Below are 72089 nucleotides of genomic sequence, written 5' to 3' on the forward strand. Positions count from 1 at the left end.
AATGCTATATAAGATTTCCATGAAATAATCTCATCTAACTTAAATGACCTAAAACACAAAATAAACATAATTATACTATTTATATTAAAAAAGATAGACTATTCATTGTTCTCTTGTTTGTTGCATATATAAGACAATGAGATTGATTTTTGAAAGATATAAAACATAATCGTACAAACAATTACTCTCATCCAGTATAGGATGTAGTAACCACATTCAAATGAATTTGTTTGTCTATTACACTAAAATGAGAGATGATAAAAAAATTACTAAAATGAGAAACAATTTATTTTCAAAGTTTATAAATTAAATAATTAGTGTGTATTAAAAAAAATTGTTTAACCTTAAAGTAAATGAATTGCATTGATCTTGCTTCTTCCACTTAAAATACTTAACCAAAACTCTGATTAAAGTAACAAATTAAAGTAACAATGAATGTATGGAAATATATATTTATACTTTAAAATGTAATGAAATGTTATCCTTGTAATAAGTTTTTGATTCATTGGTAGGTTTTATTGGCTTTGACAAAACCACACCACAACATAATTTCTAGGTATAATGACAATTAATTAGGAATAGGAGTTACATTTAGGGGGGTGTGTTAGTAGATAGGTGTAGAAGTAGAATAGGAGGTGCCAAAGTGAAGGAAGGAGTCACACCTTCCTCATGGCTTGAAATAGGCGCCGGTTTTAGCTAGCTTTGGGAGGGAAATTTGAATTGTTTTAGCTTGCATTTTCAGCACCTTAGGCTATATATAGAGGTGCTCTCTTTGTAAAATTCAGATTGGAATTAATCTAAGAAAACTATACTCAAATTTTGAGTGACCTTTGGAGAGCTTTTGGAGCCTTCTTCTCTAGTCTTATCTTGATGGATCCATGGAGTCCTCAAGTGGCGGCATCACTCTCATCTAGGAGCATTCCACACTTCTAGTGGCGAGATCATCCATCCTCCTTCCATCTTCATGAGCATTCTCTTCTCCTTCCTTTCTTCTTCTTCTATTGTTCATGTTGCCTTGTGTTTTGAGTTGTTTTAGTTTCGGTTCTTCCATTTTCCAGCACCTATATTCTGTTTTGTTTCTTAATTCTGTTCGGTTCAATTGAATATTGGTTTATTTCTGTTCGGTCTTTTCAATTTTAATCTCTTTGTTGATTCAATTTGACAATATTTGGTTCATCCAAATGAGTTCGGGATTTGGTACTAGTAATTGGTGAGTTCTTATCTTAGAACCATGATCCAACTCTAAGAAAAGTGCCTCTATATTTTCCAGCTCAAGGTCATTCCTAAAAATGTCAAGAATCTTGTTCTATGTGACTAGTGGAATCACATCAACTAATGTCACGTACATCATATAAGTCTTTGCGAGTCATTTATTCATTTCATGTTTGTAAGTATTGTTGGATATGCACCTTCATGTTCTCAAACTTCTTAATGGTTTGAGGCTCAACAAATCTATGTATTTCTAATTTCCTTGCTCCACTCTCAAATTTTCAATGTAGTTAACACAATGGCTATTGGTTAAATGTAATTATTATAATATCAGAAAATATAAATGAAAATATGACTTATATAATCCATAATTGTGTGACTGAAATGTTTAATGCAAAGATTTCCCTTAATAATTTCTAATGTGTTATAAAGAAACAACAAAAATGTCGACTCTCAAAACTTCGTTATTCCACATGTAAGAACTTCCTCCTCAATCTTGGATATTCACTCAAATCAAATTAATCGAAACAAAATCCAAAACAATATATGTTTTCAAATAAAAAAAGACATGTTTCCAACTACGTTAAAAAATAAATAAAAATAAAGACAAAGAATCATTTGATCTTGAATAAATAAAGAAAAAACAAAACAAAAATACCTAAATATAATGAATAATATATTCTATATTCTAGCTTGTTTCTATATTTACAACACGAAAACTCTTTAAGAAAATGCAAGCTTTTATCCAACATTATTCACGAGCAATACAATATCAAACTTATATATGTATAAAAATTTAAGAAACTATTTTATCAAATACAAATAGATATCATCTCTAAAATAACACAAACAATGATCATATTCTTGAATATGTATATAAAGAAAAAAAGCTTCTAGATGTTGATACCAAGAACTACCCAGCTAGCATATATAGTATAGTAAAAAAGCTTTGTATGTAATTTTGTTCGTAGCATAAGAGTTTTAAAGCTTGCCTTATTTGATATCTTGTTGAATGTATGCCTAAGGTATTTATAAAACGAAGTAAACATTAATTGTACATATAACAAGAGTTGTTATTATCTTTTTAGTTATTTCAATTAAACTTGTTATGATAGTCCTTGCTGAAAGTTGACCACAATAAAAAAACATAAGCTCATAATTTATATGATGATTGTTACGAAAATCGCCTGTAACTTACAGATGCAAATATAACAACAATTCTAAATTATCATCAAACTCCTTTCTTAATTACATAACTACACTTTACAAATCAAGTTTACGAGACAAAGTATTCTAATCGGTAATATATTACCAACTTATGGAGATTCAGGTATAGAGGTAGAGATATCATAATACTCAATTTAAAGATTAAAAAAAAATTAATCAAAAAAAAATTAAATAAATTAAGGTGCATGGTGAGCCCTAAGAACCAACTAACTGAGCCTATGCTTCTAAAGGAGACTAGAACATGACAAGAAGATAGCATTACTCCAAAAAAAAACAGGTTCCCGAGCACGCTTTCTCAGCAAAGCAGCATATTTATCCCCACATCACCAAAACATGCTAAAAAAATTTCTAAACCAGTATGTGCAAGAACCTGCAGGTCAAAGCAGCTTGCACGTGTTATTTGGACCAAAACATTGCAAGCAACTCCTTGTAATAATGATGAATTGATAACTCTTTTTTCCATATAGACCTAATCAATAACCTTTTTATAATAATATAATAAAAAATATTTGAATTAAGCAATAACATTTTAATAAATAATAACGTAAATGATTGTATAAATAATATTAATTGCGATACTCTGAAAAGATTTTCTAGCCATATAAATTTTGATGACCGGTATGTGTTGTTGTGATGCGTGTCACTGTGTGTATTCTTTTCTTGAGTAGAAAGGAAAAAGTAAACGGAAGCCCCACTCACCCTATTTAAGACTATAATTGCTGATGGTCCTTACACAGGGGCTAACAGCTATGTAGCTGCTCAGAAGCCATAAAATAAACGGAGAAGAAAAAACAGAGCCGCTAAAAAATGGCCGTTGGGGCATTCTCCGTTGATGCTTCTTCACCCAGGAGCTTCGACGGTAAGATCACACTCTCCGTTCTCATCACTTGCATCGTTGCTGCATCCAGTGGTCTAATTTTCGGATACGACATCGGAATCACAGGTACTTTCATCAAATATTTTTCCTATTAATTTCTAATTTTTTTCACCTCTCACCCTTCTTTTAGTTATGTTCGTAACAAGAGTATGTTTTTCTGTCCCGAAATTACGAAGCAATAAACTAGGTTACAGTGCTTTTGCCCATTCATGAGTTTAATTGTTTTTTTCCATGGCAATTGGAATAGAGAATGATAAACGATGAGAGTGTTTGGTTTGGTAATGGCACGGACCAGCTGGTAACCCTTTTTTTTTTTCCTTTTCTGTTCTAGAAGTCCAGAAATCATTAATTCATTATTTTTGTCTACTCGTCAACTCAAGTCAACTTTTGTCTACTCGTCAACTCAAGTCAACTTTTGTTGATTTATTCTCACTTTACAACCAAATCAATTAATTGCGTTTCATTAATTTGCCTGTAATTCTTACTATTAACATTTTAATTATCAATGCTGCTTCCAACAGCAACTACACGTGGCTAATTTTTGTTACTTTAGCCTGCATTTTAAGTTTGCCCAAACCCTTCTATTGAATTTAATTTATAACAAGAGAATTTTTGAATAATTTTTTCTCTTGAAACTTTTGAATAAAAAAATAAAAATTAGTTTTAATTTGTAGAAAGTGTAGTATAGTTTATTTAAATTTATTTATAAACTAAGTTTAGTTTTAGAAAATAAATTTATTTTATTATATTTTTAAAAGGTTAAAAGTATGATGATTTGGGAACAAAGGAAGAATTAATTGAAAACAAAACGGTGACATGTGATTTCAGGAGGTGTTACCACGATGAAACCATTTCTTGAAAAATTCTTCCCATCAATACTGAGAAAGTCTTCTAGAGCTGAAACAAACGTGTATTGTGTGTATGACAATCAGTTGTTCACACTGTTTACGTCCTCCCTTCATCTGGCGGGATTCATATCCTCTCTCTTGGCCGCTCGTGTCACCACCGCGCTGGGTCGGAGAAACACCATGACCTTTGGTGGTTGCATCTTTTTCGCCGGTGGTGCCATCAATGGTGCTGCTCAAAATATTTTTATGCTCATCTTAGGTCGTATCTTACTTGGCTTTGGCGTCGGTTTCACTAATCAAGTAAGTAAAATTTGGATTATATATCATATGTTAGCAGTTTTAATTTTTATCAAGTACTTGATCATTGATGCATTTATAAAAAATAGGTTTAATTAGGGAATTTCATTTTAATAGGTTTAACTAGTTGGTACTTGGTTCGAGTTACGACACTAGGTTCAATTCAATTACCATGACAAGTGTTCTTCCTTCTTCCTTCTGAATTCCTTTATTATAGTGGTGACACGTGAGGCATTTTACAATGCATAGTTGGTTTGAGTGTGTAATTATAGGAGTTAACACGGATTCCCCTCTTTTCCCAATTAAGATTAGCTCAACAAATGTACAAAATGTTGTTTTAGGTGTGCAGTTCCGGATCCTCCACTCCATCCACACTTATCCAAAATCTTAACTATTTATTATATTCTCTTTCCTATTCAAACACTTTGTAACAATAAAATCAATGGACTTTGATGTTGACGGCGTCATTGGATCCAAACTCCTGCAATTGAATCCGGATCCTCTGCAAGTGCATCATCTCCAACCATATTTGTCTTCATGCAAAATCTCAAACCTTCACCACGTTCTCTACATTCTCTTCAATTATGTTGTGTAATAACACAATTAAGGCTCTTTCTTTTTTATTTATATAGTTGTTTTTTAACATATCATTCTTTTTAAAATATTAAAAATACTTTTTAATATTCTTTATTTTTGGAATAGCTAATCCGAAAAAAACTATGAATTATAGAATTCATAAGATATTTTTTATTTTAAAAAAACCTTTCAGATTCTATAATTCATGAAGAGTTTATTTTAAAAAATACATTATGAATTATAGAATTTGAAAGATATTTATGAATTAGAGAATCTGAAAGGTATTTTGCATCCAGGAATACTTTTTGAATTCTGCAATTCGAAATGTATTTTTTTCTTAAAAAAATATTATTAATTGTAAAATTGAGAAGATGTTTTTGGATCTGAAATTTCACTCTGAGCAGTGTAAGTATAAAAATAATACATTTTTAGATTGTAAAATTTGAAATATATTTTTTAAGAATAAAATAATCTTTTTACCTTACATATAGGGTGTGTAATAAGAAACTATGGAGATGCAAGAAGAAACAACCCACAATTAATTGTTTAGATGCTGGTTGGACCAAATAAGTTGGAGAGTATCCAATTGAAATCGGATCCTTTACAGTTTCTCCGACCACATTTTCTTCATCTAAAATCTCCTTCATTCATCCTTCATACTCTCTTTGATTACAATGGGTCTACGCAGACATGTAGGTAGTATCCACTGTTACCCTGTCTAAAAAAAATTATCCTATAATTCATTTAATACCTGTACCTGGATAGGTTGAGGGCCCATATAGTACCTGTGATTGGACGTACAATTGTTGACGTGTCGGTGATCTCCAAATTCCTTTAAGTCTCCTTCCTTCAATATTGATGCTCGGTCGAGGGGTTACCTGCGAATTGCACTCCAACGTTTAAGTAAGTATTATATTTTAAGCGTGTTTTGGTAGAATATGAAAAAGGTACCTTATTGCTGCACAAAGGGTCTCTATTTTATAGCATTGGTTTATGGGCCTTAACCCTAATGGGCCGAACATCAGTTATTAACTGATATATGTATAGTGGTTCCTTGATATCAGGAACGTGTATCTTTTAGTTATTCAGTTATTTCCACATATTTCGGGTTGCACATTGACTCATTCAACGCTACTTGTAACTATCACTACTTACAGTATTTCCTATGTTTTTTGACTCGGGCAGTCGGTCAATGAGACCGAGACTGACTTGTCCAGTACCGACCGGTACACTTGCCTCCAGGCTCGAAGAAGTTAATTTCTGAAGAGCCGAAGATGACTGTTGGAGTTCCCGATGTTAGACGTGATGGTTGGGCGCATTCGATCGAGGTGTATTCTGTTTGCTCCTTATACTATGTCCTATAAGAATTTCAAAGAAAGGTATTTTAAAACTTTCGTCGAGCCAGACGGTCGACCTTATTTTTATGATTCGAAGGGGAAGACTAAGTTTCCTTTTCAGTGGATCCAAAATCTCACGAAAATTACTACCTGGCCAAGGTCTTCGAGGACTCCATGGGATAAGGAGGCTTTATTTGTTTTTTACCAGCTCCCTTATAAGTTACCTACTCTGGAGTTAGTAGCGTTGTACGGGTCGTCTCGGAAGTGGGCGAATTTTACTGGTATGTAGATTTCTTATATACATGGTTGTATTCGTTATGTTGATTGTGTTTAATTCGCTTGTGCTTTGCAACCATCATGACTTAAAGGGACCCGACTCTTGGGGATTATATGACCCAATTGCGACGTCAAGTGACCAATAAAAATATTAGTATCTTCGAGACGGCCGGGAACAGAAACTCGACCGTCCCTATTGACATAATTCATCCACAAGTTTTTGTTCCCCCTGTGGTTCGAAAGATGGGTCAGCCTGTTAAGATGCAACAAAACATAGAAGCAGACCCTTCCTCTCCACAACCATCTGTGCTCAATCCTCATTTGCAAGTGGCTTCAGGTGTACAAATTTCAATATCACCTGAAGATGAAAGCGTGTTAGCCGCGATCCCCACAAATAATTTAATTTCAGAATTAATGGAGCTGCATAGTCTATCGTTGCTGGTTAGCCGTGCTCTCCAAGAAGAGTTGGAAAGGACCACGACAGTAGTGGTGGCTAAGTTGAAAACCGAGTTGGCGGAATCAACTAGCTCATTAAAGATAACATTGGAAACGATGGGGCCCTTGAAGAAAAAATGCGCCAAGTCAGCTTTGAAGCCGAGGAGGAAAAAAAGGCGTTAAGGGTCGAGCTAGAGTGATGTGAATGCAATAGCAAGAATACAAGATTCTTTGACATTCTTAGGAACAACTTGAGTTGGTCATGAATTGGCACTTTAATTAGAATTGGATCAATGTTCTAATTCAAGAACTCACCAAGACTTTGCACCGAACCAAAGCTCACATGGAAGTCCATATATTGTCAAATTGAATCAAGCAACAAGAATGGAAGAAAACATAATTGAACTCAGCCAAAAACAGAAAACTACCAAACAGAAATTGAAGAATAAGCTAAGAAACACAAATTCAAACGGTGAAAAGGATGAAGAACACTAAAACAATGGAAACTACCGATTGAAATTGCAAGAGATGAAAGAATGAACACTTATTGAATGAAGCTTGCTGGATTTGAGAATTTGGAACTGCATTCACGCCACTTGGAGTCTTGTTCCAAGATAAGTGAAAGGTTGCCGCCACTTGAAGCTCACCATTGGCACACAAGATAAGGCAAAGGAAGAAGAAGACAACAAGACTCACAATTTCTCTCTAAACTTGAGTATAGTTTCTTTACTTCTAATTTCCAAATCTGATTTGTACAAGGGCAACACCTTTATTTATAGCCTAAAAGGTGCTGAAATGCAAAGCTAAATGTGCCCCTAATGACATTCAAATTCGGCGCCAACTAGTGCATGAAGGAAGTGTGACTTTCCTTCCTAGTTTGGCACCTCCTAACTCATATCTACACTCCCCCTAGCATCCCTTACTAAGTTCACACCTATTTATTAATATCCGCACCCCTACTCTACACAATAGAAATAAGAAGAGTCATCTTTTGATACTCTTGTCCCAAAGCTCTTGCCAAGCTCCTAGTGATTCGTTGGGCTTGGGCCCCTTGTTGGGCTTGGGCTTCATGGGCTTGAGCGTCCTCTACTTGGTTTCCATCATAGAGGCCGAAAGGGCCAAGCATGCAAAGGAACGAGCGAGGGAGAAAGTTGAGGCTGAAGAGAGAGAGAAAACATTATCCGTCGAGGTGAAAAAGTGTCAGTCTTTAATGATGCACATAAGTGAAGACTCTTTCTACTAAGGCCTACATCAAGCGACCTTCTTCCACGACATACCTGTTGAAGACTCTAGGTATGACATCGAGAAAGATGTCGTGGGAAGAAAGTTAGTGTCGATCAACGGAGGTGCCGACAAGGTGATGAAGGAGGTCGACGGTGACGGAGAAAATGCCACACCCCGCAATGAGCCAGAACCATCCTTCGAGGAGTTGTTTGAACCACTTTGATCGAATATATCCTGGAGCCAGGATGTAGGCCTAAACAATGTTTAAATTTGTCTTAGTTTAGAACTTTATAATTTCATGCTTGAACATGTTCGCTTTTTGATAGACTGGTAAACATAATATATGTACATTATTTGTTCGTAGCCTTTTCTTGCTCGTTTTCATAAAAAATTGGGTTGACTGAGACTATACTTCTTTCAAGCATTTAGTTATAAATATTGAACGTTAAACCGATATAAGGGCAACAACTGATGGTTGACCGTCGAGCATATAGAAAGATAATTTTGCACTTAGTTAATTTAAGTGATTTAACTCGAAATAAAATTTGATCGATTGAACGGTGGGCAACAATAAAATGCTAACACTTTGATTGAAGAGAATATGGCTTGAACAATTTTGACTTTGATTAACCGGTAAAGAATTATTTTATATCGATTGTCGGATGCGAATTTTATTTCGATCGCTCTATACAATATTTATTTCATTCTGGTTGCTTGACGTGATATTTATTTCATTCTGATTGCTCGACGCGATATTTATTTCATATCGCTCGCGATATTTTATATGGTTTGGATTGAATCGTTGTTAACGATGATAATTGTGTTCGGTCGACCCTAGATGGCCTATTTAGAGTTATTCTAGTTAACTTAGAATAATGAAGTGCGCGGGTCGAGGTCAGACTCTCAATGAAGACGATTGGAGTTACAACTCCTTAATTTAATTTGGATTGTTATGTGTGTTGTTCGGGCCATGTGTGGTGGTTTAGTTGAACTGATTGAGGGGTTATCCTTAATGGTCAATACAATAGCCAGCCGCCAGCCACTATGTCTACAATGCGAAATGGTCCTTCCCAATTACTTGAGAACTTACCATCTTTCTTTCGGGCGTCACTGCGCATTCACCAGACCATGTCTCCCTTTTGAAAGTTTCTTGGCTTCACCTTAGAATTATATCTTCTTGCCACCCACATTTTGCACGCTTCTTCTCTTATTCTACTTTTGTCTCTAAGTTCATTGATAAGGTTAAGGGCGACCCACAAACTTTCTTTATTCAAATCCAAATCCAATGTTTGTCCTACCTCGGCCCTACGGTGGACGCCAATTGTACCTGTATAGGTTGAGGGGCCCATAAAGTACCTATGACTGGACGTACAATTGTTGACGTGTCGGTGATCTCCAGATTCCTTTAAGTCTCCTTCCTTCAATGCTGATGCTTGGTCGGTCGGGGGGTTACCTGCGAATTGCACTCGATGCTAAAGTAAATATTCTATTTTAAGTGTGTTCTGGTAGAATATGAAAAACGTACCTTACTCCTGCACAGAGGGCTCTATTTATAGCATTGGTTTATGGGTCTTGACCTTGATGGGCCGAACATCAGTTATTAACTTATATGTATAGTGGTTCCTTGATATCAGGAACATGTACCTTTCAGTTATTCAATTATTTTCACATACTTTGGGATGCACATTGACTCATTCAATGCTACTTGTAACTGTAGCTACTTACGGCATTTCCTATGTTCTTTGACTCGTGTGGTCGGTCAACGAGACCGAGACTAACTCGTTCAGTATCGATAAAAAGTATTCATAGATTTCGATACTCACGAATAACTTTTTAAAAATTAAAATTATTTTGAAATATAAATTCAAATAAAATTTGATCTTAAAATATAATTTAAATAAAATTATTTGACAAAATATTAGTACAAATAAATATAGTCTTTATAAACAAAATTCAAATAAGTTAGTTCACAAAGTATAAGTTAAGAAAATAATTTCTTTAAAAACACTTTAATTTCATAAGTTTAAATAATTTATAAAATCAAATTATAAATAAATTTTTTATTATTAATTTTTCTTTCATCAATACTTAAAGTTAAAGTCCTTCTTTGAACATTTTGATTGATACCTCAAGTTCAAGTGAGATGTATAAAAAACAATAATTATGTAGAAAGATACCAAGTTCACCAAAACTAAAAGTTCAATAATCTTAACAAGTTCAAGACCTAGGTTTTTACTTAGTAAAAAAATATATTACTCAAAATAGCTAATAATGCTCATTTTGACACTTTAAGCTTTACTAAAAAAACTCATGTAATCATCTCCATCCATCTATTTCAATTTCAATACAGAGACTATCAATTCAATGTCAATAGCAATCAACTCAAATCAATAATTCAATGTAGTTTGAAAGAGTCTCACTTATTTGGAAGTTGTAATTACCAAATCATTCTAAGAATGTTAGAACTCAAATAATATATTAAAAAATTAAGAGATATTTAGAATAAAAAATTATTCTAAATTGAATGTTTTCGGATGGAAATTATCTAAACTCGTCATCTATTTCGGATGAGAATTGTGATAAAAAAAATGGACAGAGAAGGATGGAGATGAGAAGTTTTGAGAGAGAAGAAGGAATCAATGGAAGAAACAGTAAAAACAAGACAGAGAAGAAAGAAACAAAAGAAAAAAAAAAGGTTGTTTCTCCTCCATCCCAACAAATGACTTCTTGCACTCCATCATTCTCACACAAAAGACCATTTTACTAACTTTTGGATTATTCTTTCTAGAATATTTTCTGGAACATACTTTCCAGAACACATTTTGTGAATTCCATACCATTCTGGAAATTAAAAACATGTATTCTAGAAAAGATATTCTGAAATAATTTTTTGCCTTCTGAATTTGTATTCCAGAAATACATTTTGCTTATGGAATCTCTATTCTAGAAATATTTTTTTGCTTATGGAACCTTTATTCCAGAATCATCCAAAATTATCAAGAATAATGTTGGTATTGCATAGAATGTAGGGGTGCAGGAAGAAAAATGCAGGGGTGTAGGAAGAAATACCCAAGAAAAAATAACAGAAAAGAAAGGGAATGGGCCCTAAGGCCTAAACTTTACGGATTCAACCAAGTAAAGGTTGAGAACCGGACTGCTTCTTCCTGCAACCCCATATTTTCTTGTGGCACCCTATATTAAATATGAAAAATATCTTTTTATCTTTCTTGTGTCACGCCCATACATAATTCAGAAAATATTTTTGGATCCGGAAGTGTTCTCCAGATTATAAAATCCGGAAGAAATTAAAATAAAAAATCTGGATTACATAATTTGAAAGCTAATCTTGGATCCGAAAGTAGCTTATGTATTATGTAATCCATAATATATTTTAAAAAAATAGTATTTCAGATTACATAATCTAGAAGTCTTTTCTGGATTTAAGAGTAACTTATGGATTATGTAATCTAGGTATATTCTGGATTAAATAATCCAGAAACTATTCTTATATTAAAAAAAACTTCTGAATTATGTAATTTGAGAGCTAATCACGAATATGAGAAAAGGTTTTTGGATTATATAATTCAAAAGTTAATTACAAATTTAAAAGAAAACTTCTGAATTATGTAATCTAGAATATAAACTAGACTTTAATTTTTTTTAATAGAAAAACATTTTTAGAATACAAATTTTTTTATGAGAGTGGTACAAAAACATATGAAGGTGCATAAAGAAAGAAGCAGTGTGAGAACAGTTGAGAGAAATCTAAAGAGTGAAATATTAGCGCATATTGCATATTTATTTCTGTACTTGAATTTTGTTTTTTTCAAAATAAAAAATTGTTTGAGAGAACTAGTCTACTAAAATTATTATCGAAAATAATGTTTTCTTTTCAATTTTATAAGAAAAAAAAAACATCTTTAAATTCTTGTGGACCCTGTATTTTTCCCTCACTTCCATTATCAACAAACTAGTTTTCTAAAACTATTTTAGAATGTAAAAGCAATAACATAATCAAACACACCCCTACACTTTGTTTTTTCTCTGTCAAAGGAAGTAACAATGCCCCTGTTATCACCATTTCGGTTTGAAACTTCTGATTATTTATACTCACAAAATAACGTTAATTTTGGTTGTGAAAGGATAGACATAGTAGGAGTCTTGAACTTAATGAAGTCAAGGTCGCGATTGGGATGGATATTTGCTCCATTCAGATCATATTTCGCTGTCTTTAACTTAAAACGATTACATTGAATAAAAGTTCACTAATAATAGTCTTGGATTTTTCTCATATATCATCTCTTTGGATTACTAATACAAAATTTGCAATGTTGCATGTCGCTTAATTCTCAAATTAAAGGCAACGCCATTGTACTTGTCTGAATTGGCTCCAACCAGATGGCGAGGCGCGTTCAACACCGGCTTCCAATTCTTCATCGGAATCGGCGTGGTGGCGGCGAACTGCATCAACTACAGCACCGCGAGGGTTCCATGGGGGTGGCGCATGTCCCTGGGCCTCGCCACAGTCCCCGCAATCATCATGACAATCGGTGCCTTCCTAATCCCCGACACTCCGAACAGCCTAGTAGAACGCGATCGCATAGACGAAGCTCGAAATGCCCTCCGCAAAGTGCGGGGCCCCACCGTGGATGTGGAACCGGAACTCCAACAACTCATTAAATTGTCGCAGCTTTCCAAAGCCATGGAAAAGGAAAGCGTTAGGACCATTGTTGAGGAACAGTACCGGCCTCAGTTGGTGATGGCGTTCGTTATTCCACTGTCTCAGCAGCTTACGGGGATCAACATTGTGGCTTTCTATGCTCCTAACCTCTTTCAGTCTGTGAGCTTCGGCAATGACTCTGCGTTGCTTTCCGCCGTTATACTCGGACTCGTCAACCTCGCTTCCATCCTCGTCTCAACTGCGGTTGTCGATCGATTTGGCAGAAGATTCTTGTTCATAGTCGGTGGCCTTCAAATGCTTCTCTGCATGGTACGTCAAATCAAGCTTTATTGCATGTCAACTTGTCATTAGACAATGCTGTAACAAATCTTTATGGTCTTGTTTGTTACTGATTATGGAAAAGATTAGTTTGACATTAGCGAATGACCATAACCAATGCTGGAATTAATTGCATATATTTTGCACTGTGTCTGTACTAAAATGTTTTGATGATTGTGAAGCTTGCGGTGGCTATTGTGCTGGCAGTGGAGAGTGGTGTTCATGGTACAGAGAACATTTCAAAGGGCAACACCATATTGGTACTAGTATTGTTGTGCTTCTACGCTGCAGGTTTTGGTTGGTCCTGGGGCCCTCTTTGCTGGCTAATTCCGAGTGAGATTTTTCCCTTAAAGATAAGATCCACTGGACAAAGCATTGCCGTGGCAGTGCAATTCTTGACCGTCTTTGTTCTATCCCAGACGTTCTTGACAATGCTTTGCCACTTTAAGTTTGGGGCTTTCCTCTTCTACGCGAGTTGGATTGCAGTCATCACCATCTTTATCATACTGTTCTTGCCCGAGACCAAAGGAATTCCTTTGGATTCAATGAATGCAATATGGAGCAAACACTGGTATTGGCGAAGGTTTATGGTTAAAGGACAAGTTAGCCGAGATAATCATCCAATGACTAGTTAGTATTAGTTAGTACATATAAATATGTTTGGTTTTGCTTGTAGGTCGAAAATAAAATTATCTGCAACTTAAAGACTGTGGCTACATGCATAATGTATATGAAAGCAAGAAAGTCTAAATGTATGGTTGGATGTATTTGCATCTCTAACTTCTCATTCTTTTTGTTTTAACTCTTATATGCTTTGTTTGGATAAGAATTAGGAATAGAAAAATGATGAATTTGTGGAAAAAGTGTTTTGGATTAAAAAAAATGGAAAGTAAAGAAAAATAAATGAGAATATTTATGAAAGTTTGTGTTTGAGGTAATGAATGCGGTTGATTTTTCTTTAATTGCTGAAAAGTAAAATTATAATTTTTTTTATCATAAAAATTATTTAAAAATAAAATATAATTACTTGTTTATTCATGTTTGAATTAAAATATTATTTTTATTACGATCAAATATCCTAGTTAAAAAAATATAAATTATCTGACAAAAAGTTATATAACATAAATTTATTAAATAATTTTATTAATAATATTATTAAATATTTTTATTACATAAATTTTGTTGATATTTAATATTTAATATTTTATTTTTATTTTTATTAATATTATTTTATTTTATTTTTATTACATTATATTATATAATCGATTATATTTCCCATATAATTTGTTATGTAATTTGATAGTCGATTTCATTTTATGAATGAAATCTCTTATTACATTACTGATTTTTTTTTCAAATCCACGTGACTTTCTTTTTCTTTCCATTCATGTTAGTGACGATGAAAAACCAAGCCATATATACTTTTAAATTTATGCTCAAATTTCTTTGCAAATATATGGAATCAAATACGAGTGTCTCTCTTAAATTTGTCTGAGTGAACAATAATCATCTAAAAAGAAACACAACATTAATATCTAATTTGTAGTAGAATTGACATATCTCTTTTATAGATTAGACATAAAACCAACCAACCAATGAGATCTTACAAGCCCATTTCATATAGATTCTCATTTCATATAGATTCTAGTGCAAGTTGGTGTAATGATGGTGGCAATAGTTGGCAATTGCTTCTTCCACTCCATAATTTCTTCCTGAGTTTTTTTTTTATCAGCAAAGAATAAATAAATTAAAGGAGACATTTCAGGGATGTCCCAACCCTTATACAGGAACCTTACACCACATGTAATGAACCACATATAGATTAAGGTTACCAAACCATAGAAAAACCAGTACAACAGTGCCCTTCATAAGTTGGTTCCATACCAGATATAGAGAAGGCTACACACCAGCAAAATGACCATAGGACTTGTCCCAGCCAGACCATGTGTGACCTCTCTAGGGGGTGTTACATAGCTCATAACCAGACTTTACCCCGTGATTACAACCTGCATAGTTGAGCATAACCGCACTTATGGAGAGTTAACCACTAGTTAACCGGCATTTACCTCCAGGAACACATGGTTTTGACATAACCGACTTATTAACTCCACAACCCCTCTGCTTCTGAACCCGTTCTGCAGCTCCTGCTAGTTCTGCACCTACTCAGCTTGAGTAAGACACGAAGCCACCCTAGTCCAGATACACCCTTTTATAGCTCCACAGAGGCTTCCCCGCACCTTCATACATAAAAGCTACGCCCTACTACCATTCCACAACAAACGAACCTTCTAAGTCACCGGCACCCTGCATACTCCAATTGTACACCAGCACCCTTAGAACCACCTTATACCATCCAAACAATTCCACAACCGATCCACCCACTAAACCTCTCTTGACTTAGGCAAACCACCCACCAATGTTAATACCATGTCATACACTTCTTCCAGAGAGTAGACCCTGCAACCTATGTACCTCAACCCAGCTACCCTTACATGGTTACACTTCAACACGAGTTGGACCCCAAAAAGAAAAAAATGCTGAACCCACCCCACATATCAACCAACAGGTTATGTGGCTTCCTCTTCCATACTTCACCCTACAACACCATTAGACGCCTTATGTCCCCCCAGAACCATACCTGGTTTAGCTAAAGCCATTTGGGCTTATAGGAAGAACGCCAAATAATCCTTCTCTAAACTATCCGTCAGTAAACCTTATTCAGCAAAACCAGCCATAACAGTTCCTCCTTACCCACCCTACACCGTATTACACCTGCAGAAAGCACCACAGGACCAACTCCTTCAATACTACCTGCCTGACCTTCCATCTCCCCCCACTCAACTGCGGCTGGCCACTACACATCTCCTATTTATAGCTAGTAAGACAGGGGATTGGATTCAGCACCTAATCTGTTAACGAGTATGAAAAATTATTGCCTTTGTGTTTCAACCACGACCACGATTTAAGCTGAGCCTTGTGTAGCACTTCTTCCTCGTCCACTACTCCTTGTTGGAACATAACAGAATTTCTATGCTCCCACAAACTCCACACTATGGCTGCCCACACCCCTTTCCAAACTAAATTTTGCTTATGATTTACCTGGAGCATATTAAAACTCTTGAAGTGGATCTTAACATCATTGTGTTGGACGAACTCAATTCCAACCCACTTGAAGCACAAAGTCCATACACGCCACGCATGTTTACATTCTATAAAAAGATGTTGATTTGACTCATCCACAGTTTTACACAAGACACATTCAGGGTTGTTAATCTGAACCCCTCTCCTGCTAAGAGCTACTCTTGTCGGTGTTCTGCCCCTAATCACCCGCCATGCTGTGATCAACACATTAGGGAGTGCCTTTACCTTCCATAGAAGCTTAAACACCTCTACTTGAGGAGTATTTTCCGCCTCCACTAAGCACTCATACGCCGCCTTTACTGTGTAGCACCCTGACTCGCCACCTCTCCAAACCTGCACATCGTTCACATTCCTAATAACATAAGCATTGGCAATGTGACAACTAAGATCAGATTCTAGTGATGCTTCCCACTCAAACCTTTCTCTTCTCCATCTTAAACGCCATCTCCACTCCGACCCTTCCCACACTCCAACCTCCCCCACCCTTTGACCTTGATCCAGAGAAAGATTGTATAGCCTTGGAAAGAGTGTTTTTAAGTTTGTTCTACCCACCCACACATCCTCCCAAAATCTGACTTTATCTCCCCCCCTAGTTTCCACCCAACCTGACCTTGAAACCACCCTTCTCCTCCTCCCTCCTTACAAATTTTCATCAGATCTCTCCACCACCATGACTGATATTTCACCTGTGTCTGCTCCCTACTATTCTCCATTCCGTACTTCGATTCCAACACCTCCTTCCACCTCCCTTTCTCTTCAGATATACACCGCCATTTCCACTTAGCCAGCAGCGCACAATTAAACTTCCGGATCTCTTTGATACCTAGCCCACCTTCCTCACGCTCTTTACACACTTCCTTCCAACTGACCCACGAGATCGACCTTTTCTCCTTACCCCATCCCCACAAGAACCTCCTTTGAATTCTAATAATGCTCTTACAGATCTCCTATGGTGCTTTAAAGAGAGACAGGTAGTACAATGGTATAGCAGACAAGACAGATTTTATCAAGCATAACCTACCTGCCATTGATAGGAATCTCCCTCTCCACACACTAAGCCTGGATTTCAGTTTGTTTAGAACAGGCTCCCAAAACTTTCTCTTCCTTGGGTTACCCCCCACTTCAAGACCCAAATAGCTAAATGGTACACTCATCTGGTCACACTTTAAGGTATTTGTATAGCAGTCCATTTTGCTTCTTTGCACATTCATACCTACTAGTTTAGATTTGTGAAAATTGATCTTCAATCCTGAGGCTAGCTCAAACCCCCTCAGGATAGATTTTAAGGTAACCACATTCGAGAAGGAGTCCTGACATAAGAACAACGTGTCATCAGCAAACTGGAGAATACCCAATTCCACTTCTTTCCTTCCTATTCTTAGTCCCGTGAATAGCTTAACCTTCATCGCTTGCCTTACTAGCCCTGCGAGCCCTTCAGCTACCACAAGAAAGAGAAATGGGGCAAGAGGATCCCCCTGGCGTAGCCCTCTTGACGGTTTGAACTCCTCCGTTGGACTCCCATTCACAAGCACGGATACTGTTGCACTCTCCAAACAACCTTGGACCCATATTATCCACTTCCTATGGAAACCCATCCTCTGTAGCAAGTCATAAAGAAATTCCCATCTGACAGAGTCATACGCCTTTTCAAAATCCACCTTTAAACACAATCCTGGCTTCCTTCTCCTCTTAAACTCCTCTATCGCCTCATTAGCCATCATAACACTATCCAGGATCCCTCTATCCTTGAGAAAGGCCGATTGACAGTCATCAATAATGGCGGGGAGTACCTTCTTAAGCCTACCTGCCATCACCTTTGAGATAATTTTATACATAGAACCTACTAGGGATATAGGTCTGTATTGCTCCAATTTGGTTGGGTCCCTTACTTTGGGTACAAGAGCAACAAAAGAGGCATTACAGCCCCTTGGGATTACACCATTCTTATGGAAAAGAGCGAAGGCTTCCACAACTTCATATTTTATGAACCCCCAACTTTTCTTTATAAAATTCATATTAAAACCGTCTGGTCCTGGGCTCTTCAATCCCTCACAAAGCCAAAAAGCCTCCCTTATTTCTTCCTCGTCGAAGCCAGCAACCAAGGACACGTTATCCTCAACGGTGATGGTCTTAAACTCCACCCCATCAAGTCTAACTCCAAAGTCTCTCGTGACTTTAAATCTATTTTCAAAAAGTCTCTTCGCTTCGGTGCGCACCGTACCAGGTTCCTCACACCACAGGCCCCCCACCTCCACCCCCTTCACTTCGTTTCTAAGCCTTCTCCACCTCAAGGAGGAGTTAAAAAACTTAGTGCACGAGTCCCCATTCTTGAACCAGTTCACTCTAGCTTTTTGACAAATAAGGGAATCAATCTTTTTCTCAGTTTCCATCAGCCTACCAACCAAATCATATCTTCTCAGTCTATCAGATTCACCAAGGTCAGCATTACAATCCCTACAATCCAAGTCCTCTATCTCCTGTAATAGTCCTTCCTTTTTGGTATGCAGGTTTCCAAACACCTCCCGATTCCATATTTTAAGGTTTTCCTTCAGGCACTTCAGCTTCATCTTGATCTTTTGAAACACTTCCCCCTGAACAGCATATGACCCCCACTTGTCCTTGATCATGTCACAAAACCCCTTTTCCACTAACCAGGCGTCAATGGACCGAAAGGGTTTGGGCCCCCAATCCTTGACCAGGGACTTCACCACAATTGCACAGTGGTCAGAAACTTCCCTATTTTGCACATATTGTTTGCTCATAGGCCACTTGTCCAACCACTCTTCTGACACAAGCACTCTGTCAAGTCTACTCTTAGCATATCCATTTGCTTTGAACCAGGTGAATTTCTTGCCTACTAGAGGCAGATCAAGAAGAGCATTTGTATCAATAAAACTATTAAAACCCTCAATCTCCTTCGCTTGATCCTCCCTAACCCTTATTCCTTTCCTTTCACATTGGCTTCTGACAGCATTAAAGTCACCGCAAAGGCACCACACTTTGTCTTGATAGGCCCGTTTTACACTTGACAGCTCCTCCCACAGGGCCTTCTTATCCCTCAGATTATAGGCAGCATAGACGTTTACAATTACACAACTAAGATTAGATACTCGGTTTTTGTCGAAGACAGCTATGAAGCCTTTCCCCATAATATGACTCTCATAGCTAAAAGCATCCTCGTACCACATAGACAACAAACACCCTCCTCCATTATCACCTTCAAGATGAAGCCATCCTATTTTATTACTCCCCCACAAGGAGCAACATTTTTGTTGTGTAACTCCATTAGCTTTTGTCTCTTGCAGGCACACAAACTCCACCCCTTCTTTCCCTATGACATGACGTACGTACCTAGATTTGGTACTCCCCCCAAGCCCTCTTATATTTAGACTAAGAATAATCATAAGGCAACATACCTTCCTCCATTTTCCAGACCCCTAGCAACCTTTTCATCTCGATCATCCATACACTCATACTCCTTCACTACTTCCTCCTCTTCCTTCCGACAAAAAATCCCCACTTGCTTTCCAATGGCCCACAGCGAGGCTGGTTTCGCTAGATTAACCGTTGCTCGTACACGAGAATTACAGTTATTAATATCCAAGTCAGAAATTGATGCAGAGGCCATCCCTCCTCTGGCGCTCTCTGATGGCCCTACCACAGCAGTTTTGGATCTTAGGCGAGCAGAGCGTCGCGGAAAGGGGCAAGAGTCCCCCAATTCCAGTAAACCTTTCTTTTTACGCCTTTGGGGAGGAGAATTTGATCTACTCTTCAAGTCACCCGCACCCCTTCTGAGCTGGGAGAGTGCACCCGCTCCCCACGACAATACCCCTACCGCTCCGTCGTCTACACTACCTCCTCGCATGCCAGACGAATAGCCCACCCGGTCTGCTGCCACTAGAGCCCCTTTTTGTAACTTGCTTCCTCCAATTTGGTATGGGGGTGAAACCTTACGGCCAACATCACTTCCATTGTCCTTTATCCCTTCTCTGCAACTCACTCGCTCATAGCTGAGAATGCCTTTTGTACCCCTACCGCTACTTGATGGAGGAGTTACTTGGCCCACGTACTCCTTAGAACCCTCACCCACCTGTATTGGGCCACAGATCCCTACTTCACCGTGGTGGGCCTTAAGGTTATCAGCCCATATAGCAAGACCAGATACTTTTTTAACATTTATAGAGCACTCAATATCTACAACTGCTTTAGCCGTCTCCGAAAAGGCAGGGTTGCTATAACTAGCCTTTTCTCGTACTAAAGAAGAGAAATTGGCAGGGTCAGAACCTTTTTGTGCATTACATCCCATCCACCCCTCTTTAGTGACTGGGTGCCTACCTTTCCCCTGACTTTCCCCACTTTTTGATACAGATCCCACAAAAGGGTATTTTGACTTTTGCATGTACTGTTCACCTACACCCACCTTCAGTCCTCCACCGTCAACCCCCCCCCCCCCCCCCCCCCCCCCCCCCCCCCCCGGCCGGCACTCCTCACCATCTTCCGCCCAGACCTTCTCCATACCACTCTTCATAGAAAAAACTGATTCTTCGACATAGGTTTCCGACGAAGACACACTGTCGGATGATTCACCACCCCAGGGTGTAGCTCTATACCCCCCTCCCTCAAAACCAGAGAGCTCTTCTTCTATGAGGATATTACACACGGCCTTATTAATCTTCACTTTCCTAGCCATCTTGGCACAACCAGAATTCTCAAGGCGAACCTGCAGTCTTGCATATTCCACAACCTCCCACGATAGCGTTAGCGCATCAACCGACACCAGCGTTGCTGATTTGGACAGCTCCCCAATGACCTTCGTGAAACAGTCTTTATTCCAGCACTGTAATGGCACCCCATAACACCTAACCCACATCATTCTAGACATTATTGAACCAACCTGTATTACTCCTCAGAATATCCTCCATAATCTCCCCATCTGCTGGGGATACCAGGACCAAGCCATCACCTAGATATCTAACCTTTATCATCGACATTCCCCCCTTTACTATTTCCTCTTCCATCTTTTCATAATCCATGGCACCTACTAGTTTCCCAACAACGCTTTTGGCCAGCCACAGTGGAGCATACTGTTGAGTTCTGAACGACGGTCCCTTCCACTCCTTTCTTGCTTCACCTACTACAACATCAGCAAAAGATCTGGATCTACTCTTCTCCACCCACTTCTCCTTGCTCCTTCGCTCCCCAAAGTGCTCTTCTACCTTAGGAACCGTGTTCCTTTCCTCCTTTTTTTCCCCATCATACTTCACTTCAGGCGCCCTCCGTTCATCCCTTCTTGCACCCTCCTGAACCCTCTTATACTTCGGTATATTCACATGGAGCTTCCTATTTCCGATGTAGATCTGGTCAAGCTCTCTCTCAAGGCGCGCCACATTTTTTACGTCGTAGAAACTTACAAAACCGAACCTCCGTCCCCATCTGTTCAGTTTCCGCGAGATAAAAACCTCCTTCACTCTTGCCCATTTTTGAAAAACATTGACCATATCCCTTTCGCCCAGACCATGCGAGAAGTTCGCGAAGAAGAAAGTAACAAAATCATGGTCATTCCCCACTCCACCATCCCTACCAACACCATTCCGCCATCTCTGTCCGTTCCATGCCATCTAGCAGCTTCTTAAAACTAATATATATAGATATAAATATTAAGATGTGTGTAAGTTTGGAAGATAACTAAGAGGTCTTTTGAAAATTATCAACTCAACCTTGTTACTACAAGAAACTCACTCTTCTTTAATCGCTTCTCTAAACCCTAATCAAAGAAATTTTCTTTATCTTTCATCTCAATCGTTCATCCTCTTCGCAAACCACACTCTATCCCTCCATTGATTACAACAACCTCACCTCTTCCCCAATGATGCATCCGCTGCTGGCTCTCTTATTTAAGTCTATTTGTGATTTTTCTTTTATTTTGTTATTGTTTAGGGTTTAGGGTTTAGGGTTTAGGGTTTATTATTCTTCCTGAGTGATACCCATAATGTTAAAGTTGATTCTAGCCCTAATCTCACTTCTCCTATAAATCATTCTAACTCTCATTGTTCTCACTTCGATGTTCACTCTCCACACACGAAGGTATGTTCTCATAACATAAATGTTGGTATGATAGAAGTAATAAAATTGTTTATTATTCATTTAAAGCACCCTTTTGAAAGGCTTATAAACACATGTTCTGTTACAACACAATTGTTTTGTTTGAAAATAGAACCAAACCTAACTACTAACTCTGTTTTAAAATAGTTATATAACAAATGTCCTCCCATCAACAAGGACTTGACCACAAGGTCCGACACCTACACCCATTAAAAGTTTGGAAATTTCTGTTGCATTTCATAGAGGTTTCTCCATATTGCATCTTCTGGATTTGTCTCAATACACTGCACCAACACTTCAACTACAAATTTATTGTTTTGTTTCTTCATTCTACGAGCTAGAATCACCAATGTTTGTGGAACAAAATGATCGTCACTGTTAGCAATAAAGGTAAAGTTGTACTAGTTTATCTCCATGTGATGGTTTGAGTAAGAAAACATGAAAAAAAATATGAATCTTATAGAGTTAGTAGATAAACCCAATTTATAAGCCACATTGTCAATCCTTTCTAAAACTTTGTAGGGACCATAATATCGGGCAACTTGTGAAAATGCGTATTGGATAAAGTTGTCTACCTATATGGCTGAATCTTTAAATAAACCCAATCTCCAACCTTGTACTACTTGTCAGTCCTCTTTAAATTCACATAAAATTTCATAGAGTGTTATGTCTTAACCAAATTTTATTTTAATAGCTAATTAATTTCATCCCATGTCTTCATAATACAGGTTACCGTTGTTGAACAAGGTGCTTTGATGTCTCCAAATCCAAGAGGAATGCTTGAAGACCTTGTTGCTGGTTGGGTGTGTGTGTCTAGAAGTATTTGAATTTGTTAATCCACTCTTTATGATGATCCAAGGTTAATTGAATTTTAATCTTTTTAAAAAAGAAGTGTTTTCTAAAGAGTGTGAAAATTCAACCTGTTGAAATGTCAATTCAACCAGTTGTTTTACATTTAGTGGATTTTGAAAATGATTTGAAAAGCTTGACTTTGTTTTGACTTTGCTGTCAAACCAATTCAATCGGTTGTTTCGAGAATTCAACTGGTTGTTTTTCTGAAAACCTTAACAAAATTCTGTTAAGTTGTACCAATCTGTTTTAAATGATTCAAACAGGTTTTGATTCTTGAATTAAATGTTTTGACCATCTGATTGGAGTATAAAAAGGTTGTTTTACGCTTCTGGTCATTAACTAAGAAAAAGAGATAAATCAAAATCAGTTCTCAAAGTGTGGAATAGGATTGTCTTGTAATTCTGGATTGTAATATTTGATTTTACCTAGGTGTATTCTATTCTCTTCTTCCTTAATCATTGTATTTCTGTGTGATTTGGTGTGGTGCAGTTTCAGAGGGTTGTTTTGAAAACTGTGTTTGCGAAAGATTGGTGTGTGTTCTTGAGGGGTTCAAGATCATCACTCTTGGAGTGTGTTGTGTAATCTAGGTTTGATTACATAGTGAATTTTGAGTGGTTAGTTGAGGATTGGATGTAGCTCTTGCTTAAGAGTGAACCAGTATAAACATCTTGCGTGAATCTCTCTATCCTTACACTCATTAAACTGCTTCAGCTTTGATTTTATAAACTGTTGGTTTAAATAACTGGTTGTTTCGTAAAAACAACTGGTTAATTTTCTGGAATCAAACTAAAAACAGTTTTCTACTGAACAATTTTCTAATTGATTGATTCTTCATAGTCTTTCACTCTACCTTCAATTCTTGCGAAAATCTTTCAAAAGCAATTCACCTCCCTCTTGTTTAAGGCATATAATTCTAACAATTGGCATTAGGATCTGAGTTCTTGAAAGTCATTCAAATTTTCGATCCTAAAACCTTTTTTAATGGCTTAAAAACTATCCTTTGGAAGGGTGCTTCAATAAGCAAGCCACCTCTGTTTTGTGGTCTGAATTATCAGTTTTGGAAGGTCACATGAAAATCTTTGTGGAGTCAATGATAGAGGAATCTGAGATGCTATTGTAAATGATCCTTTTGTTCCTATAGTTGAAAAAGATGATGTTTTCATTGAGAAACCTTGCTCCCAATGGACTGAGAATGAAAGTAGAAAAGCCCGATTGTATTGCCAAGAACATCACCACTTTTGCTCTAAATTCTGATGAGTTTTTTAGGGTCTTGCAATGTGCTTCAGCAAAGGAGATGTACGACATCCTAGAGGTTACCCATGAAGGAACCACTAATGTGAAAATAGCAAGGAAGCATGCTCTAATTTAGGAGTATGAAATGTTCAGGATTCTTAAAGAGGAAACCATCTCTGATGTGCAAAAGAGATTCACCCACATTGTGAACCACCTCATCAGCCTTGGCAAGATCTTTGAAAGGAAGGAACTAAACATCAAGATTCTCAAATGCTTAGATAGATCTTGGCAACCTAAAGTCACTGCAATTTTTGAATCCAAGGATTTGACAACCTTGATCACAACCTCCTTGTTTGGTAAGCTAAGGGAACATGAAATTGAGATGAACCAGCTGAATGACCAAGAACATGAAGAGAAGCATGTGAGGAACATTGCTTTGAGAGTTGTTGGTCACAAAGATGGTTAAGAATCAAGTGAGGGTAGTGATGGTGAGACTCTCAACTTGCTAAAAAGAAAGTTCAACAAGTTCTTGAAAAAAAACCAGCAAGGACAAGAACCAATCTTCAAATAGGTATAACAGTAAGAAACTCAATGATTTCAATTATACAAATTATACCTATTTTGGATGTGGTAAACAGGGTCATATCAAGGCCGATTGTCCCAACAATGAAAGCAAGGCGAGAGGAGCAAGCAAGAAATTTGAGAAGAAAGGAAAAGCTAAAAGAGCCTACATTGGCAATATAATGATGATTCTTCCTCTAGCTCATCATCAAATGCAGATGAAGAGGCAAATCTATGCTTGATGGCAAAGGGAGAATCAGAAACAAGTAGTGTAAGTTCCAACACTTCCATAAACTTTGAAAATTATAGCCAACTTCTTAATGCTTTTAAATAGACTCATGAAGAAACTAATAGGTTGACCCTGTTGAATAACCGATTGAAAGACTTGAATAATTGGTTGGAAAACAGAGTAAAGACCTTGGAAGAAGAGTTGAACAATTCAAAAACTAATTTTGAAAATTTGGAAATGATTTACAAGAACTCTTCTTGCAAGTGTGACTCTAACTTTTGTGAAAATTGTGAAGTACTTTAAAAAAAGGTTCACTATCTTGTAAAAACTGTGGATAACTTTTCCAAAGGCCAATCAAACTTTGAAGCTGTTCTTGCATCTCAAAAATGTGTATTTGGAAAAGTTGAACTGTGTTTTAATCCAAACAACAAGAATAGATCAGTTTCAAAGTCATTTTCTAGCTTCTTTGAAAAACAAACAATTGATTTGGCGAAACAACCGTTTGTTTTGTGCTTTTACTACATGAAGAAGAGCTACTCTGTTAGATTCTGCAGAGTTAGAAATTTTTTTGTTCCCGGGGGTGTTTTAAAGTGGGTTCCTACGAATTCTAAGGTTCCTAATGATCCATTTAATGCCTATGGACCTAAATTTTCTAGGGGACCAAGTCTTGTTTCTTGAATTATTCTTGCAAGTACCCTTGAAAGCCAAGAATTATATAGGTGTAAAGATCTGAAGTAAGCTCTTATGCCTGCAGTTCTGAATTACACACAGCAAGACTCTTTGAATGTCAAGTGACACCCTTGCCTCATGTATAGTGGTTGGCTAAAAGAGAATATTCAAAACTTAAGAACTATATGTATTTTCATTTCTCAATTTTTGTGTGTGCCTCATATTGATTAAATGAAAACTCAATCGTTTTTTTTTCTGGGTTAAATCTGTTGAGAAAATTACTCTAGGAAAAATTACTCATGTATGTGTAATTTAAATTATGCTCTCCTCATCCTGTGAAAAATCCTTTGCTTTGAAAAACATTTTGTTACTGTTGTAGTAAAACAACTGATTGTTTTCACGAAACACCCGATTGGTTTACCTCTGCACATCTGAATTAAAGATGTTATGAACTTTTGTGCATGGTTACAACTATTTCTTTTCATTCAAAATCCGTAGTGGGTCAAATATGCATTAAGTGTTCCTTTGAATCAGATCATAATGGAATATATTCTGGTCATAAAGGAATATATTCTATGGTTCCTTGGAAATTTAAGTGCTTTTTTATGGATAGTCTAATCTGAACTGGTGTTGTCGTTGATAAATCTTGTTGGGACTGATGTATGGCATATTCCCATTGCAACAGATTCTTCTTCTATTGAAAAGCAACCCACTAAATGCCAATGTATCTTATTACTTTTTCTGCTTAAATACATGTGCTGGTTCAACTAATTTTTTCACATGATCAACCCATTATTTTTTTTTTCTTCTGTTACTTCACTTGAATCTACTGGTTTCTCTACCCTTCTCAAAATTCATCTATGCATCATGGACTCAACACCTCCCTCATCAAAAAGAATGAAAACACGTGCTGTAAAAAGGGGTGGGCACCTAGATAACTGGTTTTCAGGTGATGTTGAGAAGATCGAGAAGTTCCTGCATGAATCAAGCAGGAAAACCATCAACAATCCTAAACTGATCACATTCAACTGACTGAAAGGACAAAACCTCAATGAAGTGAGGAATGTCTTGAAGGAACAACAACTGAAACAATTTTTAGAAATGTCAGGAAACATATATCGTGATGTTGTGAAGGTTTTCTACACAAATCTTCACATTGATGATGAAAACTTGTGCTCACATGTGAAAGGTGTTGATATGGAAATTACTCCAGATGTGTGGACTGCTCTAACAGGGTTGAAGTATGCTGGGCTAAGAATTAATAATGGAAACATTGGTGTAGTGGAAGAATTCAACAAAATGCAGTATTATAATTTTATTTTTATCATAAAAATTAATTAAAAATTAAATATAATTACTTACTTATTCATAATATGTGTTCAAATTAAAATATTATTTTCATTACGATCGAATATCTCAGTTAAAAAAATATAAATTATCTGACATTGTCAATATATAAAATATTGCTAAAAATTAATTTTTTGATAAAAATAAATAATATTTAAATATTTATCATTATAAAAACTTTAATAAAAAACAAATTTTATATTAAATTTAAATAATAATATTTTTTAAGTTTTTTATAAGTAATATTAGTATAGAAACTTTTTTTTATTATAAACAACTATATTTATTTTTATTATTTTATAATTATAATTTTGTTATTATTATTATTATTCATTTATATTAATAATATTATTAAATATTTTTATTACATAAATTTATTTGATTTTTAATATTTTATTTTCATTTTTATTAATATTATTTTATTTTTATTACATTATATTATATAATCGATTATATTTCACTTTTCATTTTATGAATGAAATCTCTTACATCTTACATTACTGATATTGCTTTTTCAATTGCACATGAGTTTCTTTTTCTTTCCATTCATGTTAGGAATGATGATAAAACGAGCCTTATATTCTCTCAAATTTATGCTCATATTTCTTTGCAAATATATGAGATCAAATACGAATGTCTCTCTTAAATTTTAAATTTTTCTCTGAGTGAACACAACGTTAATAATATAATTTGTAGTAGAATTGACATATGTCTTTTATAGATTAGACATGAAACCAACCAATGAGATCTTACAAGCCCATTTAATATAGATTCTAGTGCAAGTTGGTGTAGTGATGGTCATAATAGCTGGCAATTGCTTCTTCCACTCCATTATTTCTTCTTAAGTGATAGTCGTAATGTTAAAGTTGATTATAGCCCTAATCTCACTTCTCCTATAAATAATTCTCATTGTTCTCACTTCAGTGTTCACTCTTCACACACGAAGGTATGCTCTCACAACACAAATGTTGGTACGATAGAAGTAAAATTGTTTATTATGTTAGAATGTATGACTTTAAACTAGAGGAGGAGGAGGGGGGAGTGAATGGTTTAAAGAGGGTTTTCGCAAACTTTTAAGTCTAGAATGAAATTCTTTTAAGAAAACTTGATTCAGAATTCAGTTTGCCAAAAACACAAAGCAATTTAGCACAACACCAGAAAAACAATCGGTTGTTTCGCAAAAACAATCGGTTGTTTATACCAGTTCACAAATATAAACTGAAATTAAAGAGTTCAAGGGATAAAGAGATTGTACACACAGGTTTATATTGGTTCACTCTTAAACCAAGAGCTACATCCAGTCTTCCCAGAAACCACTAGGGAATCCACTAAGCAATCAACCATACATTACTTACAACACCACCAAAGAAGTGACCTTGATCCACTCAAGACACACACTTCCTTTGGCTCAGCACAATACCACTAAGAATGTTGATCTTGACAACCTCAAGAGCACACAACACTTCTCAGCTTCACACACAAAGTTTTCTCAAAGTACCAAAGGATTACACTTGTTACAGAAAGATCTGAAATCAATACAAGATGAAAATCCTATTCCACACTCTCTTGATCAAAGCAATCTCAAAGCAAACTTCAACTCTTCAAAAGCAAAATCAGTGAAAAACTCAAATATGTTTTTCTTTTATTAAATCTCAGTTCTTGTTTGTTACATAATTTGAACAAACTCTTTATTTCTTTCAAAGATTGGTCAAAGCATTTAAAACTGGAGCGTAATCAGTTATAAAATCATTTAATGCTCAGTCAAAGCACAAAATAGTTTTTTGTTATGGTCCCAAAACAAACAATCGGTTTAATACTCGAATCAATCGGTTGTTTTGGTCAGCAAGTCAACCATCAAAAACAGTTTTCAACCTTTCTAAAAACACCTAAGTATAAAACAATCGGTTGTTTCGACAAAACAACAGGTTGTTTTTCACTTAGTTTGAAAAACACTTTCAATAAAAAGGTTTAAGAATGTTTAAGCTTTGAATTCAATCAAGAGTGGATTTACACAGATAATCTACCCCAAATCCTATTCTAAAACACCTCAGCAACAACAAGCACAGCCAGCCTTCCATCAAACTTCAAAGGGTTTGGATTCTTTAAAGCTTGAACACACTTGATTCAACAATCTCCCCCTATTTGATGAAGACAAATCCCTGGTTGCTTGTGTTGGATTTGATTGAATCTGAAGCAGTTCCTGCAAGACAAAGTTTAAGCAAAGCACAATATCTTTGATAGTGGTTAGAGCAAAAATAGAAACAGTAGCATTAACACCAGCAGAAATAAGGCTTACTTAAACACTCATACACAATCATAAAGTTTGCAGAAATATTAAACAATAATGAAAGACAACACAGCATAAAATCTCCCCCTATTTGTCTTCACAAATAGACAAGAAGAAGAGATATAAAGATAATTGTTCCAGATTATACAGAATTGAAAAACACAAGCACTTAAACTGTTACAAGGCCAAAAACAATCGATTGTTTCGTGAATTCAACCGGTTGTTTTTCCTTTAATCATCCTTGCCATACTGGAGTTCAAAGATCTGATTATGAACAACTTCTATCTATTCATCCAAGGTCATAAACCGTGTATCCATGCTGTTGAATCTGTTGTCTATACTCTGGAAGTTGCTTACACACAAATCATGAAGATTCCTTTGATTCTTGGCAAAACCATCAAGCCTATTTACCATGTATCTTTCAAAAGAAGACATGGATGGCATTTCATCTCCTTGATTCCCTACACTGGTTCCAACACCTAGATTAGTTTCAGGCTGTTCTTCATGGTGAAAATCCATGTCAGCAGCTTGATCTTCTTCATCAAAATCAGCAGCTGCAACACTTGATGAAGCACCATGATCACCATCTCTGCTCACTCATTTCCCATTTATTTTGGTGAATCCCATCTTGCTAAGAGAGCCATTGTTCATCTCTTGTGTTGACTTAACCAACTCAGATGTCTCATCCTCAAGATTCACTTCAAAAAAGAGCAAGAATTTAGATATTAAAACAGCATATGGATAGTGATAATCACTTAACCTCATGGCTTTTTGCATGTGTTCTTTGATGATGTGGATCCAGTTGATTTTGATCTTCTTCATGATGTAGCAGATGTATACAAGGTCTTCTTCTGTTAGGAAAGAATGGTTGCTACCCTTTGGAGTAAGAATCCAAGTTACAATAAGAGCAAACACCCTTTCATCTAGCTTTAAGCCTCCAACCGAATAAGTTCTCACTTGGGCATTTTGATTCTTCAAGCAACTCTTGTAGTATTGGACTTTGTTAAAATCCTCCACTACTCTTTTCCCTTATTGATTCTTAGTCCAGCATATTTCAGACCAGCAACAACAGTCCACACATCATGAGTGACCTCCATGTCAACTTCCTTCACATGAGAAACAAGATTGTTTCCCTCAAACTTGAGATTGGTGTAGAATACCCGGATCAAATCAGGGTAAATGTTTCCCTTCATCTCCAAGTGCCTTCTTAGAGATTGGTCCTTGAGCAGCTTCCTCACATTGTCTAGCTTTTGGCTTTTCAACCAATCAAAGGAAACAACTTTGGGGTTGTTGATAACCTTTGTGCTAGTTTCAAACCTATACCTTTCAATGAGCTCATTGTCTCTAGAAAACCAGACCTCTTATCTCCCTCCAACCCTTACAGCTATGGTTTTTACCCTCTTTGATGTAGGAAGAGTTAATTCCATGACAGCAGAAAAAGGGGCAAAGAAGACTCACACAAGGAGAGTAAGAGATGTTGCAAGAGATGACTCAATTGATTGTTCTTGTGAGAGAGAACAACTACAACAAAATTTAAAGAAACACAGAACCAAACTGCATTCAATGATGTGAGTGGGTTTCAGTCTTTAGAAAGAAAAGACTTGACCAAGACTTGCACCGAAAACGTCAGAAAAAGCAGAAAATCACATGGTCATCACATGTGATCTTTGACTAGTCATAAAAGCTCTTAAATTTTCAAGATTTTGGAATATATTCCTTTATGACATGTTGTAACTTCCTCCAGAACGTGATCAACTTTCAACACTGCTTTATTGACTAAGGATTCTTTCATAATTGAGATCTGCAACAGACAGAATTCAAAAAAAAGAATTAAATCCATTCTTTCACAGTGTTGTCAGAGAGGAAACAATCGGTTGTTTCTGCAGCAGCAAAACAGATTTTGAATTTTAAGAATTTGCAGATGGAATTCAGTGTAGATGAAATTAAGCATTTTACCAGATATATTAAGCATGAATATGAATTTTAAAAGGAATTAAAGATAGAGATAAGGAAGGTCTTATCCTTTATGATGTTCCTTCAATGAGTCATATGACTTTGATCAAGAAGCCTCTTTTGACTATTGAGAACCTTGGACTGATACATAACATTGATTCAACTTCAATGTTAAACTTTTCCTTCCAAGAACCTGATCAGATGACTCAGTTCCTCATATTCTTCTAAATTTCTTGCATGAACATGAATTCAAGCAACAAGGTTTGGTCCCCTTACAAATGTGGGTCCATTTGGTTTATTTTTATCATTTGAAACCTCACAACCTTTGGGAATCCATTTCATAAAGCCGTTGGGAACAAAATATTTCCTTATTTTGCAGAATCTAACAGAATGGCTTTCTTCATGCAATAAAAGCATGTAACAACCGGTTGTTTCGACTTAACAATCGGTTGTTTTACTGGTTGTTTCGAAAAATTCTTTGAAAACTTATCTTGCTTGTTTTGTGGATTAAAACCTAATTCAGCTCTTCCAAAAACACAGTTTTGAGATGCCAAAACATTTTCAAAGTTGGATTTTTCTTTTGAAAGCTTATCCACAGTACTCACAAGATAATGCACTTTCCTTTCAAGATTTTCATAATTTTCACAAATGAGAGTGTCACACTTGCAAGAAGAGTTTTTGCAATGAGTTTCTAGATTTTCAAAAACACTTTTTGATTTTTCCAGCTCTTCTTCAAGTGCCTTAACTCTCTTTTCAAGCCAGCTGTTAAGCTCTTTCAATCGGTTGTTTGAAAGAACCAATCTATTAGCTTCATCATGTGTTTCTTGAAAAGCTTCAAGCAATTCACTATAATTTTCAACATTTAGAAAAACACATGAACTTACATCACTTGAACTGCATGACTCATCGTCCCCTTCTGCAATCAAGCATATGTTTGCCTTTTCTTCTTCACTTGATGAGGAAACTTCATTCTCATCCCAAGCTATGTAGGCCCTTTTTGACTTTCCCTTATTTTCTTTGTAGCTTGACTTCTTCTCCTTGCTTTCTTTAATTGGGCAATCTGCCTTTATGTTCCCTTGCTCACCACAACCAAAACAAGTATAGTTATTGGAATTAAAATCATTGGATTTTTTTGTTTCCATACCTTTCTTTGTTGGTGTCTTTGTTGCGGTTCCTTTTCAAGAATTTGCTAAACTTTCTAGATAGCAAACTAAGGTTCTCTTCATCACTTTCATCACTGGATTCTTGCTTGCTTTTGTGCTTGACAACTTTTAGGGCAATGCTTCTCACATGTTTATCTTCACTTTCTTGAACATTGAGTCTATTCATCTCCAACTTATGTTCCCTAAGCTTGCCAAACAAAGAAGCCATACTCAATGATGTTAGGTCTTTTGATTCAGATATAGAAGTTACCTTAGGTTGGCACGACCTATCAAGACATTTGAGGATCTTGATGTTTAGCTCTTCTTTTTCAAAGGTTTTCTCAAGGCTCATGAGATGATTGATGATGTGAGTGAATCTCTTCTGAACTTCAGCAATGTTCTCACCTTTGAGCATTCTGAACATTTCATACTCTTGGATTAGAGTATGCTTTCTGAGCATTCTGAATGGTTTAAAGAGGGTTTTCACAAACTTTTAAGTCTAGAATGAAATTCTTTTAAGCAAACTTGATTCAGAATTCAGTTTGCCAAACACACAAAGCAATTTAGCATAGCACCAGAAAAACAATCGGTTGTTTATGCCAGTTCACAAATATAAACTGAAATTAAAGAGTTCAAGGGACAGGGATATTGTACACACAAGTTTATACTGGTTCACTCTTAAACCAAGAGCTACATCCAATCTTCCCAGAAACCACTGGGGAATCCACTAAGCAATCAACCTTAGATTACTTACAACACCACCAAAGAAGTGACCTTGATCCCCTCAAGACACACACTTCCTTTGGCTCAGCATAACACCACTAAGAATGCTGATCTTGACAACCTCAAGAGCACACAACACTTCTCAGCTTCACACACAGAGTTTTCTCAAAGTACAAAAGGATTACACTTGTTACAGAAAGATCTGAAATCAATACAAGATGAAAATCCTATTCCACACTCTCTTAATCAAAGCAATCTCAAAGAAAACTTCAACTCTTCAAAAGAAAAATCTGTGAAAAACTCAAATCTTTTTTTCTTTTATTAAATCTCAGTTCTTGTTTGTTACATAATCTGAAGAAACTCTTTATTGTTTTCAAAGACTGGTCAAAGCATTTAAAACTGGAGCGTAATCAGTTATATAATCATTTAATGCTCAGTCAAAGCACAAAACAGTTTTTTGTTATGGTCCCAAAACAAACAATCAGTTGAATACTCAAATCAATCGGTTGTTTTGGTTTGACAGCAAGTCAACCATCAAAACAGTTTTCAACCTTTCTAAAAATATCTAAGTATAAAACAATCGTTTGTTTCGACAAAACAACAGGTTGTTTTTCACTTAGTTTGAAAAACACTTTCAATAAAAAGGTTTAAGAATGTTTAAGCTTTGGATTCAATCAAGAGTGGATTTACACAGATAATCTACCCCAGATCCTATTGTAAAACACCTCAGCAAGAACAAGCACAACCAACCTTCCATCAAACTTCAAAGGGTTTGGATTCATCAAAGCTTGAACACACTTGATTCAACATATTATTCATTCAAAGCACCCTTTCCAAAGGCTTATAAACACACGTTTTGTTTGAAAACAGAACTAAACCTAACTACTAACTATGTTTTAAAATAGTTATATAACAAATGTCTCCCCATCAATAAGGACTTGACCACAAGGCCCGACACCTACACCCATTGAAAGTATGGAAATTTCTGTTGCATTTCATAGTGGTTTCTCCATACTCATCTTCTAGATTTGACTCAATACATTGCATCAACACTTCAATTACAATTTTTTTTTTTCTTCATTCTATACTAACGCATCAACAAGTTCTTATATACTAACATATAAGGTTACAATTATATAAGGTCACATATCTATACTAACGCATGTGTATCTTTAAACAACGAAGGCCAGAAAAAACCTTATCGAAGAATATTTGCAGCTGTTTTTTCCCCATTAAAGTGTCCTCCATATGCTGAATAATGGCACTGCAATATAATTCTCTTGGATTTATCTAATGAAACACATCTTCTCAACAAATTATCTGCATCAATTTTAAACAAATGAGGATCATCCCACACATAATGATTTGCATCCTTTAAAACTTTTCTCTTTTGACACCAGTCCAAATTCATTGGGATTGCTTCGCTAGCTTTAAAATTGGCCATGTCTGCAAACCATGGCCTCTCATTGATTACCAGTAGTTTCTCATATGGAAACTCAACAAGAACTTCAGGCTCCAATGTGGTTACCTCATCAATTGCTAATCTTGATAAATTATCCGCTACATATTTATCACATCCTTTCTTATCTTTGATCTCCAAATCAAATTCCTGCAACAAAAGTATCCATCGTATAAGCCTTGACTTAGAATCTGATTTATTCAATAAATATTTAATTGCAGCATGATCAGTGAAAACAATAACTTTAGAACCTATCAAATAAGATAAAAAAATTTCAAGTGCATATACTATAGCGAGTAATTATTTTATGTTGTGGTGTAATTACTTTGAGTTTCATTTAAAACTATACTTGCATAATGTATTACTTGAAAAAATTCTCTCTTTCCTTTGTCCTAAAACTACTCATATTGCATAATCATTAGGATCACACATTGTTTCAAAATTAAGTTTCCAATCAGGAATAGTTATGATAGGTGCAGAGATGAGTTTTCTTTCAAGATATTAAAAGCAGCTAAGCAATTATCATCAAATTTAAAGGGAGTATCCTTATTGAGAAGGTTGCATAGGGGCTTTTAAATCTTGGAGAAATTCTTAATAAATCTCCTGTAAAATCTAGCATGCCCTAAAATCTTATGATTCCTTTAAGTTGATTGTGGGGTAATTAACATTTCAAGTATATTCCTAGAACTCAAATATGTTAAGTATTGTTGTTTGGGTTAGAACCCTAAAAATACTTTCTAGTCAAATTTAAGATTCTCAAATATGTCACAACTATTTAGAAGCAAAACAACGATACCAATAATCAATCAAGAATAAAATATTATATCATATGTAAATATCACCTCAATACATAAAAGTTCGAACAAATTACTCCAAATCCCAAAGGGTAGAATTAGCCACGCATACTTCTAGTACCTTCCATTCTCCCAGTTAGTTACAAATCACTCAATGGTGTTTTCCTCTCACTCTGGCACCCTAGGATTGTGTCTCTAGTCCTTATTTAACCTAAATTGTTGTGGTTATGTGACTTCCGGCGTTGCGTTAATCGGTTTCCTGATAAAGCATAAAAATGACCCAATTTGTCTGACGCATTCTCGCTCAAGCGAGAAAGGCGTCGTTTCCTAAAACGCCATTGGAGCATTCTCTCTAGCTCGCTTGAGCGAGAATTCCTGCTGCTAAGTTGGACTTTTTGTACTTTTTTGTGCGTTTCTGACCTTCCATCCTTTTCGTTTTAGCTTATATCATTCCTCTTTAGTCCAAATCTCCATTCTTCCCTAGAAACCTGAAATTAACACCAAATTTGGGAATAAAATGTTCTTATTCAAATAAAGATCATAAAAAATATAAAAAGGTATAAATTCATAAATTAGGGATTATTTTATATGTGTTTTAGCAATTAATACTCATAAGTGCTTATATTTTAATATAAAATATTACTGAAATTAGGCATTTATCACAAAACAATTTATAAGAGAAGGGTTAGAGAGATTCACATAAAGATATTTATACTGGTTCAGTTTTAACCAAGGGTTACATCTAGTCCTCAGCTAACCACTGAGAATTCACTATGCAATCAAAGCTAGATTACAAAACACACTAAGAATGTCGATCTTTAACTCCTCAAGAACACACAACACTTCTTAGCCAAAACCACACCAAGAATGTTGATCTTGAACACCTTAAGAACACACAACACTCCTTGGCAACACCACAGTTTCCAGAAACCCTTTCTGGAAGTGCTTTACACAGATTACACAGATTTACAGTATTCAAAAGAAGGAAATAGAATACACCTAGACTTTACAAAACAGTAACCCAGTTCCTATTTCACACCCAATATGATCTAAAGGCTCTTAATTCTCTTGAAAACGTTTTCAATAAGCTCTCTTTCTTACGTACTTGAAAAGATCATAAAATAGTCTTTATATAGACTCAAAGAAGTGGTTAGAATTGTTAGATCATTAATCAAAAGTAGTTAGAAACATTTCAAAACAGTTTGAAACTCTTACAGAATTTTGTTAATTGATTTTTTTAAGAAATAATTGATTGAATTTATTTTTCTATTGAGGATTTCATATAAAATAGCCAATTATTTTATCGAAATAACCGATTGTTTCTTCCTGATAGAAAAGATAAAAGAGAAAAAAAAGTTTTTCAATAGATTGATTTGTAAAACAACTGACTAATATTTCACAGCCTTTTAGAAAACACTTCTTTTAAAAGAGATAAAGAATTAAGTGAGCCTGGATCAATGCTATATGTGAATTGACAATTCAAAAACTACTAAACAACACACAAACACTGCAGCATGTTCTTCAAGTCTTCAAAACAGATTTGGAAGCATCAAAACACCTTATTCAACAACCATCTCACCTAGCAAACTGATACCACTTGTTAAAGTTGATTCAAGCCCTAATCTCACTTCTCATTTGGATCACTATAACTCTCATTGTTCTCACTCTAGCCTTCACTCTCCACACCCAAAGGTATGCTCTTCCAACACAAATTGGTAGGATAAAAGTAATATTGTTTATTATTCATTCAAAGCACCCTTGAAGAGCTTATAAATACACTTTCTATTACAACACAGTTGTTCTGTTTTTAAACATAACCAAACTTAACTACTAACTCTGTTTTAAAAGATTTATATAACATGCACGCTAACATGTGACTAAACACTTCTTCGAAATCAATACATGAATTGGTTTTTATTTTTGTTATAAGAAAATATGGTTATGTGATGTGGCAAGAGAACTTTGTGTGTACTATATGAAAATATAAAAGGAATATACAGTGAAGCCAAGACTATGGGAGAAAACTTGGGATCAGAAATCAATAAAGAAGAGACCAAAGGGCTTTATTCTCTCCCTATCCCAGCCTATTGAGACGTAGTCCCAACATCGACGTGGCAGTGCAGCACCGTTGGTGATGATTATTTGGTCAAGAGTTCTATTTCTATTGTGAAGTTGGAACGTGATCGCTATTACGAAAATTGGCCAATCAACATCAAATTTGAAGGTTGGTATTTTTTGCTTTTTATAAGAAAAGGTTTGTAAAGGAGTGGGATTAATTGTTCATGGTGGATGTTAGGAATTTGTCTTCTCCCCTGTTGTAGTGTGTGGGGGAGTAGTCAAAGCATGGTGGTCACTTCCATCTTTGTTCTGAAGTCATTTTGGAACATGATTATTGTTATAGAAATTTGGCTTGTATCATGCAACCTTTGTGTTCAAACTTTACTTTTTTCTTACTTTTGTTTTCTTTGGGAAAATGAAAACAAACTTATTAAGAACTTTGTCACAGTAAAACCGTGCATTAGTAAGTGAAAGTGTGTCAAGGGACTCAAAGTGTCACTTGCACTTTCATAAAGGACATGCCTAGTTTTTTTTTTCTTATTTTTTTGCTTTTCTTTTATTCATACTAGTTTAATTTCTTGCTTTCTTTTATTTTCAAGTCTTCGTGATACTTAGGTTGTTCTCTCAATTTTGTAATTGACCCTTCTTTGGTCTCTAGGAAACCTTGCACACACACATTTAGGGAAAATTGTTTTGAAGTTTCTTTTGAGGAAAACTAGTTAAGTATAAATTTGAATACTCTCTAGCTGGGAAAACCTTGACTCTTTCTTCGGAGTGAACTTAGAGAAACCTTGACTATTCGATCTGTTTGTGAATTTTTTTTATCACTCATTGTTGAATTCAATTTTTTGTGAAAATCATTTCTTTTTAATTCAAAATGAGTGAACATAATCATGCATCAAGTGTTCAAGGTAGTAATAGGAAACTAGAAGAGGAGTTTGGGTGGAGAGAGGAGGTAAGATGTTTGAGAGAAAACATAGAAAAAAATAAACAAAGTATAAGGTGTTAGAATATATGGCCTTAAACGAGAGGGGGGTGAATTGTTTAAGAGGGGTTTTTGAAAACTTTTTCAGCTTGAACAAAATCCTTTATGTGAATCCAGATCAAAATTTCAGTTAGCCAAGAATTTAAGCACAAAACAGCAAAGCACTAGAAAAACAATCGGTTGTTTCTGAGAAACAATCAGTTGTTTATACCAGTAAAGCAATAACAACTTAATTTAAATGAGTTTAAGGGAAGAAAGAGATACACCAACAGTTTAGACTAGTTCACTCTTAAACCAAGAGCTACATCCAATCCCCAGAAGTCACTGGGTAATCCACTAAGCAATCAAAACAGACTACACACAAACCACCAAAGTAGTGACCTTGAACCCTTCAAGAAACACACTCACTTTGGCACACCACACACCAAGAATGTTGATCTTGACCACCTCAAGGACACACAACACTCATTGGCAATAACACCAGAATTACAGAAGATTCAGAAAGAATTACACTTGTTTACAGAATAATCTGAAAATCAATACAGATGCAATCCTATTCCACTCTTTCTTGAGAAAACCCAAAGCTTGACGTGAATGTTCAAAACTTGAAAAAAATATTTCTCACAACTGAAAAAACTCAAATCTGTTTCACTTGTTTGTTTTAAAAAATAAACAAAATTTTTATAATTTTCAAATATTAGTCAAAGCATTTAATGAAGGAGCGTATTCAGTTGGAAATCATTTAAAGCACATTCAACCACCAAAACAGAATTCTGTTAGGATTTTCAAAGAAACAATCGATTGAAACCACGAAACAATCGATTGTTTTGGTTTGACAGCAAGTCAACCAACCAAAATAGTTCTCAACCTTTTCAAAAAAACACCTAAGAGTAAAACAATTAGTTGTTTCGACAAAACAACAGGTTGTTTTTCACTTAGTTTGAAAAACACTTAAAATTCAAAAAGGTTTTAAAACACATTAGTTTTAGATTCAACAAAGAGTGGATTACACTTTTTAAACTACCCAGATCCTTCCCCAAACACAGCAAGAACTCCAGTCTTGCATCAAACACTTGGATTTGGATTCTTCAAAGCCCTTGATCACTCTTGATCAACATAAGGTTTGCACAAATGACCCTTAATCAAAATAAGGGTAAGGAATATGAAGAAGAGGAACCTAGGCTTGGAAGAAGAAGGTGTCTTGACTAACTCCAGGAAGCAAACTGAGGGGTGGTATAGTCCAAACTATAATGAAGAATATTACCCACCACACTAAGAGATTATCGTACGCCTAGATATGAACATTTACCTAGACCACCAAGTGTAGACCTTCCTCTTATGGAAGAGATAATGTATAAGAAGTTTTAGATTGAGAGATGAAGGTAGAACAACTTTTTGATAACCACCATATTGATGAAGAAAGAAAGGTGTCCCTAACTGCACTTAGCTTTCAGGGACCCACAATGTATTGGTGGACGTCTTTAATGACCCTCTGGTTCAAATTAGATATTGGAATGAGTTGAAAAATTCCCTTAAGAGACGCTATATACCCTTCTATTATGAACGGGTGTTGATGTCAACCCCAAAGACTTCAACAGAAGGATAAGACTTTCAAATCTTTTCACTACAAAAAAAAATCAGTATTATCTACGGATTTTTACCCACGGATCTGAGTCCGTAGCTAAATTTAGCATTACCTACAAATATTATTTACGGACAACATTACCTACGAACATTACCCACAAATTCTGAATCCGTAGGTAAATTCAGCATTACCTACCAACTTTTACCTACGGATCTCTATTATCTACCAACTATTACCCACGAATCTCTATTACCTACGAACTATCACCCACGGATCTTTATTACCTACCAACTATTATCATAATAATTATATACATACTATTAAAAATATTATTATAATATGAAGAATTATAAAATCATAATTAATATTTATAAATAATAATAATCATAACTAATAAGTACATATTATTAATATTATAAAATTAATAATATTAATATAATATTTTAAATAATATAATTAGTATTATATTAATAATATTTAGTAAAAGTAATAATATTAATAATATTTACTAATATTAATAATATTTAACAATATTAATAATATTTAATAATACTTATAATATTAATAATATTTAATAATACTTATAATATTTAATAGTAATAATATTAATAATATTTAATAATATTAATTATAATAATAATATTAAATATATAAATAATGTTATTAATTTTTATTTTATCAATTATATTAATATTGATAATCATACTCATAAGTATAATAATAAGATATAATGATTAAAACTTCTATGCACATTCCTAAAGGACTTGGTTTAGATAAATTGGATTTTTGTGTACTCATAAAGGAAACAGTACTAAAATAGATCTGTATGAGCACCGTTGGTCTTACACTTTTAAGAAGCATTACATAACTGAAAGCAAATAAATAAATTGCCACACAGACCTACTAAACTAAGAAGTTGTCATGCATTTAGGTTGATTAATCTGAGATGTAACTAGACCAATTGGTATTATTGGGCCATGGTGTAACATACGCTCTTCCATAGTTGCCTCTTCAAGCCTACTAAAGAAGGTGTGGTTTGGTTCGGGTATTCTCTTCCACAATTATCTTGGTTTCTTACTGTTAGAGAGTAAGTTATGTTATTTACGTACACACATTTTTCAACACTGCCTTAATATAGATTTGGAGTTTTTTATACGTTATTTAACACTATTGTGGACAATTTGTTTCAAGTTTTTATTGTTGTACAAATTAGTGTTGTTACTGAAAATATTAAAGTTAACTTTCGATAAAGTTTTAGTGTTTTGTTTTCTAGTGCATAGATATTGTAAATGGATCATATGTTGAGACACATAAGAAGGATACAAATAAAGTTATGAGCGAAATCCTTGACAAGAACGAACATCAGAATGAAGATTACTGAATGTCGTTTTTCCAGTTCGTGTACAACTATTAATATCAAAGTTTCTATTTTCTGCAATTTACGGTTTTTTTTTTCGCTTCATTTTTCTGTGCCATACTTTTCATTCTAACCTAACATGTTTTTTATATACTTCAAATAATAATTTCTTTTGGGGTGAAATGTGATATCAAATATAAAATCATATTGATTAACTTGAGTTTTTCTCATAAGTTTCAACAAGTGCTTATGATAAATGCAACACGTTTTTCTTTTGGCACCCCTGGATATGAAAAACGCAACATGTTTTTTCTTTTCCCACTCCTGTATATTATAAATGCAGCATCTTTTTCTTTTAGCACCCCTGGATATGGTAAACGCAACCTGTTTTCTATTCGCACCCCTGTATATGATAAACGCAGCATATTTTTCTTTTGGCACCACTGGATACATGTTTCTCTATTTAAACTCCTGTACATAATAAACATAACATCTTTTTCTTTTAACACCCTGGCTACGATAAATGAATCTGTTTCTCTATTGGTAACCCTGTATACGGTAAACGTACCATATTTTCCTATACACACCGCTGGATATGATAAACGCAACCTATATTTCTTTTGCTCCGTGTTTGTGATATATGTACCCCTACTTACAACATTGCAAGTATAGGTATAAACCGAAATGGCATTCAATCAATGCCTTCCAGTCCATATGTCATTGTTGCTTCTACAACAAAAGCATTTTACTAAAGCAATATGGGGAGAGTAATGAAAGTTACTTTTACTACAAGAAAATTATTAAATAAAAACTAATTTTAAGATCAAAATAATTAATTATTATATTAATTAAATTAAAGATATTTTTTAAATTAAAAAATTATTGGTATTTAAAATAATTTCTATTATTAATAAAAATTTATAAAGTAGATTTTAAATTGGTATCTAACTATTAGCTACCAAGGTTTTTAGCTACTAACTACTTATCTTCTAAATTAGTCTCTATTAGTCTTTTATAAACTAATTTAGAATCTAAAATATTAGTAGGTAAAATTTTGGTAACTAATTTAGAAACTATTTTATAATATTTTAATAAAAATAAAAACCACATTAGATATCAATAATTTTTTAATCTCTAAACTAGTATCTAATTTAGTCAATATAGTGTCTAATTATTTTTTTATCTCTAAATTTGGTTACTATTTAATGATTTTCTTGTAGTGTTCACCCTAGAAGACATGTGAGTTGGTTGTTGAAGCACCAAGACAAGTTTGACTAAAGGATAAAAAAAACTTGATTCATGAAGTTGGATTTGGGTTGATACTAACATTGACCTATATTGAGATAAACCATCACTTGATGAAAACTTTAGTGGAGAGATGGAGAACAAAACCTCATACCTTCCATCCTCTACTAGGAGAGGATACATTTACATTAGAATATTTGTCAGTCCAGCTGGATCTTCTAATTGATGGAAAACCAATTACTGATGTCAGTAGTGGTGACCTAGTTTTCCAGTGTAAAGGATTGTTAGGTTCGTTGCCACCCAAGATGACGGTAAAAGGAAACTCAATTAATTATTTTTCCTAAACAATTCTTTTCAAGTGCTTTCAAATAATGCAGATGATGTTATGCAAGAACAACACGCTAAAGCATACATTTTGGTGTTGATTGGTAGTTCACTTATTCTTGATACATCAGCTAGCCATGTGCACCTGATGTATCTCTTATTACTGAGTGACCTGAACAACATCTCAAATTACAATTAGGCCTCAATTATCTTAGTCTTCCTTTATTGTGCACTACACTACGAATTTGATTTCAACCAAGACAACATTGAAGGATGCATGCTTCTTCTGCAATGATGGGCATGAGACCACGTCACATGCATTTCTCCGCATGTGGAACCGCTTAGTGGTGCAAATATTGACAAAGGCCTTGGTTTCTCACTTGTTAAAAAGTTATTTTTCCCCATATATTATAAACTGAAACCCTTGTACGTGTTTAACTAAATAATAATTAATTTCCATAGGTGGGCGCGATTGGTGTAACAATGGACAAACACATCCACCACTACAGTTGTTCAATTTTAGCATACATTATCAGTTGCAACAAAAGTAGGTTAACAACTTCAACTACTTTTCCTTCTACTAAAAATTTATCAATAATATACCACTTATGCATGCTAACAACAAATTTGAAAACAGTTCTTGTAGACTCCTTGTTGCTGCAATGAACTGAGTCGTATGATTACCATTGAGATTTCTCTAATGAGTCGCACAGTCATTCCTCATACATTTTGCAACAGTTGAACTACATCAAGTTGACGAGGTTACGTAGCAATTTGGTTTGCACTAGAGTATTCTTGATCAGTTGCACAAGGAGGACATGAGGGGAAGAACTAATCAATATTGGCCACGATATCACACATATTGCATAGAAATGTGGAATGACCATTATAATATGTAATCTAAGGAATTGAGTTCAATAGGAACGATCACTTGTGTGATATTACTGTTGAACAATGTGCTTTGATGATAAAACCCAAATAGCCAAAAAGATGACCATGGACACAAGAGACACTTCACAATTTGATAAGTCATCTCAACATCCAAGACAAGGCCCCACCAAATGTCTGAAGAACCTCAACAGAAGAAGAACTGGGCATAAACCAGAGCATCATATATTCTTTCTTTTGGTCTTCTTACAAGAAAAAATGTTTGTAAATAAATTGGGCTCACTTTAGGTCCAAATAGAAGAATAAGCTAAAGTAGGTTTATATAGCATAAATAGGAGTGTACTTAGCAAGATGAGTTTGTGCTAAGCCCACTTTTCATGACACACACACCTAGAATTAGGGTTTTTAACCTAACTTCTAGAAGCAAAATAGGCTATTTTTATGTTTTTATCATTAAACCCATGAGCGTGACGCAGGGAGTCACCTAATTCTAGCAAATTAGGTTAAATAGGGGGCTAAAGGCACAACTCTAGTGTGCCAGATTCAGAGGAAAACACCATCGAGTGAATTGTAACCAGTTGGGAGAATGGAAGGTGGTAGAAGTATGTGTGGCTAAGTCTACCATTTGGGATTGGGAGTAATCTGTTCGAACTCTTATGTATTGAGGTGATATTTAATTATGATATAATATTTTGTTCTTGATTGATTACTAGTATTGTTGTTTTGCTTTTAAATATTTGTGACATGTTTGAGGATCTTAAATCTAACAGGAAAGTATTTTTAAGGTTCTGACCTAAACAACAATACTTAACATATTTGAGTGTTAGGAATATACTAGAAATGTTAATTGATATTAATGTCCGACCTTGATTCTAAGTTGTTCTTATAATTATGCGAGAGATCGATATTTAGGGAACATTCTTAAGAATTTTATATGCGAGGAATCGATATGAATGATTTTTATACGAGCATCAACTTCAATCAAAGAACATAATGTTAACATGTTAATCAAAATACGTAAGAGTGAGACAAATGAAACCTAATCCCTATTTTTCCAACTTGAAGCAACCAATTCTTTGTCTGTTTTCTTATTGATCATCGCCAACATAACCATTTTCAACACATTTTTTATTGTTCTTTTTTTATATTAGCGGTTATTGTACTTGGTAATTCATTGTTCCTTGTGGGATCGACATCCGTCCTTCAGGACAAATTATTACTTTTGACAACGCGGTGCACTTGTCGTGGAAAGTCATCACTAAATATGTTGAGGAAAATCTCTGTGCAAAGGTATGTGTAATTTACATTATGCACTCTCATCACTGTGAAAATCCTTTGCTGTGAAAAACATTTTCTTGTTGTCTCAGTACAACAATCGATTGTTTTCACGAAACAACCGATTGTTTTACCTCTAACACCTCTGAATTAAGCTGTTATGAATGGTTACTCATGGTTACAACAATTTCTTTTCATTCCAAACCTGTTGTGGGTCAAATATGCATTAAACGTGCCTTTGAATCAAATCATAATGGAATATATTATGGTCATAAAAGAATATATTACATGGTTTCCTTGGAAATTTAAGTGTTTTTTTTATGGATGGTCAAATCAAAATAAAGGTGTTGCAATGCTATATATGTCTATGTTTGACGTATGGTATATTCCCACTGCAACAAAATATTTTTCTTTGGGAAAAAAACTCACTAAATGCTAATGTATTTGGATTGCTTTTTCTGCTTATGTGCATGTGTTGTTTCAATTGAATATTTGATAAAAACAACCCATTGTTTCTCTGCTACCTCACTTGAAACTTGTTGTTCCCTTTACCTTTTCTAGAAATTCATCTTTGCATCATCGCCTCAACACTTCCCTCATAAAAAAAGATGAAAATGTGTGTTGTAAAAAGAGGTGGACACCTAGAGAACTGGTTTCCAGGTGATGATGAGAAGATTGAGAAGTTCTTGCATGAATCAAGTAGGAAAGTCATCAACAATCCTAGGTTGATAACATTCAACTGGCTGAAAGGGCAGAACCTCAATGATGTGAGAAATGTCTTGAAGATAGCAGCTGAAAAGGTTTCTTGAAATGTCAGGAAATACATATCCAGATCTCTTGAAGGTCTTCTACACAAATATTCACATTGATGGTGAGAACTTGTGTTCACATGTAAAAGGAGTTGATATGGAGATCAATCCAGATGTGTGGACTGTTGTCACGAGGTTGAAGTATGTTGGGCTTAGAATTAATAAAGGAAACATTGGTGTAGTGGAGGACTTCAATAAGATGCAGTATTATAGAAGCTACCTAAAAAATCCTCATTCTAAAGTGAATGGTTTTTTTTTTGTGGGAGGTTGGAAGCTGAATGAAAGAATCATTGCTTTCATAGTATCTTGGATGCTGACTCCAAGGGGGAGCAATCACTCGGTCCTTACTGAAGAGGATCTTGTTCTCATATATTGTATTATAAAGAAGAACAAGGTTAATTGGATTCACATCTTCAAAGAACAAATGATTGCCTAGGTCTTATGCACGAAGGGTTACACTAAACATACTAAAATGGCTAATACATGCATCCAGGGCCCAATCACATGGACTGCCAACCAGGTCCAACAACATCCTTTTGGTCAATCAACCCAACTATTCGGGTACACAAACTATCAACAAAGTATGTTTTCCCACCCTCTTGCCAACAATTTTCGTCTAGTTTCAGCCCTTTTGTATCACACGAAAACATGTTTTTTACGACATCAAACATATTTGGTACATTCACCATGACATCTCTATCAACATTTCCTCCACTTTTATCATTGCATTATTATCGATCATCGTTGCCTTCGGTTTCATACTCCACCTCAGCAGAACCAACCACAACCACTAAAGATAGTCCAGAACCAACCGAACTAGTACTTCAACAAAGACCAAAGGTAGAGAAAGAGACCACTATGTCAAACATCATACCATAAATATCCATTTTTCATTTGTATAATCAAAACAATATTATTATTTCTTTGATTTCATGTTATTACTTTATTTTTATTTCACTCTATTTAATCATACTAATTTTTCCAACCAAACAATAAAAATTACAATATAATTAAAAAATAATAAACTGTACAATACTTAAAAAAACCTAAACTCTTAGTTTCATCAAACCCTTCAACACTACCCTTCACAAATAATTAGTTCACCAACATATTAAAAAAATTAATTTTTAGATGAACTATGTGAAATGATTTTTACAACTTAACTTATGTCTAAACTGATTTAGCTTATACAAAATTTAGTTTTATTTTATATTATTCTAGATTGTTTTCTTAAAAGAATTTATGTAAAAAACAAAACAATTATAATAATTATACATAGGTAGATTGAATTACATCCATGTTTTTTCACATGGTATTATGATAACTTTACTTTGAGTCACAATATGATTAAATGTCATATTTATATTTTTATTTGTATATATGAATTTGTTATTTTCGTTATCATTCTTCAAATTCTTAGCTTTTATTTTTTAAAGTTACCGAACTGAAGTCGTGCATAACTGATACAATTTCAATGTAAAAATAATACAATTGAAGTCATGCATTGGTACCACGACTCCACTTGTATTAATTTTACACTAATGTTATACAATGACACGATTTTAATTAAGCTTTAATTAAAAAATCAATCAAAGTCATCATTGACCTTCACGACTCTAGTTCTATTATTTTTGCACTAAAATCGTACCATTGTGACATGACTTTCACGTGGACCAAATTTTAAGTTGAAATTTTGTGACTCTAACATGACTACTTCATAATAAAATTGTATGAACATAGCACGACTTGTCCAAATTCATAATAAAAAAAAAATCCATTTACATCAAAATTACACCATATTGGTGCAAAAAACCATGATTATCACACACTAGTAGTGATGTGAGTTGATTTTTAGATGTTTTCATTTTGGTGACACTTTTTAAGATTGAGATTTTAGGAATTTTAGGAGTGAAGACCTTAGGAAAATTCTCACTAGACACTAACTTAACCAAGTGGTTAAGTAGGTGTGAAGGTTCATTTCACAAAGGAAAAGATAAAAGACAATATATGGTGAGAATGGATGCAAAACTCAATTAATCATGATAAAATGGAGAGCAAAAACAAGGAAGAAGACAAAGAAAATTAACATGGTGGAAGGAAAAATGAAGGAGAATGGAATGGAAAGGGAGTGGTGATCACGCCACTTGGTGGGTGGTAACCACCAAGATAAGGGGGAGGTTGCCACTTGAGAGCTTCATCCTCATCAAGATAAGACCAAGGGAGAGGAGATAACACTCACTCAAGCTCACACAATATTTGTGCAGACTAACTTTTCTATTTAATTCAACATGAGAAATACAAAGGAGAGGTCTCCTATTTATAAGAGAAGGAGCCTTGGAGAACAAGGAGTGAGGATAGAAAGGGAAGAGCTAAAGTGGTGCGGCCTATGTCATTGACTATGGTCAATGCCGCACCATAAGCCTAATGTTCTAAGAAGCTAGGTTAAACTTCCATTCCTACAAGGCTTCATGAGCTAAAAAGGTAGGCGCACACTCCCCTATTTGTGCTAAAAGATACCTACTCTACTGAAATTACAAATAGTGAAACCAACTAATGCTCAGTACCCAAAGTCTGTGCACTGCTCCTAGTGATTTTCTGAGATATGGTAAGTGTTGAGGTCATGGCTGGAGAATCTTGCTCAGGCCCTAGGTCTTGAGTCATGCTCCTAGTCTTCCTCCTCAGAGATTGGACCTGATCAGTAGGCGACCTCTCTCCAAAGTCTAGTGTTGATGATAAACGAATATAATTATAGAAGAATTAAAATTAAAAGTAATATACCAATAGAAACTAAATTGACATTAAAAAAATCAAAGTATAAATACGAAACAAAGGAAAAGTAATAAAAACGAGCCTAAAATTAAAAAGTAAACAAGGTGATAAACAGTGGAATTTTCAATAAAATAGATAGTTAACAATATACCAAACAGACAACCCTAAATTTGGTATCCATTACTTACATGTGCATGTTCTTAATCTCTTGAGTACAGGCCCCATCATCTTCCAAGGTTGGTAAATCTGCAAAGAAAAGGTGGGACCCAAATGGGTTTTCTCCTGTTTCATGATCCTGCACTAAATAGGAAGTAAAATCTATCAATCGAAATGTTTTTTTATAATCAAACAACAAAGCTATACTCATTCATTTTGTTGTCTTCAGCATGGACCCACTCCACGTACTCTTCCATACAATAAAACCTGTCCTTCACAATTCACATTCCGTTCATCCACACGTTGAGTAGTGCACAGCACAGTGCAGAACAAAATTTACCACTGCTCTCATATATTTGTAAATAAGACACCACTACAATGTGGTTAGGTTGTTTTAATTAGCTTTTTGTTACAGACCAAAGGGAGTGCAATGGTAAGGTATAAAGATCAATCAATGAAGGGTGTACCTGCACACCTATCACTACAATGATTATTAATGTGAAGGATTAATTACACATACAGGCTTTACACGATTAAATTGAAGTGAACTAAGAGCTTTGTACAATGTTGTAGACTTTCAAACGTTCACCTTATTCTTATTTTCTGGCATTTTTACTAGAACATGGTTATAGTGAACATGTTCCTGCAGGTTTTCTCTTAAAAAAGCTTCAGTAAAAGCTATTAGCAATGTACAATGATGTTTTTAAAAATCTAATGATGAAAAAATTGGTGATAAGAATACTGGAAGCTGTGTTTTGAGAATGTGTTGGGAAATTGAAGAGGATAGGGTTATATGAGCAGTTAATACAAAGGTGACCTAACTGTATCTTACAATTAATATACTGATATTGATTTTATTCTAATGAACGTATTAATATCCATAAAACGATAGGAACCTACCTCCGCTTTCCAAATTTTATTACAAGACTCTGCTTTGCAGGTAGTAAGCTCTGCTACCATTATTTCCTTATTATACGTGCGCCATCCAAGAATTAATGCATTGTCTTACTGACAACTACGTACCAAAAAATAATAATAGAATTCACTTCATAATTAATCTAATTTTATAAATTTAATTGTAGAAACTAGAGCTCATAATTATGAGAAACTACTATTTATGAAATTTATGAAAACATTTTAACAAACGACGTGACTTTAAACTATTTTATTAAGGCTTGAAAATGACTTCTTTTTGCAAATTTTAATATATTTAAAGTTATACTTTTTCTTGTATTGATATTTTTATTCATGAGCAAGTGGTATTCCTTACATAACCCAAACTTTCATTTATAATAGAACTGAATTAAATTATATATATTCCACAATTTAATTAGTTGAATGGAGCACATTTGAGAAATTGAATATATTTTTAATTTATTTTATTTATGAAGGTTTAAAGGTTTGTAAATATATTACGAAGGTTTAAAGGTTTATAAAATATATTATGAAGAAAATATTCATTTAATTCTCTTAACTATCGTACTATTATTGATATTATTATTATTTGAAATCTTTTTTCATTTGCACATTCATATTTATACTTCTTATATTAGATACTCTTTCATCAATAAATTTATTGTCAGAAGCATTAAGAAACATACTTATTTTGCGTAGTACTAAAAATTTAATTTTCTTGCTTCAATTCCCTTTTGACTTAAATGCTAAGAAATATGTTCTAATATAAGGCACTAAAATTTATGCTCTAAGTTTATTAGAGTTATATATTATCTAGTTAAATAAATATTTTAGGTCAAGTTACAAAGTTATATCCAATTGTATAAATATTTTTGGCTACGTTAAGTTATATTTAGTAAGATAAATATATCCGACTAAATTAGAAAACTGTTACAACAAGTTGGATAAATATAATTGGTTAATTTACAAGTTACATTAATTAAAAAAAATATTAAATAAAAATTAATTTTAGAGACAAAAATAATTAATTATTATATTAATTAAATTAGAGATTATTTTATAAATTAAAAAATTATTGATATCTAAAATAATTTTATTATATATTAATAAAAATTTAGAAAATACTTTCTAAATTTATAAATTTGTGTGTAACAAGTAGTTTCCAAAACTTTAACTAGTAACTACTTTATATTTTAAATTAGTCTATATTAATCTTTTAAAGACTAATTTATAATTAAAAATATTAATAGTTAAAATCTTGGTAACTAATTTAGATATTAATTTAAAAATTATTTTATAAATTTTTATTAATAATAGAAACCACTTTAAACACTAATAATTTTTTAGTCTTTAAAATATTATCTAATTTATTCAATAACTAATTATATATGGTCTCTAAATTTGAATGATATTTAATGATTTTTTTTTAGTGATTTAGATGGATAAATATTTTAACATTTTTAAGAAATTGGTGTAAATTTTTTTAATGTACCAAAATGGATAAATTTAAAAAAGAAAAAACAAGTCGTATTTGAGAAGAAATGATGTTTTTTAAAATATAACTTTTACAATAAAATAGACATCTTGTTTTGATTCCACAATTATATATATATATATATATATATATATTGTTTTATTTTATTTTTAATAGGATAGTATGTATATTGCACGATTTTTTGTTTTTAACTTTTTTATTTTATTTTTAGAAATGGTACATTAAGAGTACGACTTCTCTCTTTTTAGTTTTTTTTTAAATGAATAATGAGAATGAAGGAGGAGATGGTTGGGAAGGTTGTTTTGCTTGATGGGGTTACATATTTCTTGTCTACACGGTCTTTGTCTAAGGTAGAAATGTTGCAAATGGGTCTCCCTCCTACTGAGGTTACGTATACTAGTTTGATTAATGCTCATTGCATATTGAGGGTGAGTTGAGCTAGGCTCTTCGTTTATACAGTGAAATGATGCAGAAGGTTTTTTGCCTGATGATGTTACCTACATTCTATCAATGGACTTAATAAAAAGTGGTACTCACGAGATTTCTAAAAACAAAAGTATGTATTAGCTAAACAATTTAATTAAAAATAAAAAAATAAAATTGTGTAATGAAAATATGAGTTATATTTTAATGTACAAGTCTTGTTTTGAAAGTATGAATATTTATTTTGAAATCATATTTTTCAAACACGATATGTTATTTCTATATTTTTTTAAAAATCTACACATTTAAGTAAATTTTTAAAAAAATGTATCAATTTTATGAAAAACTCAATAATTGTTTTGGTGGGTTATAAAGTTATGTTGCCTAAATTTTCAACTAAGTTGCAAGAATAAATATTAACTAGTTATAATTAAGTTATACCTAGTTGGATTTGGATAAAGTTTTAGAGAGTGTAAAACACTATAAGAAAATCATTAAATAGAAACTAGTTTTAGAGACTATAATAATTGGTTATTATTTAACTAAATTAGACACTATTTTATAAATTAAAAAAATATTAGTATCTAAAGTAGTTTTTATTATTAATAAATATTTATAAAATAGTTTCTTAATTGGTATCTAACCATTAGTTATCAAAGTTTTAATTACTTACTACTTTTTATTCTAAATTAGTCTTTGTCACTCTTTTATAAACTAATTTAGAATCTAAAATATTAGTAGTTAAAACCTCGGTAGATAATTTAGATATCAATTTAGAAATCATTTTATAAATTTTTGTTAATAATAGAAACCATTTTAGATACAAATAATGTTTTAGTCTCTAAAATAATATCTAATTTAGTCAATATAGTGACTAATTATTTTTTGTCTCTAATTTTGATTACTATTTAATGATTTTCTTGTAGTGAAAGTTGTATCTAGTTATATAAAGTATTTTAAACTAAAATGGTATGTTGTCTTTATTATTAGATAAATTAATAAGTTACTCCATGAACAAATCGACACACATTTGTTAGAAATGTAAGCCTTAAATAACATGGGGTGAATTGTTTTTGAAAGACTTTCGAAAGTATTGAAGGTACAGTAAAATGCAATAAAGAATCAATCAATTAGAAATCAATCCAGCTAAGTTGAAATTTGTTTTTAAAGTGATTACAGAAAATGAACCGGTTGTTTTTGCGAAACAATCGGTTGTTTATATCAGCAGTATTTAAAACAAAACAAAAATAGTTTTAAATGAGAGAAAGGATAAAGAGATTCACACAGAGTATTTATACTGGTTCACTCTTAACCAAGAGCTACATCCAATCCTCAACTAACCACTGAGAATTCACTAGGCAACCAAAAACCTTGATTACACAACACACACCAAAGTGGTGATCTTGAACCCTTCAAGAGCACACACCACCTTTGGCAAATACACCACTGATTTTAGAACAACCTTTGAATCTGCACACCAACAATTCTCACAGAAATACAGTAATCAAGAAAGAAGGAATGGAATACACCTGGGAATGATCACAGATCAAAGCAAAATGAATATAGCACAATCCTATTCCACTCTTAGAAAAGATCCAAAGCTTTTAGCAATCTTGGAAAACTTATTTGAATAATTTCTCTTAAATTAATCCAAGTTCAGGAGCGTAAAACAACTTATTTAAACTCCAATCAGTTGGTCAAAGCATTTAATGCAAGAGCTAAAATAATTTTAAATCAATTAAAACATATTAAAGCCACTTAACAAAATTTTGTTAAGGTTTTCATAAGCAAAAAAATCGATTGAAAACACGAAAAAAATCGATTGAAAATACGAAATCAGTTAAGGTTTTCTCCCCCTATTTGTCTTCACAAATAGAGTAAGAGAAGGGATGAGAATAGAATTAAGAAAGAGATTAAGAATCAAGAATACCCCACTCATTTCTTAAGAAGAAAAACATGTCCTTAAGCAGTGGCTTGGTGAAGATATTTGCAAGTTGCTTTTCAGTTTCAATAAACTGAAGTTCACAATCCCCATTACTCACATGATCTCTTATAAAATGGTGGTGAATCTCAATGTGCTTTGTCCTTGAATGATGGATCTGATTTTTGTGAGAATAATAGCACTTGTGTTATCATAAAGCAAAGGCACCTTGTTGACCTTCAACCCAAAATCTTCTAGCTACTGTTTGATCTAGAGAATCTGAGCACAACAACTACCAGCAGCTATGCATTCAGCTTCTCCACTTGAGAGAGCCACACAAGCTTGTTTTTTGCTATGCCAAGATATGAGACTTGAACCAAGAAGATCACAAGTCCCACTTGTGTTTTTTCTGTCCAGCTTACATCCCGCAAAATCAGAATCAGAATAGCCAACCAAATGTATAAGAGAGTGAGAGGGATACCATAAACCAACAGTGGTTGTGTCCTTAAGATATTTTAGAATTCGTTTAGCATCCTTGAAGTGAGATTCTTTTGGATTTGATTGAAATCTAGCACATAGACAAACAACAAACATGATGTTTGGCCTGCTAGCAGTAAGATAGAGCAAAGAACCAATCAATCCTCTGAATTTGGTTTGATTTACTGCTGTTCCAGCCAAGTCAACATCCATATAACAGCTAGTGGAGATTGGTGTGGATGCCTCTGTTGAAAATAAAGCTTTGATGCCTCCAAATATGTGAAGAGATCTTGATGCATGTGCTGTGGAGTTTGGGGTTTAGTTATAGGTAGTTTAGAATTTGTAAAATTCATTCTTAATCCAAAGCACAGTTGAATCAATCTGGTTTTGAAAATGAAAAGTGTTTTTCTAAGCTAAGTGAAAAACAACCAGTTGATTTCTCGGTTTAGTCGGTTGTTTTCCACCCAGCTTGTTTGGAGGTTTTTCAAACTGTTTTTGCTAGATTGCCTAAGGATGTGCCATTGGTTCAATAAGTGAATTAGGAGCTCTGTGATTTCCTGTACACCAAGTGTAATTTGTTCCTTCTATTCTTGTAATTGTTTTCCATTTTGTATACTTGTAAAACAGTAAATCTGCAAGTCAGAGGATTGTTCTGACTGTGTGTGTGAAAAGGCAAAGAGGGTGTGTGTACTTGTGTGATCAATATCACCTCTTTGTGGTGTTGTGTGATTGTAATCTATTGTTGGTTACTTAGTGAAATACCCAGTGGTTTTTTTAGGACTGGATGTAGCTCTAGTAAGGAGTGAACCAATATAATTGATTGTGTGATCTTCTCTCTCTCTCTCTCTCTCTCTCTCTCTCTCTCACACACACACACACACACACACACACACTCATTACAAACTGTTTGATATGGTTTTTGTATCTGTTGCTTTAAACAACCGGTTAAATCGAAATTCCAATCGATTGTTTTTCTGCAAACAGTTTTAACAGCTTTGATTTCTTGGCTTCCCTGATTGCTCTTTCTATAATTCTTCATAAATCTTCATTCTTAGCTAATATTTGTGAAAATCTTTTCTTAAACAATTCACCTCCCTCTTGTTTAGGCCATTAATTCTTACAATTGGTATCAAAGCTAGGTTCTTGAAATTTTCTCAAGTTCTGATTTTCAAATCTGTTTTTTAATGCTGACAAGTTACCTTTTGGGGAAGGATCTTCTATTAATATACCACCTTTATATTTGTGGTGTGAGCTATCAACTGTGGTGTATAAGAATGAAAGTTTTTGTTGATTCTATAGATAGAAAAATATGGGATGTCATCACAAACAAATTTTTCATACCTTTGCTTGAAACTAATATTGTTTGCTCTGAAAGTGAAAAAGATCATTTTAACTGTATTGCTAAAAACATCATTGTTTCTGCTCTTGACTCTCATGAGTTTCTTAAAGTTTCAGAGTGTGTTTCAACTAAAGATATGTAGGAAACTCTTGAAAGAATTCATAAAGATTCAAGAAATGTTTGGCTGGATAGTGATAAGTTCTCTTCTAGATCATCCTCTGCAGCTTCCAAAATAAATGTATGTCTGATGGAAAAAGAGTATTCTGCATCAAACCGTGTAAGTACATCCTCCTCATGATAGTTATTATCAATTTCTTGAGGCTTTTAAAGAGACTCATGAATAAGCTCATAGATTAACCCTTTCAAACAATCAGTTGAAAAGTAAAAACAACTGATAGAAAAATAGAGTCAAGGTCTTGGAAGAAGATTTGAACAACTCAAAAACTGATTTTGAAAACTTAGAAATGATTTATCAAAATTCTTCTTGCAAGTGAGAATCTAGTTCTTGCAAAAACTATGAATCTATTTAAAAGAAGGTTTTTTATCTTGTGAAAACTATGGATAAAATTTCAAAAGGTAAATCCAACTTTGAGAATGTCTTAGCATCTCAAAATTGTGTTTTTAGAAAATCTGGATTGGGTTTTAACCCACAGAGCAAGAACAATGGAATTTTAAAACCTTTTCAACCATTACAGAAAATCAACCGATTGAAAAGTCGATACAACTTGTTGTTTTTTGAAAAGTCGATAAACCTATTGAAGATCCTTGGAAAAGGTACGGTTGGTAATGAAAACAGTTTTGTTATTCATGATGTCTTCTATGTGAAAGGTCTCAAGCACAACCTTCTCAGCATAAGTTAGCTTTGTATAGAGGATATCAAGTCAAATTCAAAACTAACTCATGAGAGATTCGTCTACCAAACTCAAAGGAAATGTTGCTAGTTGGTAAGAGAATTAATAATGTCTATCTACTTGATATTTCAAATTCCATATTTATTTGTTGTATTTTGACCAAGCATGAAGAATCATGTCTTTGGTACAGAAGAATTGCACGCATTCATATGCATCATCTGAACAAATTGATTTCAAATGATCTTGTTATTCGCTTACCCAAACTCAAGTTTGAGAAGGATGTGTGTGAAGCTTGTCAAAAGGGGAAACAAACAAAACGATCTTTTAAACTGAAAAACACTATTTCCACCTCAAAACCCCATGAGCTACTACATATTGATTTGTTTGGTCCTTCAAGAACTATGAGCCTTGGAGGGAATTATTATGCTCTTGTTGTGGTTGATGAATTTTCCAGGTTTACATGGACAATATTTCTACATTCAAAAAGTGAGGCCTACTCTGAATTTAAGAAGCTAGCCAAGAGACTACAAAACTCTTGGTGTAGCAACATTGGTGCCATTAGGAGTGATCATGGTGGAGAATTTATGTAATTCTTCATAAATCTTTAATATGTTGTTAAACAATTCACCCCCCCCCCCCAGGCCATTAATTCTTACAATTGGCATCAAGAGTTAGGTTATTGAAATTTTCTCAAGTCCTGTTTTTTTTTTCAAATCTGTTTTTTAATGGATGACAAGTTACCTTTTGGGGAAGGAGCTTCTATTAATAGACCACCTTTATTTTGTGGTGTGAACTATCAATTATGGAAAGTTAGAATGAATTTTTTTGTTCAATCTACAGATAAAAGAATTTGGGAAGCTATAGAGAATGGACTTTTTATTCCACAAGTAAAAAAGGATGATGTGTGATGTGATTCCAATAGCCACATAGAGAATGATTCTTGACATTCTTAGGAATCACCTTGAGCTGGACATTATAGAGGCACTTTTCTTAGAGTTGGATCATTGTTCTAAGACAAGAACTCACCAAAAACTAGTACCAAATCCCAAACTCATTTGGATGAACCAAATATTGTCAAATTGAATCAACAAAGAGATTAAAACTGGAATGACCGAACAGAATTGAACAATTAATCATATGAACCGAACAGAATTAAAAACAAAACAGAACATAGGTGCTGGAAAAATAGAAGAACCGAACCAAAACAACTCAAGAACACAAGGCAACATGAACAATTGAAAAAGAAGAAAGGAAGGAGAAGAGAGTGCTCATGAAGATGGAAGAATGTTGGATGATCTCGCAACTAGAAGTGTGGAATGCTCCTAGATGAGAGTGATGCCGCCACTTGAGGACTCCAATGATCCATCAAGATAAGACTAGAGAAGAAGGCTCCAAAAGCTCTCTAAAGGTCACTCAAAATTTGAGTAGAGTTTTCTTAGATTAATTCCAATCTAAATTTTACAAAGAGAGCACCTCTATTTATAGCCTAAGGTGTTGAAAATGCAAGCTAAAACAATTCAAATTTCCCCCCTAAATTCAAATGCAAGTGGCGCCTAAACCAAGACATGAGGAAGGTGTGATCCCTTCTCTCACTTTGGCACCTTCTTATTTACTCCTACACCTATCTACTAACACACCCCCCCTAAGACTCCTAACTAAAGACTAAAAGATGCTTTTAACAATAGAGGTTTCTAATGTTTCCCTCTAAGCACCTTTCTAAACAATATTTATTTAAAACTTGGCCTTGCCCTTCATGGGATGGTCTTTGGGCTTTTGTGGGCTTTGGCCTTCTTGGGCTTGGGCTTGGGCTTTATCTTTTGCAAAGATTAACAAGAAAAACTTTAAATGTGTTTGTTGATAAACCTTGGTCTGAATGGACTGAGACAGATAGTAAGAAAGCTAAGTTTGACTGGATTGCTAAGAATATTATAACCTCTTCCTTAAGCTGTGATTAATTTTTCAGGGTGTCACAATGCAATTCTGCAAAATAAATGTGGGATATTCTTGAGGTCACACATGAGGGAACCAATGATGTGAAAATGGAAAGAAAGAATGCTCTCATACAAGAATATAAATTGTTCAGGATGCAAAAAGGGAAAACAATTTCTGATGTGCAGAAATGTTTTTCTCACATTGTGAATCACCTAATGAGCCTTGGAAAAAGCTTTGACAAAGAGGAGCTTAACATAAAGATTTTAAAGTGTCTTGCCAAGTTTTGGTAGCCAAAGGTTACTGTCATTTCTGAATCAAAGGATCTAACATCCATGACAACAGCCTCTTTGTTTGGTAAGCTAAGGGAACATGAATTGGAAATGAACAGATTGTTTGTTCAAGGAAATGAGGACAAACATATCAAAGGCATAACTTTAAAGATAGCTGGACACAGAAGGAGACAAGAATCAAATGATAGTGATGAAGATACATTCAGCTTGTTGTCCAAGAAATTTAGCAAATTCTTGAGGAAGAACAACAACAAATATCATACTTCTAAAAGGTATAATTCCAAGAAGGCGAATGATTTCAATGCTAACAAATGCACATGATTTGGCTGTGGTGAGCAAAGACACATCAAGGCAGATTGTCCTAACAATGAGAACAAAGAGAAAACAAAATTCAAAGGAGAAAGAAGAGGCAAGACTAAGAAAGCATATATAGCTTGGGATGACAATGAAGTGTCTTCTTCCAGTTCCTCAGAAGATGAAGAAGCTAATTTGTGTTTGAAGGCTTCAACATCAAGTAGTGTAAGTTCATCTTCTTCATCTAAAGGTGATAACTATTATCAACTTCTTGAGGCTTTTAAAGAGACTCATGAAGAGGCAAATAAGTTGGCTCTCACAAACAATAGATTAAAAGGTTTGAACAAATGGCTAGAAACTAAAGTTAAAAGCTTAGAAGAATTGCTGGATAATTCCATAAATGATTTTGAAAATATTGAACTTATTTACAAAATCTCTTCTTGTGAGTATGACTCGAGTTCTTGTAAAATTGAAAAATCCTTGAAAACAAACCTTTTTATCTTATGAAAACTGTGGATAAACTCACCAAAGGAAAATCAAATTTTGAGAGTGTACTAGCATCTCAAAGTTATGTATTTGGAAAATCAGGTCTTGGTTTTTATCCACAAAACAAGAACAGTGAAAGTTCAAAACTGTTTACAACCTTTGCAGAAAAACAATCGATTAAAAACTCGAAACAACCGGTTGTTTCTTGCTTCTATTGTATGAAAAGAGGGCATTCTGTTAGATAGTGCAAAATAAGGAAAGTTCTTGTTCCAAGAGGCATATTAAAATGGATTCTTAAAGATCTTAAAGGTTCTCATGATCAATCTAACATGAAAGGACCGAAATCCTTTAAGGGATCAAATCTTTTTATTTGATATGTTCTTTTTGTAGGACTTTGCTTCTATATTGAAAGATTTGTAGAATTTGGCTTTCATGGATGCAAATACTCGAGATAGAGTCTTAGTTCTAGAATTATGAACTGTTTCAAATCTGTACAATGATCTTGAAGGATAATTTATTGTTTTTCCTATGCTTGAACATTTTGTTTTTAAATCAAATTCAGTGTTGTCACTTTTAGTCATTTTGTTTTTAAATCAAATTCAGTGTTGTCACTTTTAGTTTCTGGATTATTTTGTGTTGTATTTCTTCTATTCTCATACAAACATTATGAGTTTTAATCTGTATCTTTGTATTTTTGGTTTCTGTTGAAGAATTTGATTTTATATTAAACTTAAATTGCTATCACAGAAAATCAATCGATTGTTTTTACGAAACAACCGATTGTTTCAGCCTTGACAACACTGTGGTCAAATCTGCTTTCATTCGTATTTTTGATCAATCCCGAAGTTGTTGGTGGTCAATGATGCATTAATTACAGTTTTGAACATGCTATCTCTGTGCAATTACTACTCTTCATAGAATATATTCCTCTTTGTATTGGAAATTAAAACCTTTTTAAGCTTGGTCAAATCAGCATGTGATTTCTCTCTCTGTGCTTTCTGTTAGGGTCTGACATGTTGTTTTATTGGCTCTGATTTGATTCTTCTTCGTTTGAATTTTAACCCGCTAAATGCCAAAGCTTTGACTGCCTTTCCTGGTTATTAATAAGTGTGGTTATTAGTTGTTTTTCTTCACAAGAAACAACCAGTTATTTTCTCTTCTGCTCAAATTCGTTTCTGCAATTTGTGATGGAAGAGGGCCAAGCACCACTTCAAAGGAAGGTCATACACAATGACATATAGGGCCAACTACAAGGGCAATGACCAAGAGGCTTGATGAGGATTGGGACACTGCCATTGATGGCAGAGAAACCTACCTTTACATGTTCCAAGAAGTCCAAAATCAAGCGTAGCATAGTCTTTAAATTCTTGTCAAAATAGTATAGAATTTCCTTTTGTAAAATTGTTTAAATTGTAATTAGGATAAATGTTGGTTTCTAAAAACCAACCTAAGTTAGCTTACGGTTTCTAGAAGCTACTAAGCTAACTTAGGCCGGTCATGTTAGGCTTAGGCGCACCAAAGGTCAGCATTGGATCACGCTTACCATGTGACTTCTTAGGTGCCACATTTGCATGTCATTTGGCTAACATTTCCTTTTCATTACCTTTTCATTTCCGGTCCTCCAAGGCTATATAAGGAGGAGCCTACCTCATGTTTTCACAAGATTATTTTGAGTATTGAAATGCTGACAAATTTGTGCCATTCATACTCCCTTGCCTAAAATCTCTTTAGATTTAGGTCTTTAATCTTCAAACCTTTCACCTCAAGGAGAGTTGGCCGAACCTCTCTCATCTTCATACTCTTCATGGACCTCTAAGGCTTACACAACTCCTAGGAGAGCCTTATTCCACCTCAATCTGTGAATGCTTCCGCCAAAACCACCACAAAAACCGCAAGATCAAGAGCTCAAAGTCATCAGTTTGCCTACACTTTTTTTCTCTCACTGAATCATGGAACCAACTCCTCCATCATCCAAAAGGATGAAAACAAGGGTTGTGAGAAACTCTGCAGGAGTGATTTTGTGAGACTTGTGAGCTCTCTTGTTAGGTCTTATCTTGGGTGGGTAATATCTCAAGTGGCGGCTCTTGCATCACTCATCTTGGAGTCCCTCTGCTCCAAGTGGAGTGACTTCATTTCTTCCCATAAGCTCTCTTCATCTCTAACTCTTTTATCTTTATTTACGTCTTCATCTCCACTCCATATACACATCTTCTTCTACTCTTTAATTTGTGCTTTACTTTGTTCTTATTCTTTATTTGTTCCTTGTCTCTAATTCCGCTACATCATATGTCACCTTATAATTGTCTTTTGTCTTTGCCCTTCTGAAGTAGACCTTCACACTTAATTAACCACTTCGTTAAGTTTGTGTCCAGTGAGAATCTTCTTAGGGTTCTCACCTTAAATTGCTAATCCAAAAATCTTAATCAAAAGTGAAACCTTTAAAATGTGCAATCCTAAAATCAACTCACATCACCTTGTAACATCGAAAGGTATTACCCTCTCAAATGAGCGAAAACAATGATATCAGACTTTGTAATTGTCTTGAGTTAGGAGTGACTTGTGAAAGAATACTCAATGATAAGCTAGGAGTGACTTGAGTAAAGAATATTTGACCAGGGTTAGCCAATAGTGGCTACGAGCCTAAAGAATACTCAGTTAAGTCAAGAATGACTTGTGTCAAGAATACTTAGTGTTAGTCAAGATTTATTTGATCAAATAGTAGTCATTTGTACTTCACAACAATAGTCTTCCTAGTGAAACACACATATCTTATTATTTCCCTTTAAATGTACTCAACTTTGTTAGTTCTACTACTTCTTGAGAAGAGATATTTATCTTACATACAATAGTGGGCTAACAGTTTCCTCCTCCATCAGTGGAGGGTATCCACACACAACTACATTAGTGAGAGGGACGAGTCTTCTCCATCATGTCACACTCTAAGGAAAAAAATCAATGTGACTCTATAATGTTAATTTTTTCCCAATGTCATAAACTTCCTTATTGACAAGGGGGATACCACCAAGAAAGAATTAGAAGATGATGAAAACAAAACATGAATGGAAGAACAATGTACCTTAACTTGATGAATGAAAAAATCAACGGGAAGATGTGAACTAAGAAGACGAAAGCTCTCAAAGGTGCTCTTGTGGGATTCAAAAGAAAAGGTTCCAAAAAGGAGGAAAAAAAAACCCTTAAAATTAGAGCTTTAGTTCGTTTTGCATGAAACAAAGCATCTTCCCTCAAAGGTCATATCTTGAAATACAAAACAAAAGTTGTTGAAAAGGTATTGATGTTTCAAGGTTACAAAAAGCCTGGTTATGAATATTAATGGAATGTTCCATAAATTAGTTTTCATAAATGCAAAAATTTCTTATTAGTTAAATTATTGGCAAAATAAGTTTGTTGCATTTAAACTCATCAAAATATAGAGTTGCTACAAATATGCATGGTGGTGAACGTGGTCCTAGAAGGTTAAGAACCTATACGTTGGTCATAAAAGGTCAACACCATGGAAACCTAATTCATTCTCATAAAGGAGAACTAATTCTCAACCTACTCAATTAAATTGACTTCTAAACTTGGGGGAGTTATGTACCTATCGACTTTATAACGCCTTAAAGACTATGCTTACTATGAACAATAAGATATATATATATATATATATATATAATCTTATCATTTAAACTCTGAATAGTACAAAATATTGGAACTATATTCATAAAAGATTTACATGAAACTAAAAAAAACAATAAAAGATTTCCTAGTCAATTTTGGTGCCTCTACCAATACCTATATCATTATCTACTCCTATGCCGAGTATAATTGTAACAATCACAACACACATACAAGGGTGAGCTAATATTATAAAATATAACATATACAAAACACACACATATAACTCATTTTAATTTAGATTCATATTCACAATTCAGTCATCAATTTTATCTCTCACACTCACGATTTTGAAAGATTAGTATTAAACATATCCCAAAAAATAATAACACTTAATCTATCAGGAGCTTCTTGGAATATGTCCTTAACTCTTTATTTCATAGTGGTACACTGTACCTACTATATCAGGTATGATGCAAGACCGTTTTTCATCTCTCACGACCTAATATCCTTAACTACGTGACTAAAATAATAACAAAGTTAAAATATCTCATTTTCTTAATGAGTATCGTGTTTAGTATTCTACCTTTAAGGGCCATAATAATTCTCAACTACACCCATAAAAGGGCAACAACACCGATAAAAGGCCACACAAACAACATATATATCATTTAATATCGTTATATGTTCCATATATATATTCATACACATCACATATATTAATATCACAATTCTAATTACATATAAACTTCAAATAGTTATAAAATCTTATCATAGAATTGTTGTTTGAGCAAATGATTTTTGCTTTGAACAAAAATCATACACTAAATAATGATTGTCTACCTTATTGTTTCCTGAATAAAAATACCCTTATTGTTTGAGTGAGAAAAAAAAAACTAGAGAAAAGACGTTCTCTTTATCTTATTTTCACTCAAGAAACTTTGCTTGAACAAGAAACTAAATTATAAAGCAACTCAAAACTTGTCCAAAACTTACCAAAATATTTTTCTACCAAATCAACTATTTTTAACAAGTTTAAACCAATCAATCAACACTAGATTAATTCCTAAATATCACAACATTAATCTAAGCATGACCATTCCAACCTCAAATTCACATAATGAAACTATAACTCAATAATTACATATGAAATGTTTTATCATACTTATACCAGGTATTCCTAATAGAATACATACTAGATCCGATTTAAGTACTTCAAATAGACCATATAGTTTGATCAACAAAAAAATCAAAAGTCAATAAATATTACAATCATCCAATTTCTATTAACTTTTCATTTTCTAGTTCTTAATCTCAAATCATCTTCAATTTTTCAATCCAACTCCAATATGTGAACACAACTCAATGTCGAAAACAACTTAATTAAACCAAAGTTAATTATTAAATCCCCTTAACTATGATCCTTTTCTCCTAATAAAAAGATAAAAAAATAGAGTCCAAGTCTAGAAAGTCCAAACTTTCTTTGAGAGATGTTGATTCAAAAACAAAACATATCACTATAGTCACAAAACATATCACTATTGTTATCTTATAAATTACAACTGGATAAGAGGAAAATGAAAAATGAATTCAAAAACTTCAAGAGAAAGTATACACAATGTAAGAAAATAAGTTTTGGTAGATGATGTGGTTTTATAAATGAAACTACATAATTAAAATTCTTAACATATATGAATTTTTTTTTAAATATTAATCTATATTCTTTTCTTAAATCCATCCCTACTAAATATAAAAATATGGTCTTACATACTCTCGTTATCGAAACTGAAGTAATATCCACCTATTTTAAATAAAAAATTAGTTAAGTAATTAAATACTCAATTATTTAACTAGTTGAGAGTGAAGTTTAAGAAGTCAAACCCAAAAGTAAATAAATTTTTTTATACTCATAAATATGTAGTAGTCAAATGAAGTGTTGAATGAACTATCTTCATTCTTATATTATTATTATTATTATTATTAGTTTATATTCCATCAATATAGAGAGTGTTTTCAAGTAAACCTACTATCGTTACTCAAACGTTAAATCAGAGTTCATCTTCGATTAATCCACAGTTCAATAAAAAATGTCTTACTCTCTATGTTCGACTAAGAACAATAATAATAAACTTAATAAAAAGTTCATATATATATATATATACACACACCAAGAATTGAAGAGCTTGGGGATTTCTTGCATGCCCTGTCCTCTCAAATTGAGTTTGAATATTGACATGTATAAATATATTTGTTGCATGCAACACAGTTTGATGAATTAAGTGCATCTTTCTGAAATGTGGTACACTGGTAGATAGGAGGTGTGCAAAGGAGTGTGGATGAGTAGATTGTGAAGTAATTTCTGACAGTTTGTAAAATGCAAGAAGTGATTGAAAGAGAGAGAAAGAGACATAAATGAAGGTAAGGGAAGGTGGGTTGGGGACATTTAACAGAGGAAAGGTTGCCTGGTGGAGGAGAGGAGGGTGAGTGAGGAAGAAAGGCATGGTTGTTTTGAAGTTGGTCACTGTTGAAGTGTGCATTAAAGTGAATTCAAAGTGGTTTAATGAAGGCAGGTGAACTCGTTTGGGTTTCAACATTGAACCCTGTCCCTTTCTCTACGCCTTTAATGCTCCGGTAGGTAACACCCTCTTATTTCTTTCCTTTCCCATTTTCAGATGTGTCTTTCTTCTATCCAATAAAGAGAAACCAATTACAAATCTCAAAATAAAGTACAAAATAAATTTCAGATTCCTTTTCTTTTTTCTACCTAGAGACCATAAATGTCTTACACAAAACAATCATCATCCAACACCCTATTGCAACATTTCTTCACAGTAAAACTCTATATTTTTTAAATATTTAAAAAACAATTGCATGTCAAAAATTATATATTCGGATAATAAACACACCCTTATTTTTTATTCGATTCACATAATTTTTATTTTTTTTAAACTTTTCTTATTAACTTTTACTTCAACTTTAAAAGACTCGATTTGTACTTGTTTTTCTTTTTCACTTAATGATTAATTAGTATTTTTTTTCTTAATTTAAAACTTAGCAACCAAATTTGTTTCTTTTAAGAAAATACTAATTAGAATAAACTTATCTATATTTGTTGTTAAAATGGTTGAAGATAACTAATGAGCCTATTATCATCACCGAAAGAGATTTAAAATTTTTTTGCAAAATCAAATTATAAAAAGTAGTTTTATAAGTAAATCATTTCTCAATAACAAAATTATTATTTATATATTAGTTTGTAAATTATTTTAAATTTTTTAATAATTTTTTATATGTGAAATTTTTATAATCTGATAATTCGACCAATAAATTAATTTTAGGTGAATCCTTGAATTAAAGTTCTCTCAAAGTTGGATAAAATATTCTTAATTAATATCTCTCAAATAGGGCAACCTGTTTGAAAATTTGTAAGTAGTTTAAATTTAAGATAAAGCTACACGTTTAATTTTCATTAATTAGGTCTCTAATTTATTTGAGTGAATTTTCAAATGAATACTAATTAAAATACAACAAGACTAAAAGTGGTGAATACTCATACTTTTAAAATTGAATAAGAGTATTTCATTAAACTTTGGAGGAAACTAATCCAGAGATTCATAGGCTTAACTATAAAGTTCCAAAATATATAGACTTGTTTAAACATATCTAAACAATTTAAGAAGTAACATGTTAATTTATGTTTTGATTTTTATTTTAAAAATTTGCGTAAAATTGGTAAAAACAATACTATTTTATATATACTCTTTTGAGAATAAAATACCATAAAAATAATTATATTTTATAATTAAAATTAAATGTAAAAAAAAAACGTGTTTTTAGAATATAAACAACTGCTTAATTTTTTGACATGTCTATTTTTTCTGTTGCTGTTTTCTTAGATTTCACTCTTGCTTCGTTAATTTGCTCGTCATTTATGAGCTTCCACTGTTCGATCTATTATGTTGACTCTGAAACTTTTTTCTAAGGTCACTCACCATACACCAATAAAAAGGTAAAGGAATAATGACAAATTAAAATTAGATTTCGACTTGCAGTCCCACATGGTATCTCTTATATTTTTAAGTATCATTTAAGATTTTATTTTTTAAAATCAAGAAATATAATGAAGTTTCTTGATTTTAATAAAATATTTTGTCTTTTTCTCTATAATAGTCATTTAAGATTTTTCTCCTAAAATTTAAAAATACTTAATTTTTTAATAATTTTAAATATCTTATTTTAATGTACATTTATGAGTCCTTATATTTTTCTTTCTTTTATCATAACTATTTTTTGTTTGGTTTCGTATTAATTACATTTTTAGTAATTATGTTATTTTGAAATTTAAAAATGATAGGTAAAAAAAATGTTTTTATACATAAAATAAATGAAAATTAAAAAAATTTGAAGAAAGTACTTATAAAGTTTTCTATTTTGGTTTTTCATTTCTGTCATAATAAATGTATACATGCAAACCCATTAAAAATTAGTGAAAAATAAGAATAAAAACAACAAAACAATGAAAAAAAAATCAATAAATAAAAATCAATTTTAGAGATAAAAAAGTATTTAGTTACTATATTGATTAAATTAAATATTATTTTAGATATTAAAAGAATTATTCGTATCTAAATTAGTTTTTATTATTCATAAATAGTTTCTACTAGGTATCTAATTAGCTACTAAAGTTTTAACTATCAACTATAGAATCTAAATAATTGGCAGCTAAAACCTTTGTAACTAATTAGATACCAATTTAAAAACTATATATGAATAGAAACTAATTTAGATACCAATAATTTTTTTTAGTCTCTAAAATAGTATTTAATCTAGTCAATATAGCAACTAATTATTGTTTGTCTCTAAAATTGATTATTTTTTGTCTCTAAAATTGATTGATATTTAATAATTTTCTAGCAATGAATAAATAATGTTATTTTAATTTTTTTTTAAAAAAACAAAAAACCTTTTAAAAATGAGACAACCAATTTCAGATTCAAAATTATCAAAAAAATCATTACAATTAGATTAATTATACCATTGGAGCCAGTATCATTGCTGAGAACCAAAATGGCTTGGTTCAGGTTAAGCATCTAAGATACTGCATTATAAATATCTTAGAAGCAATGATCCTGACTCTCAAACCTTTTGGTGATAATCTAACTCTCAAAGTGGACATGAAAAAGACTTTGACACTTTTGATTGGAATTACTTAAATGTTTGTAGGTACACTTGATTCAAAAGGGAGTTGAATGGAGCCTTAACCATTTTTATTTTTTTTGCAGTGGATTAAATAATAGACTGTCGAGTAGACCGTCTAGTGATTTGCCTAATAGATATTTTAGAGGAAATGTTCTCGCATGATCATCTAACATATCATCTATCAGTAAAACTTAAATCATAAGGAACAAAAGAGTAGTCGATATATCAACACAAGAATTTATCGTAGTTCACCCAACCTTAGGCTATGTCTAGTCTCCTTGCTTAAGAACTTTCACTAACCAATTGGCTCAAAACAAATATTCTAACCCTCCAGATTACAACAAGTATTCACACATTTCGAAGTTACACCCTTTTAACCTCCCACTAAGATTAAGAACACTCAAAAGAAAAACAATAAACACTTTCAAAGAGAGAACAAAGAAAACTCAAATGGGTATAACATCAAAAAGTGAAGGATTACAATGGTTTTGAACTCAACCTAGAAAACCAAAAGCTCTTATGACTCGAATAGACACTGTGACTCTCCATATTTTCAACAAGAACACACTATATCTTTTGTTACTTGGCTTACTTTTTTTAAAATTTTCTCTCCAATCTCATACATTTTTTTTATTTTGTTCTCTACTACATAATATTATTAATATTGGATATTACAGAATCTTCATAATTTCATCTTTTTTCATGCTAGACATTCAAAACATAAAGTCTAAATTTGTAATCTTCTTATATATTTTCACTTTGATTCTATTTAAGAAACTAATTCAAAAGTATTTGTAGTAAGGGTAAGTATGAAAAAAATCAAAAGATAATCAGAAAAGCATTTCATTTCAGGTAACACGTGCTAAAGTAGAGTATTTTGAGATTTTCAATTTATTTAAATTGTTTTTGTTTAAAGAAGATTTGGAGATATTCACAGTATACGAACAATATATTCGCAACAGTTATTCGAATAAAACTATTTAGGAAAAGATGGAGTTTAAAAGATATATGAAAAATAGGGATGAATAAATTATCTACGTTGATCCAAATATTTGCATTTTGGGCATAAAAAACTTTGATTGAATGCTTTTTAGGTAGATAAATGATTTCAGAAAATTTCATTTAACAGTTGTAATCAAAATCTATCACTCTTTCAACACATTCATCAAACCATCTCTTATGAACAAAACTGTAAATGCTTGAAGGGAGTACTCTATATTGCATTTTCAAAATGTTGTTAGATCAGACATTATACAAGCAAACCCTCTAGTTAGTTATCATATCATCAAAACATAAGAACATAAACTCTACATATGATATCTTGGTCAATAGATCATTTAATAACCGTCTAACTCATCACTAGAAAATGACCGTATAATGAATTTTGTAGTTGTAGAAACATTGCTTAGATATTTCAATATACAAGCAAGTCATTCAAACAATTTTTTATCATTAAAACATAAAGACATGACTCATAGACCGTCTAGAGTTCATAAAACTATCTGGGGACTTAATAGACTGTCTAAACATACCATCAAGGGTCTCAACAATCTCCCCTTTTTATGATAACAAAAAAATTTCAGTGTGTCTAAAACATGAAATAAACAACTTTCAACATGTGTCTAGAACACATTTTAACAATCAAAGAATACACATTCAAACAATAGAGCATACCTAGTAAGCAATTCAAACAATAGAACATATACCTAATATTCAATTCAAACAATATAACATATACCTAGTAAGCAATTCAAACAACAAAACATATACCTAGTAAACAACATTGCTTTTTGCCCCTTTTTTGACATAATCAACGAGGGATCTTAACAAGAGATCTTCACTGCAGATTTGCCATTTTGAAAGCATAGAAGTTGAAAAATATTCTTCAAGAAATGAAGGAATCAAGAAAGATGGTGAATGGAATCCATAAAGATTAATCAAGCAAGGGGATAACTCAAATAAATAAATAAAAAAAAACAAGTGATACAGTATGCACTAGAAAATCTCCCTAATTCTCAAATGTTAAGTCTTGTGCATATGCACTCAAAATAACTTCATGCAATTAAACACTATCATAAGCTTAGCAAGACTCTAAAATCCAAAATGTTTGAGCAACATCCAGTAAAAACTCAAGAGGTTTTTATATAAGCTATAATGGAGCTAAGGTGGAGGTAGAAAAATATGAGATAAGAAGCTTTAGACCTGTAGAGAATAGAGAAACAAATGAAGAATGAGTTTAGAAACTAACACGTGTAGAACACACCTATATTTTTGCATATTTTTGTTTTCTTTTTGTTTCACTAAATATTTTTCAGTCTTTTTCTTTCATTTTAATTTCTTTCTTTTCTTTTGTATATATTTTTCTTCTTTATTTTCTTTTTCATTAAAATGATGTACATGCTCACACTTTGTTCGAGAACCTATTTAAAAAAAAATGATTTCAAAAACTCTTTTATTATCTAAGGGCATTCATGTTTTTTCTCTTTTTAAAGCTTGTGATGTTGGTTAGAAATAAGAAAAAGATAAAGGATTAGAGGGGGCTAAGAAGGGAAATATAATTAAGGTAAGTAGATATGGCTAGTGGCTCATAAAATGTTTTTGTTCAATTTCTCAATGTATGCATGTGAACACAATTACAAAATAAAGAATCATCCTAAGTTCTAGAGCATAAACAAACATGAGTAAAATCACACTAGAAAAAATAGGTATGACATAAAATGATTCATCCATTAATCAAGCTAAAAAACTCAATAAGGTTAACTTATATCACAAAATTCAATTTTAGTGATTCTCAAAATCAACCTTATTTAACATTTTCTAGTGAAACCAATCAACATAAATCAAGAAACCAATTATTCAATAATAATGATAATGCAAATTAAATATCAGAATAACTATCAGATAGAACAGATGTAGTTCATAATTTAGACTATTTATTGCTTGTGTCAGGTCCTAGATCATCTACTGCAAAGAATCACCTACACACACAGACACACACATATATATATATACATATATATATATATGTATATATATATATGTATATATATATATGTATATATATATGCCACAAATAGAAGTAGTAATTACTCTTCAACAAATATTACGTTGAAAAGGTCTCTCGGACAATTAAATCTCTCTTCAACAAGAGGTTCTGTAAAGATATTAGCAAGTTGATCGTTTGTGAGTATAAAATGTAAATCAACATGACCCTTTTGAACATGATCTCTTATGAAGTGGTGTTTTATTTCAATGTGTTTAGCCCTAGAATGCAAAATAATATTTTTGGATAAACTTATTACAACATTATTATCATAGAAGATAGGGATTTTACTTTCTCTCACATTGTAATCTTCTAACTGATTCTTTATCCACCACAATTGTGTACAATAGTGAGCAGTTAAAATCTATTCAGCTTCTATAGTTGATAGGGCTATAGTTCCTTGTTTCTTACTCATCCAAGAAATTAGATTGCCTCCAATGAAATGATGGCCACCACTCGTGCTTTTTCTCTCCAGTTTGTCCCCTACACAATCAACGTCACAATATCATTGCAAATGGTAATATTCTTTACCTTTGAAAAACAATCCAAAATTAGTATAGC

The 72089-nt window shown here is 33.4% G+C and overlaps 1 protein-coding gene across 1 annotated transcript; it reads left to right on the forward strand.

Moving 5' to 3' along the window:
- The first annotated feature begins 3023 nt into the window (after positions 1-3023).
- LOC137825608 (sugar transport protein 5-like) lies at positions 3024-14085 on the forward strand. Its single transcript, XM_068631317.1, has 4 exons — positions 3024-3379; positions 4142-4461; positions 12667-13296; positions 13488-14085. The coding sequence occupies exons 1-4, from the start codon at positions 3244-3246 to the stop codon at positions 13938-13940; spliced, it is 1539 nt and encodes a 512-aa protein (XP_068487418.1). The 5' UTR covers positions 3024-3243; the 3' UTR covers positions 13941-14085.
- Positions 14086-72089: the final 58004 nt, after the last annotated feature.

The sequence above is a fragment of the Phaseolus vulgaris genome, chromosome 8, assembly GCF_000499845.2.
Source record: "Phaseolus vulgaris cultivar G19833 chromosome 8, P. vulgaris v2.0, whole genome shotgun sequence".
Taxonomy (NCBI): Eukaryota; Viridiplantae; Streptophyta; class Magnoliopsida; order Fabales; family Fabaceae; genus Phaseolus; species Phaseolus vulgaris.

Bases quoted from the DNA above. Each gene is read 5' to 3' on its own strand.
- LOC137825608 (XM_068631317.1), top strand. From the start codon at position 3,244: ATGGCCGTTGGGGCATTCTCCGTTGATGCTTCTTCACCCAGGAGCTTC. The intron at 3,380-4,141 runs GTACTTTCATCA...ATGTGATTTCAG, and splicing joins ATACGACATCGGAATCACAG to GAGGTGTTACCACGATGAAA. The intron at 13,297-13,487 runs GTACGTCAAATC...ATGATTGTGAAG, and splicing joins TTCAAATGCTTCTCTGCATG to CTTGCGGTGGCTATTGTGCT.